We start from the raw sequence: 72,089 nt of genomic DNA, 5'->3' as shown, positions 1-72,089 counted from the left end.
CTTCTAGCCTCTAGAACTGTGAGAGAACAAATCTCTATTGTTTTAAACTACCAGAGGCAACGGTATTTAGTCACAGCAGCCCCAGAAAACTAACACAGACTTTTAAAAGTTAGATGATTAAATACTGATTACTAAAAGATCACTGTAGTAGCAGTGCAGAAAATGGATGCAAGAGCAGATGTCGAGAGGGGATATGGAAATGCCAAATACACCATTGAAATGAAACCACAATAATCTAGATGGGAAACGATGGATTTTCCCACAGTGGTGATAGAGGAAGTATAGTTACAAGATTCAAGAGATAGTTAGGAGCTAAGATCATGGAGATCCTTGAATAAACAAAGCCCATGCTGACAGATAATAGAATGGGGGAAAAAGATGGAAAAATTGTTCTAATTCGAGCAACACCTGCTCCTCTCCCCACCGTGTGCTTCTAACTCCAGCCACCCTGATTCCCACAACCAAATATCCCTTCCATTGTCCTCCACATTTTGCCTAGCTCAGCCGCCTGCTGCTAATTTCTCCTTTATCAGACACTTCTCAGTCACTGTAACATATATCGTGTGTGTGTTCCATTTCTGTGTCTCTATCCTGGTTTCCTTCCCTCCATTCCCCCAATAACACTTGGTACATCATTCTTCTTGAGCCTCCTTTTGGGGTCATTTGCTCTACAGGTATCTATATTTCCAACATCATTACCATCAATCTATCTGCCTATTCCAAGAAATAGATCATCTTTTGTGTTGAAGTTTATTCTGAATGACTTTTGAAAATAGAACAAGACCCAATATGTGTAAGAATTGGGAGATAAATTCCTGGCACAGTGCAAGGAAAAAACTCAAAAGTCAGAGTTATTGAAAAGTGAAGTCCACTACCCCTAGAAGAGGGTATGATACTTTATACATCAGGCAGCAATTGAACTAGAGGATATCAAAGGTCACTTACAACTCAGAAAAATTGTTTAATATTAAGGAGTTTCAGACTCTTCGTTTTCAGAACTGACAACAGTGATATTTTGTAACAAGGTATATGTCCAAATCACACAAAATCTAGAAAATGTACCAGTTTTAGACATTGGTTATAATTTTATTGGGCCGTAGAGCTTTCCACTGTAAATAAATGTCACCCTCATTTGGTTCAGAAGATATCGATCCTGTGGTAAGAAATGAAAACTTGAGAAGGTAGTTGAAAAATTGATATTGTGAGTGAACATCTACAAGCAGAAAGGCTAAATGTCATTGTTTGGCAGGAGCACTTTATTTCTATTGGTGATCTTTCCTTGCACATGAAGAGAGTTTAATTAATGTAATACCCTTGCTTTTTTTTGCCTCATTACTGTTTCTACTCCAGGAAGTACATTGGGAAGGCATATATTTGGCCTGTAATATGGTTTGGCTGTGTCCCACCCAAATTTCCCATAACCCCCACATGTCAAGGGAGGGACCCAGTGGGAGGTAATTGAATCATGGGAGAGGTTACCTCCATGCTGGTCTCATGATAGTGAATGAGTTCTCACAAAATCTGATAGTTTTATAAGGGGCATTTCCCACCCCTGCCCCCCCTTCACTCTACACTTCTCCTTGCCACCACCATGTGAAGAAGGGTGTGTTTGCTTCCCCATCCACCACGATTATAAATTTCCTGAGGCCTCCCCAGCCATGCTGAACTGTGAGTCAATTAAACCTCTTTCTAAGTTACCCAGTCTTGGGTATGTTTTTATTAGCAGCATGAGAATGGACTAATACAGCCTGTGTCAAAGCAAAATTTGCATTTGTCAAGGTTCAACAGGTAAGGTAGACTTTATTCAAGGCTGTTGCAATACAGGAGAGAATCCAGAAGTCAGTCTGACTTCAACTCCACAGAAACAAAGGGCAGGAGGGTTTTTAAGCACTGGGGTGAGCTAATGGAAATGTACTGAAGAACATTAGGGAAAAGTCGTAGACCACCTGTGTTTGCTAATTGACTTTATCCAAAGGAAAAATAAACTTTTCAGGCCTTATAACAGGAGGTTACTTTGCAATGTGGAGCAAGGCACCTGCTGAAGTTAGACTCCTGCCTTCCCACAGAAGATTGGAGATAGGAGTGCTACCTCCTTGGTGTTTACCTTCCAAAGAGATGGCTCCCAGGACCATGAGAGAGACATTTTTAGTTTGTGAAACCGGCAAGAGGCTCTTTAAAAGGTTTACATCTCATTGGGATACAGAAAACTTTACAAGTTTTCTAAAGTAAATGCTCTAAGAAAAAGAATGTCAAGGACCCAGAGTCAGGAAGAAACCTATCTGGAGTTTAGTCAAGCTGAGAGGAATGAAAAGTCATGCTGGTCACCTGCTTGACTCAGTCCTCACCTACAGGGATTGGGAATTCCTCTCTGCTTCTCTATGCAGGGGAGTTAGGCAGCCTAATTTTAGCCCTTTCAACTTTTACTTGAAGCCACATCCTCCAGTGACATCTCTATCAGTAATAAAGGTGGTTTCCATCTACCATCCCTCTGTCCTATTTATCAGGCCTTCTCAGAGACCCCATAATCATGTGTGAACCCTACTTATTACAGAGAGGTTCTTGCAAACAAGTCCTTGGAGAGAAGCATGCTTTCCCAAACCTGTCTCAAGGGGGCTTTACAAAGCCCAGCTACTTACCTAGGCTGCAAACTTTCTAGTCCATGTGTTAGAATCTTATTTCAATTCTAGCATACATTATGGTATGAGGTTTTAATAACGTGAAATTTCTGCTCATGTGTTCAGATATGTTTTGAATATTCTAATGATTTTATTAGAAATGTTATTTTTATTTTATTTTTATCTCATTTAAATTTTTAATTTTTAAATATTAAATTTTAAATTTAATTTTGAATATACAATTTTAGTTAACCATTTAAATTCTATTTAGATTTTATTGTGGAACTAGCAGTTCCCCTTTATATAAAGTTATTACTTAAAAATTCCCTCAGAGACTTCCCTATACTTAGCCACTAATCCTTCCCACAGAACTGTAAAAACATGATTATAGATGGCTGAGCACAATGGGGCTATGAGGTATGAGGTCAGTTAAGGGGAAATTCTCCTTCTAGGAGTCCTGAGAGCCTGTTCGACTCAGACCCTGAGGTATGCAAAGGCCTTTGTCTCAAGGTCGGGGATGAAGCATCTTTGTCCATGTGGAGACAGATTCACAGCCAGTCTGACAAGAATGCTGCTTGTACTGCACCCAGGCTGGTACAGTGGCTCACACCTGCAATATCAGCACTTTGAGAGGCTGAGGTGGGTAGATCTCTTGAGTCCAGGAGTTTGAGACCAACTGGGCAATATAGCGAGACCCCATGTCTGATGGATAATATTGAGTGTCAACTTGATTGGATTGAAGGATGCAAAGTATTGATCCTAGGTATGTCTGTGAGGGTGTTGCCAAAGGAGATTAACATTTGAGTCAGTGGACTGGGAAAGGCAGACCCACTCTTAATCTGGGTGACCACCATCTAATCAGCTGCCAGGGCGTCTAGAATATAAAGCAGGCAAATGAAAAATCTCACGAAAAGACTAGACTGGCCTTGCCTCCCAGCCCACATCTTTCTCCTGTGCTGGATGCTCCCTGTCCCCAAACATCAGACTCCAAGTTCTTCAGTTTTGGGACTCAGTCTGGCTCTCTTTGCTCCTTAGCTTGCAGATGGCCTTTTGTGGGACCTTGTGATCAAGTGAGTTAATACTTAATAAACTCCCCTTTATAGATGTATATCTATCCTATTAGTTCTGTCTCTCTAGAGAACCCTGACTAATACACCATCTCTACAAAAAATTAAAAAGAAAATTAGCCAAGCATGGTGGCATGCACCTATTGTCCTAGCTACTCAGGAGGCTGAGATGGGGGGGATTGCTTGAGCCAGGGAGGTTGCAGCTGCAGCAAGCTGGGATTGCACCACTGCACTCCAGCCTGAATGACAGAGCAAGAGCCTGTCTCAAAAAAAAAAAAAAAAGGAAAAAAATAATTCCTAGGAAATTTGGGTCTGTGCTGTACTTGTTAGTTTCTGTAGTATAACTACACACTTTCAGCATTCTTGAACCTTCAATAAAATATTATTAACACATATAGTTTTTTATTTACTGTACTGTGGTCACCTAGGAGTTTCTGTGCTTGTACTTGAGATGAAATGAAGCAAGATATAACAGTGCTTCCTTCCTTCTAGCCAGCCATGGAGGCTCCAGCTAAAGCCCCTGGCCTGGTCAGATATGTCAGAGCAGCAAATTCACAAGGAGATTTTGTTTCAAGAAATCATTCTGCATCCATTGACTATCCATATTTAATTTAAAAAATTAAATATGAATCTGCCTTGCAACATTTAGGAAAAAATATTCCAAGTGATTATACATCTAAATGTGACAGACAAAATGACAAGGCTTCTAGAACAAAATAGATGACTATCTTCATGACCTAGAGGTAAGTAGAGATTTGTTCACTGGAACAGAAACCCATCATAAAATAATAGACTAATAAATTTGACTACATTAAAATTAAAGACTTGTGTTCAAAGTACATGATTATAAAGAGTGAAAAGGGAAGCCACAGAATAAGAGAACACATTTACAGCACATGTCATCTTTAGAACATATAAAGAACTCCTGTAAATCAACAGAAAACTGGACGGGAAATTTGGACAAGGAATTTCATATAAAAGAGAATATTCGAATGACCAATAAATATTAAGAAAGGTTAAAGATACCACTAAACACCTACCAGAATTGCTAAAATGAAAGACAAAAAACAAAAAGTCTAGTCAAGACTAAGGAGCAATAAAAACTCTTCTCCACTAGTAGCAACAGTGTATAAGTTGGTATCATTTTAAAACTGACAGTATCTACTAATGTGAACTTATGCATACTTTATGATCCAACAATTTCACTCCTAGAAATAGACCCAACAGATATACATGCATATGTTCACTAGGAGACATATATCAGAATATTTGTGGCAGCAGTAGTCATGATACCCAAAGTTGGAAACTACCCAAGTGCTCATCAACAATAGAATAGAAAAATAAATTATGGAAAATTTACAGAATTATATACTTATATTGATAATTTTATAAACATAATGTTGCGCAAAAAACTCCAGACCTGAAAAAGTATTTCAATTCCATGTGTACAATGTACTAAACAGACAAGACTAATGTGTGGTGTTAGAAGTGAGCATAGTGGTTATGTCTGGGACAGGTAGTGCCTGAAACAGAGCATCATGGGGATTCCTAGGTGCTGGTAATGTTCTATTTTTTAAGGTGAGTGCTGGTTACATGGTGTTTTCATTGTCCTTGGAAAATTCATAAAAATGTATACTAATAATTTGGCCACTTCTTTCTATGAATGTTTTATTTTTAATTTTTTAAAAATTTAAAACATACACAATAAAATGCCACTACAAACCCACCTGAATGGTTTAATTTTAAAACGCTGACACTACCAAGTTTTGATGAAGATGTAGAACAATGGAAACTCTTACATAGTACCAGAAGGAGTGTAAATTGATTCAACTACTTTGGGAAACCCTTGAGAATTATTTACTAGATTTTAAAATACATATACCCTCTCATTCAGCAAATCCACGCTTAGGTACACACCCAACAGGAATGTGTAGGTTTTCACCAAAAAATATTTCCAAAAATATTCATATCAGCATTATTCATAGTAGCCAAAAAACTGGAAATAAATTAAATGTTCATTAACAAACAGAATAGATAAATAAATTGTGGTACAGATACAATTTTTTATACTGCACAGCAACATGAACAATTATGTATTGTATTAGTCTGTTTTCATGCTGCTGATAAAGACATACTCAAGACTGGAAGAAAAAGAGGTTTAATTGGACTTACAGTTCCACATGGCTGGGGAGGCCCCAGAATCATGGTGGGAGGCGAAAGGCACTTCTTATGTGGTGGCAGCAAGAGAAAATGAGGATAAAGCAAAACTAGAAACCCCAATAAACCCACCAGATCTTGTGAGACTTATTCACTATCATGAGAATAGTATACAAAAGACTAGCACCCACGATTCAATTACCTCCCCCTGGGTCCCTCCCACAACACATGGGAATTCTGGGAGACACAATTCAAATTGAGATTTGTCTGGGGACACAGCCAAACCATACCGTTCCACCCCTGGCCCCTCCAAATCTCATGTCCTCACATTTCAAAACCAATCATGCCTTCCCAGTAGTCCCCCAAAGTTTTAACCCATTTCAGCATTAACCCAAAGTCCACAGTCCAAAGTCTCATCTGAGACAAGGAAAGTTCCTTCCCACCAATGAGCCTGTAAAATCAAAAGCAACTAGTTACTTCCTAGATACAATGGGGGTGCAAGTATTGGGTAAATACAACCATTCCAAATGGGAGAAATTGGCCAAAACAAAGGGGTTACAAGGCCCATGCAAGTCCAAACTCCAGCAAGTCAGTCAAATTTTAAAGCTCCAAAATGATCTCCTTTGACTCCAGGTCTCACATCTAGCTCACGCTGATGCATGAGGAAGGTTCCCATGATCTTGGGCAACGCCATCCCTATAGCTTTGCAAGGTCCAGCCTCCCTCCCAGCTGATTTCATGGGTTGGCGTTGAATGTGGATTTTCCAGGCAACACAGTACAAGCTGCCAGTGGATCGACCATTCTGGGATCTAGAGTACATTGGCCCTCTTCTCACAGATCCACTAGGCAGTGCCCCAGTAGGGACTCTGTGCAGGGACTCCAACCCCACATTTCCCTTCCACACTGCCCTAGTAGAGGCTCTTCACTAGGGCCCTGCACCCACAGCAAACTTTTGCCTGGGCACCCAGGCATTTCCATATATCTTCTGAAATCCAGGCAAATGTCCCCAAACCTCAATTCTTGACTTCTGTTCACTCAGAGGCTAAACACCACGTGGAAGATGCCAAAGCTTGGGGATTGCACCCTCTGAAGCCACAGCCCAAGCTCTATGTTGGCCCCTTTCAGCCATGGCTAGGACAGAGGGCACCAAGTCCCTAGGTTGCTCACAGTATAGTGATCTGGGGCCCAGCCCACGAAACCATTTTTGCCTCCTAAACCTCCAGGCTTGTGATGGGAGGGGCTGCCACGAAGACCTCTGACATGTCCTGGAGACATTTTCCCCATTGCCTTGGAAATTAACATTCAGTTCCTTGTTACTTATGCAAATATATGCAGCAGGCTTGGATTTCTCCTCAGAAAATGGGATTTTCTTTTCTATCACATTGTCAGGCTGCAAATTGTCCAGATGTTTATGCTATTTCCCTTTTAAAACTGAATGCCTTTAACAGCACCCAAGTCACCTCTTGAATGCTTTGCTGCTTAGAAATTTCTTCCCCCAGATATCTCAAACCATCTCTCTCAAGTTCAAAGTTCCACAAATCTCTAGGGCAGGGGCAAAATGCCACCAGTCTCTTTGCTAAAACATAACAAGAGTCACCTTTGTTCCAGTTCTCAACAAGTTCCCATCTCTACCTGAGACCACCTCAGCCTGGATCTTATTGTCCATATTGCTATCAGCATTTTGGGCAAACCCATTCAACAAGTCTCTAGTGCATTCCAAACTTTCCCACATTTTCCTGTCTTCTTCTGAGCACTCCAAACTGTTCCAACTTCTGCCTGTTACCCAGTTCCAAGGTTGCTTCTACATTTTTGGGTATCTTTTCAGCAATGCCCCACTCTACTGGTACAAATTTACTGTGTTAGTTCATTTTCACGCTACTAATAAAGATACACCCAAGACTGGAAGAAAAAGAGGTTTAATTGGACTTACAGCTCTATATGGTTGAGGAAGCCTCAGAATCATGGAGGGAGGTAAAAGGCACTTCTTACATGGCAGAAGCAAGAGAAAATAAAGAAGAAGAAAAAGCAAAAACCCCTAATAAACCCACCAGATCTCATGAGACATATTCACTCTCATGAGAGTAGCATGGGAAAAACCAGTCCCCATGATTCAATTACCTCCCCCGGGTCCCTCCCATAACACATGGGAATTCTGGGAGATACAATTCAAGTTGAGATTTGGGTGGGGACAGAGTCAAACCATATCATGTATACTCTATAGAAACAAACAAATTACAGTCATTTATACCAACATGAGTGACTCTCAAGAGTACAATGTTGGGTGAAAGAAATCAGACACAAAAGAATACATGCTATGTGATTTATGTATATAATTTTAATACAAAAGCTAAACTGTAGTATTAGAGGTCAGGCTATCAGTTACTTTTGAGGGGGAAGAGAAAAGGGTAACAGCTGAAAGAGAGCATGAGAGTGTTACTCATAAATGGGAAGACAAGGTTGTATGGAAAAGAGCATAGCTAAGACAAAGTGCGAACTGGAGCCATATCTTTCATGGTCTGTTAATCTCACCTGCTTCCCAAGAGGAAAAAATAATAACAAACCTCAGATACATCACTCTCAGGTTTCATGCCCTGTCTTCAGCTTTCATCAGGCCAGCACACCTCGGGGCTCTCTCTCAGTCTCTGGTTCTGCCCCGTCTCTGCCCCACCTTTCCCATGAGTCCTTGGTGAGAGTTCTTGGGAAAGAAAAGGTTGGTGGCTACAGAAGTTCTCTGTGGCTGAGGCTCCAGTTGTAGACCATTATGCCAGCCCATATTTAGCCTTTAAATATTTGTTTAAAAGTCTACTGTTTCCGGCCAGGCATGGTGGTTCACGCCTATAATCCTAGCACTTTGGGATGTGGGTGGATCACCTGAGGTCAGGAGTTCAAGACCAGCCTGGCCAACATGGTGAAACCTTGTCTCTACTAAAATTACAAAAATTAGCTGGGCATGATGCCGCACGCCTGTAATCCCAGCTACTCAGGAGGCTGAGGCAGGAGAATCGCTTGAACCCCGGAGGTGAAGGTTGCAGTGAGCCTAGATCATGCCACTGTACTCCAGCCTGGGAGACAGAGCAAGACTCCATCAAAAAAAAAAAAGAGCAAGACTCCATCAAAAAAAAAAAATTCAACTGTTTCTTCTTACTCTCATCTTTGGAAGCTTTCTCCTCATATGCTATTCCAACATGGATCAATGAAGCTTTGTGACTCTTCTAACCTGATATGGTTTGACTCTGTGTCCCCACCCAAATCTCCTGTCAAATTGTGATCCCTATATGTTGGGAGAGGGGCTTGGTGGGAGGTGATTGGATTATGGGGGTGGATTTCCCCTTGCTGTTGTCGAGAGAGTGAGTGAATTCTCACAAGATCTGATGGTTTAGAAGTATGTGGCACTTCCCCCTTCTCTCTCTCTCTCTCTCTCTCTCTCTCCTGCCACAGTGTGAAGAAGATCCTTGCTTCGCCTTCACCTTCCACCATGACTGTATGTGTCCCCAGGTCTCCCAACCATGCTTCCTGTTAAGCCTGTGGAACTGGGAGTCAATTAAACCTCTTTTCTACGTAAATTACCCAGTCTCAGGTAATTATTTATAGCAGTGTGATAACAGACTAATACACTGCCTAAAAGGAATTCACCATTTTCTGTATTTTTGTTCATTTACATAGTTTTGCATTTACACTCTAAAAGGAGAAAGTTCTCACTGTTACGGTGGCAGCAATATTCTCTTATGACTTTCTACATCCTAAATGGAAGCAGAAGTCTAAAATTGTCTTCATTAAAGTATATGTATATTGATATTATATAGTGTGTATATATATGTGTGTATATTATAAAATATATATATCATTAACTTTTATATATGTATAATATATATTTTTATATATCTTATTTTATTTTTCTTTTTTTTTTTGAGACGGAGTCTTGCTCTGTCGCCCGGGCTGGAGTGCAGTGGCCGGATCTCAGCTCACTGCAAGCTCCGCCTCCTGGGTTTACGCCATTCTCCTGCCTCAGCCTCCGAAGTAGCTGGGACTACAGGCGCCCGCCACTTCGCCCGGCTAGCTTTTTGTATTTTTTAGTAGAGACGGGGTTTCACCGTGTTAGCCAGGATGGTCTCGATCTCCTGACCTCGTGATCCGCCCGTCTCGGCCTCCCGAAGGGCTGGGATTACAGGCTTGAGCCACCGCGCCCGGCCTATATATCTTATGTTATATGCATATATATCTTATTAACATTATTCCTGTATATTAATCAGGGTTCTCCAAAGAAACAGAATCAATAGGATAAATATAAGAGGAGATTCATTATGGGATTCGGCTCATGTGATTATGAGCCCCAGGTCCCTCTATCTGCTGTCTGCAAGCTGGAGAACCAAGGATGCTTGGTGTAATTCAGTCTGTGCCCAAAGGCCTGAAAATGAGGGAGGCCAATAGTGTAAGATCTGGAGTCCCAAGCCCTGAGAACCTGGAGCTCTGATGTCTAAGAGCAAGAGAAGATGGATGTCCCAGCTCTAGAAGAAAGAATGAATATTCTCTTCTCCGCCTTTTTGTTCTATGCAGACTCCCAACTGGTTGGATGATGCCCACCCACATTGATGAAGGTGGACCTTCTTTACACTCAGTCCACTGATTCAAATGCTAATCTCTTTCAGAAACATCCTTATGGATACACTCAGAAATACTGTTTTAACAAATACCTGGGTATCCCTTAAAACAGTCAAGTTGATACATAAAATTAACCATCACAATTCCTAAGTAGCTTATCTTCTTGTGATTCTGAATGGGATCATTTTTTCAGCTTAAGTCCATATCCACCATACAACGTAAGGTACTGTTTCAAGCCCCAATATAATAAGTGGCTTGCAACGGATCAAAACCAAGTTGACCTTGCTTTATAAATCTAGAAGTGAACCACCTAGGTATTAGCTGAGATCTTGGCCTCTACAAATTTATGTACCAAATTCATGCCTCAGGCAAGTATTCCCATGTTCAATGTTTCTGTCTAGAAGCATCTAAAAGAATTTACAGCTTATATGTCACTAAGCTTTTTTTTTTAATGAGAAATTTAGAATAAGCTAAATTTTATAAGTTTCTTTGTGACCACCTCCTGGGTCTTGGTTTTTGTAGTAACTCATCAACTCAGAAAGGTAGTTCTGGGTTTCGTTTTTGTCATAACTCATCAACCTCACACAGGCAGTTTGATAACTTAGCAATCTCTTTTAACAGTCCCTTTAAACCATATTATGGGGCAGCAGTTGTCCACGTCTGAAGGAGGTGAAGAAAATCTGAGAAAGACCACCTGCCCTCTCCTCCTATACACAGCATGCAGGAGCACAGAGCATGCTGAGGTCTTGAGACAGGACAGGCAAACAGAGAAGGAAACCTTCAGACACAGCAGGATTTCACTGAGTTCTATGCAGCAGCCACCAGAGCTGGGAAAGGAAGTAGGAAAGCAAAGAGAGACCTCTACCTGAAGCACAAGCAGAGAGGGAGCCATAGAACTGAGAAACACGCCACTATCACTCCAGGCCTCCACTGAATACAAGGCAGCAGCTGCCTATGGCTGAAGAAGAGGCTGAAGAGCTCAAAGAGAACCATCCTATTCAGCAGGCAAACGTGTATTGGGCTGACTGAAGGCTAAGTGAAGATCAGGAGAATTAAAAGAAACCCCACATTTACTCATACACAGCCCTTCTTTAGGAAAGTTGCAGTCTTGCCTTCATATCATTTGAAGTTAGTATGAACTGTATCTCACTAAAGCCACAACAAAGTCCAGACTTTGCCCAACTCTAAATTAGTTTGACTCATTCTCCCACACTAATAGCCACAATCAAACTGGAGCATGTATTTTGGGGGGCCTAAATATTATTTATATATTCTCTGTTATTTTACACATATGAAAAAAGGGCATGTGACCCATCAAGAGAGAAAATAATCAATATAACAAGACTCAAAGAGGACTTTTTATGTTAGAATTATTAGAGAAGGACTTTAATATAACTATGATAAAAATGTTAAAGGGTGTACCGAAAAAGACAGGCTACATGCTTGAATAGATGGAGAGTTTCAGTATACAAGTATATATATTATATGTACTATACTATATATAACATATTTTATTACTGTACTATACTCTGTATACATTTACTATACTATATTTTTATACTTTTATACTACATATATACTATATAATATCTATATGAGCCAAACGGAACTGTTAGAAATAAAAAATACATTATCGGATATAAAGAATTTTTACTATGTGTATGTATATCAAAACATCATGTCATACACCTTTAAATATATATCAAAAAAGAGAACAACTAACTTTGAAACAGAAAAAAAATTTTTTCAATGGGCTTCTCAGCAGATCAAACACAGCAGAAGAAAGAACCAACGAATTTGTAGCCATGTCAACAGAAATTATACAGACTGAAACACAAGATGGGGAAAATAACGCATTTGGTGAATGTAGGACAATAGAAAATGGTGTAACATCTAAGATTGAAATTCAAGAATGAGAAAGGAGGGAAAATGTGGCAGAAGGAATATTTGAAAAGATGACGGTTAAGACTTTTCCCAGAGATCCAAAGAGCTCATTGAAACCCAAGGAGAATAAACACAAAGAAAACCATATGTAATGCTCACTACCTGGGTGTAATGCCCATGCAATGAACCTGCACATGTATTCCCTGTATCTAAAATAAAAGTTGAAGTTAAAAAATAATAACTGGCCAGGCACAGTGGCTCATATCTGTAATCCCAGCACTTTGGGAGGCCGAGGCAGGAGGATCATCCCTTGAACTCAGGAGTTCAAGACCAGCCTAGGCAAGATAGGATACCTTGTCTTCACAAAAAAATAAAAATAATAAACAATAATAATAAAACAACAAAAATGAAAACATATGTAGGCATACCAGTAAAATGTAGTATATGTTGGCATACCAGTAAAACAAAAGGCAAGAAGATATTCTTGAAAATAGCCACAGGAAACAAGACATATCCTATGCAAGGGAAAAGGGATGAGAAGATAAAAATAATTTCTGAGTTTTTATCAGAAATACTGAAAGTCAGAAAACAATGGAGCATCAATTTCAAAGTGCTTAAAAAAAAAGCCAAAAAAACCCCTATCAACCTAGAATCTTATATCCAGTAAAAATATCCTTTAAATCTGAAAGCAAATGAAAAGATGTTTAGACAAAAACCAGACCCACACTATAGGAAATGCTAAAAGAAGTGTATTAAGCGGCCGGGCGCGGTGGCTCAAGCCTGTAATCCCAGCACTTTGGGAGGCCGAGACGGGCGGATCACGAGGTCAGGAGATCGAGACCATCCTGGCTAACACGGTGAAACCCCGTCTCTACTAAAAAATACAAAAAGCTAGCCGGGCGAAGTGGCGGGTGCCTGTAGTCCCAGCTACTCGGGAGGCTGAGGCAGGAGAATGGCGTGAACCCGGGAGGAGGAGCTTGCAGTGAGCTGAGATCCGGCCACTGCACTCCAGCCTGGGTGACAGAGCAAGACTCCGTCTCAAAAAAAAAAAAAAAAGATAACAATGGATCATGTGGTTTATGACATTTGTAGAAATAAAACATGATATTAAGAGTACAAAGGCTGGGAAGAGGAATCACAAGTGTCCCGTTATGAGGTGCTTACATTATTTGTAATGTAGCAGAACACCTTTTGAATAGACTGTGATAGGTGAAAGTGAAGATTATAATCTCTAGAGTAATCATAAACACAGAGGCATAACTTAAAAGGGATAAATAGAGGAGATAAAAGAGAATACTTTAAAAAATAATAATCAATCCACCTAAAGGGAGGCAAGAAAGGAAAAAAGATGAACAAAAAACATACACAACAAATAGAAAATAAATGCCAAGACTGGGCGCGGTGGCTCACGTCTACAATCCTAGCACTTTGGTAGGCCAAGGCAGGCAGATCACTTGAGGTCAGGAGTTTGAGATCAGCCTGGCCAACATTGTGAAAACCTGTTTCTACTAAAAATACAAACATTAGCTGGATGTGGTGGTGCGCATCTTTAATTCCAGCTACTTGGGAGGCTGAGGCAGGAGAATCACTTGAACCCAGGAGACAGAGGCTGCAGTGAGCAGAGATTGCACACTGCACTCCAGCCTAGGCGACAGAGTGAGAGTCCGTCTGAAAGAAAGAAGAAAGAAAGAAAGAAAGAGAGAGAGAGAGAGAGAGAGAGAGAGAGAGAGAGAGAGAGAGAAAGAAAGAAAGAAAGAAAGAAAGAAAGAAAGAAAGAAAGAAAGAAAAGAAAAGAAAAGAAAGAAAGGAGACCAAAATAAAAAACTAGGTTTAAACGCAAACCTATCACCAATTACATCAAACGTAGATATTCTAACTACCTCCTTCCCAGAGGTTTAAAAAATAAAGATTATCACCATGGCTACAAAAAGTTCCATCTAAATGCTTCCTACAAGAAACAGAAATTAGCCTAAAGATAGAGAAGGGTACTGGGAGCATAACTACTCCTGCAGGGTTTTTTTGTTTTTTGTTTTTTTGTTTTAGTTTACGAATGAAAACTTCATCATGGACAAACACTGATCCACAGACTAACACTTGAAATGCATTGGTGTAGAATACACTGGAATCTGGGAGTTAATTCAAAAGTTATGTTGTCTAAGGTTAAGATTTTATTTGGGTCCTGGAACACGTTTAGTGGGTGCTGTCTCAGCTCACCTGGAAGCAGATGTCTGATGGCCTTATTTCTAGGCACAAGTCCTCATTAGTCTCCTCAGCTTTATAAACATAATAATAATATCATTTATTGAGCACTTACTATACACTGGTTATTGTGTTAAATACTTTACTTGTGTAATCATACTTAATCCCAACAACAACCCCACAAGACAGACACTAATGTTATTCACATTTTATGGAAGAGAACCCTGAGACTTGGCAAAATTTTTAACTTGTTTATTACTGCACAGTTAGTTGAGTTATGGAGTTAGAATCCGAAACATCTGTCTGACTGAAAGCCCTGCACTAAATACTAGTGTGTTGTTTGATTGCCAACTCTAAATAGGATTCACCTCTCTACTTGATTGATAATAGACAACAGCCACAGCTTAGGTATCAACAAGGGACTATTGGTTGTCACTGATACTCAGTGTTTACCAGAAGTTTAACTAAAAGAAAATATATTTAGGGAAGATTGCTCAAAGGATATGCAGGTCATCCATACTTACCTGCAAGTCTAAAATCCAATATGTTGTCCACCCAAACCACTGGATATCTGAGCACCTAAATAGCATTCTTTCTGCCTCTGAGCTATTGCTTACTGTGAATTTTTGCACCCCAATGTGATTGCCAAAGCCTACATTAAGACTGATTAAAAGAAACCCCATGCAATGTATTTGTTCTTAGAACCGCAGATGGTATAATTTCACCTAACCAAGAGGTTTATTTTTACTTTTGGTCCCTGTGACTGACCAGAAAGCTTGAGCCAAATCTGAGGCCCACCCATAACAACAGTCATCATAATCTGCATTTTCAGAGTCATTCCTGGCTCAATTTTATGTCTCCACCCTTGTTTATTCCCTCTTTTGTTCTTTTCTAACCTCATTTTCAATTTATCTTATCTTGTATTTTCCTTAAATTCTTCAGGAGTAAGACTTGACATAAATATAAATAAATTTGAGGAAATCCACCAAAATGTAGAAACAATGGTTACCTCTGGGTAGCAGAAGTATAGATTTTTTAAAAATCTGCATCTTCATAAAGGGTCTCACATCCTGACCATAAACGTTCTTTCTTTTATAAGTATGAAAATATATTTCTAATTATAGATAAACTGTAAAATTCTAATTTTTGTTAGGAATGTTGGTAAAAGTGTAGTCCATTAATGGAGACTGAAGGTAAAGATGGTGATACTCCTCAGGAGGGAGACTATATAGTTGATTTCATGTGTCAAGTTGGCTGAGCCATGATAACAAGGTGTTTGGTCAAACATTATTCTATGTGTTTCTGTGAAAGTATTTTTTGGCAATTGCTGACCTATTGGTTCAATGAAATCTCAATCAAAATTCTATTGGGCTCTTTTGTAAGTTGAAAATTTTTAAATAAAATTTATATGGAAATGGCAAAGAACCTAGAAGAACCTAAATAACTTTGGCGGCGGGAAGAAGTCTCACACCATGCAATTCAAGACTTACTAAGCTGTAATAATCAAGACAGTATACTTTTGGTTTTATAGCTCAATCAAACAAAAGAGTTCAGAAATAGATCTACAGTTATATGGTCAATTGATTTTTGACAAAAATTCCAATGCAATAGAGAAAGGACCGTGTTTCAACAACTGATACTGGAACAATTGGATATCCATATAAAAACGTTCAATCCTTAACTCACACCGCATATATAAATTAATTCAAAATGGATCATAGTCTTAAATGTACGAGCTAAAACTGTAAAACCTATAGAAGAAAATATGAAACAAAAGCTTTGTAACCTTGGATTAGGCAAATAATTTTCACATAAGAAACAAAAAGCAAAAACCATAATAGAAAAAAACTGCTAAATTCAGCATCATCAAAATGTAAAACTTCTGCTATTTGAGAGATACTGTTAAGAGAATGTAAAGACAAGCCACAGTCTAGAAGAAAATGTTTGCAAAACACATACCTAATAAAAACTTTATCTAGAAAAAAGAACTCTCACAATCAATTATAAGACAAATAGCTCAAGTAGTGGGCAAAGGATCTGAACAGACACTTAACCAAAGAAGATATACAGATGGCAAATAAGCACACGAAAATATGCTTGACACCACTGATCATTAGGGAAATGCAAATCAAAACCATAATGAAATACCACTACACATCACTAAAACGGCTAATACCAAGCTCTGGTGAGAGAGGCACCTGGAACTTGTATCCATTGCAAAATAGAGCAGCCCTTTTTGAAAACAGTTTAGCAGTTTCTTTAAAAGTTTAACACATACCTACCATACAACCCAGCAATCCTATCCCTAGGTACTTACCCAAGAGAAAAGAAACCATATGTTTACGGAAAGAACGGTATGCCAATGTTTACAGTAGCTTTATTCACCGTAGCCAAACAGTGGAGGCAGCCCACCAATGATGAATGGATAACCCAGTTGTGGCACATCCACACGTAGCAATAAAAACGAATGAATTACTTATGTGTGCAACAGCTTGGAAGAATCTCGAAAAAGGTATGCTAAATCAAAGAAACTAAACCAAAAAAAGGCTACATCTTATATCATTCTAACTGTATGACATTCAGGAAAAGGAAGGAGGAAATCAGATCAGTGTTTGCCTGGGGCTAGGAGTGGGAGAAGGATAGTGACTACCAATGGATAGGAGAGAACTTTTGTGGCAATAAGAATATTCTGTATCTTCATTGTAGTTGTTACATAATGGCATACTGTTGTCAAAACTCATCAAATGGAATACTTCTTATGACTAAATGTTATTGTTCATAAATTATGCTTTAGAAAACCTAATTTTAGAAAAAACACTTCATAGAAAATAAAAGTAATCATATTTTAGAACCTGGGCTATGGAAATATTTTCTAAATAAGATCAAAATGTAGCAAAAACAAAATATTGATAAAGTTGGCTCACATTAAAGCCAAAGTCTTTGCAATAATCTGACTACAAGACTCTATGTGAACTGGTCCTGTGGCCATTCTGACCTGAGCACCTTCCCCTCTTTATTCATTAAGCCCAGTCCAGCCACACTGGTCTGTTACTCCTTAAATACATTAGGTGCACTACTACCTCAGTGCTTTACCAATCCCATTCTATAATGTTATGCCTCCTTCAACACAGAGGATATCTCTAAGGTTGACTATGGCCATGCAAGACCCATCTCCCCCAACTTGGTCCCTCAACTCTAGGTGTCATTGCCAACCAGACCCAGGTAGGCCCTACTTTTTGGACTGGGAAGGGGAGCAGATGAGCCTGAGAGAGAGGTTCCTGTTTCTCCAGTATTCGGAGTTGGTGACAGCCAAAGGCTGTGTTTCCAATGAAGATACTGATCCATGGAGAGACTACGCTTAATTTTTAATTATTGTTCCCTTAGGAGAAGACAAACTTTTAACCACAGATGCCACTTAATTAAACCACAGAGACCTTCTCTGCGTGGCTAATTAGTATCGAAGCAGATGAGCCAGGAGATTCTCAAATGAAGTTTCTCTGGGGCCTCATTAACAAGAATGGAGCAGACCCCACAGAGGCAGCTACATGCGCACTGAAACTTTTCTGATATTTTACACTCAAAGCCTCCTAGTTTCCTCAAGAGGTTCTGATCACCAACTAACACCATTATCAAAATCATCTTCCCAGCCGGACCCTGCCTAACTCTCTAGCCTCATTTCTCTTCATGATCTATCATTCTCTCTATTGCCAGAAATAACAAATAGGTTCCATCTCTTACCCTGCCACTATTTAACTAAGAGTAGCTCCCTGGAGTGCTAAGTTGAGGATGATTCAAAGGTTCAAATCAATCCCCATGAGAAATAATGCTCTGTGATAGATTAGCAATGTCCGTCATGGACATGGAAGGGGGAGATTGTAGGATGAAAGCTATATATTCTCCATCTCTGCCCTATACCAAATCCTGAACCATGCTGCATTCCTAGAACACTTAACACTTCTTCACACCTCCATGTTTTTGTAGGTTATTGTGATATCACTCCTTCTCTTCACTCAGTCAATGCCTAGTTGCTATCCTTCAAGGCCTGACTTCCCTATAGCTGTCTCTGAGCATCCTTCCTTATCCTTGGGTTCAAGTGGGATAAATAATTTTCCCCATTGTACTTTTAACATCAGATTGCTGTTGCAATTACTGCACTGATCTAAGTAATTGGGGTACTGCACAAGAATAACTCCTAGAGAGAAGTTCTTGGTGAATGATATGAGAAGACAAAAGAGACTGGTAACGACTTTCTAGTGGGAAAAGGAAAACAAAAAGAATAGAGGTATTTATAGCAAGAAATAGAAAGACAAAAGATTAGAACCTCTAAGAATAGAGAAAGAATGAGAGACACGCCTCCTTAAAGTTACTGTGAGGGTTAGCTACATAATAGTCCATGATATTGAAAGCAGAGTGGGGAATTGATGAAGCAAGCATAAACCGGGTGAATCATATATCATCAGAAGTCCTGTACTTAAAAAACACTAAAGGAAGAAAGAAAATGATCGTAGGTGAAAGCACAAAATGCAAGGAGTGCAGTGCAATGGAAAGAAAAATAATGTGAATACTCTGAAAGAATATTGCTTACTAAAAGCAATAGTAAGAATGTCTTGTGAGGTTTAAAATGTGTGTTGAATTTAAATACATCAAAACTCTAACTCAAAAGGCAGGACAGGAGCAAATGGAGTTAAAGTGTTCTACAGTTCTTGCATTTACTATGAAACAGTAAAAATATAAAAATATATTGAGCTTTAATAAGTAAATGATATACATTATAATGTTTAAGGCAAGAACTTAGAGAATAAAATGTATAACTAACAAACTAATAGAAGAGCAAAATTTTAACAGTAATTTAAAAGAAAAGAAGAAAACAGAGAAAAAGGAACAAAAACAGGCAGGATACATAGAAAATATACAGCAAGATACTAGAATTTCTATTGCAGTAATGGCAAAGCATCTTGTCTCAGTCTGAGCCTTTCATTTTAATAATTTTAAATTATTGGTAGGGAAACTCTGGGGAAAAAATTTTGTTTGAAGGCTTTTGAGCATAACCAAAAGCAGGTACAAAATGGAAGGAATTAACCTTGCAAGAAGGAAATCACCTGGGTGAGATTTATATTTACTTGGCTTTTCTTCTGAGGGCATTCTCCAGGTTATACAATGCAAGGTGGTTAACACTCAAGCAAAAAGCCAATATATCAACATCTGGATTGATGGAGGGGACATTACTACTACATGCCTTACATACATTAAAAACATAATAAGGGGGAGACTGATTTGAGTAATAATAAAACTCTGGTCTCCCACACAGGGGCTCTGTGTGAATTACTCTTTCTCTTGCAGTTCTCCTGTCTCAATAAACCAGCTCTGTCTAGGCAGCAGGCAAGGTGAACCCATTGGGTGGTTACAAATTTGGGGGCTTGCCCAGGATAGCCCTTGTGGCTACCTGCCCATAGTCCAGTAGCCCCCCTCCAGTGATGGGTCCAGAGGCCAGCCCAAGCAGCCACCTAGTTCTCTTGGACTGGAACTGATTCTGGTACTCTCTCTACTGTCAGGGTGCTGCCAGCCCAATGTGCATGGATTTAATTGCAGTGGAGGAAAAGTCCTGGGGAGATGTCCCATAACTGCAGCCCTATCACAGGGTGTCTGACGTAGCCCTACTGCAGGGTGTCTGCATTGGTGAGTATCCTAGATGCTGCCAATGCCTCCTTCCTTCTCCTGACTGGTTCTGTGGACCTATGGTAGGGTGTCTGTCTGTAGCCCCATTGTGGGGTGTCTGTTTGTAGCTCCACCACAGGGTGTCTGTCTTGGTTCAGCTCCTTCAGGGGTCACACTTTGTCTGTAGTCCCACTGAGGGTGTCTGTCTCAGTTCGGTTCCTGAGGGGTCTCGGTTGGCTCTCCCTAACTAGTAGGAAGAGTTCTGGTTTGGGAGACTTCTCAATCAGGAAGACTTTGGAGAGATTTCTCAGATGGAGAATGGGAGGATAGTTAGAAGGGATACTCTTGGAGTTCTTGGCTAGGGATCTGATTTGGAAGGCCTTTGTCTATCTCATCTTTGTGTGTGTTTGTATATGTGGAGCAGATGTCAGAAGGAATTGCTGACAGAAGTCCAGCAGGCCTAACTCAGAGAACATCCCCCATCCTTATTTGACTGGTCACATTCAGTGAGCCCTGCAGAAAGCTCAACAGGCCTGACTTGGTGAGATTGTCCACTCTTTGTCTTGCCCAGAGACCACTCACTGAATTACTGTTCAAAGATCATGCCTCCCCACCTGGAGTAGACCAAGGACAACAGGGACCAATGGGAGAAAGTTTGAGCCTTGCCATGTTGATACAGGGTCCTGAACGAGGTGACTAGTGCCTGTTTTCTTACATGTATTTTGCTTCAGCTGGGATGGAAAATGTTAATTCAGTTTTCTATGCAGCCCATTGTGCAACATCTTGCAAAATTGAGAATCTTTTGTCTCTGGTTCCATAAAACAAAAAAGGGTGATTTTCTGTTGTAAAGGGGCTTAACCCCTACAGCTATAGTACAGCAAGCAGGGTCATCAAAAGTCATTTCATTCTTCTGGCATTTCTTGGTGTGTAATTAACTAGGTAGGAAATACACTTTATGGTATAGCTATGGAGGGATACTTGGCTCTTTGTACTCCTCGAACACAGAAGCATGCTCTTGGCCACCCAGAAGATATGGCAACATCCCCACTGAGACATAAGACTCCCATGCAGGATGGGCTGATTACAAAATGGGCTGATTGGCTTCGGGTTGCCTTGCAATGAAATGCATGGTAGAAGCAGTGTACTATCTTCTCCCATAGGATTTCCCTCCTTTTTGGGGATCCAGGATCCAGTATAAAATAACACCCTATCCCAGCACTTTGGGAGGCCATGGTGGGCAGATCACTTGAAGTCAGGAGTTCAAGACCAGCCTGACCAACATGGTGAAACCCTGTCTCTACCAAAAATACAAAAATTAGCTGGGCGTGGTGGCAGGTGCCTGTAATCCCATCTACTCAGGAGGCTAAGGCACGAGAATCACTTGAAGTTGTAGAAGTTGCAGTGAGCCAAGATTGTGCCACTACACTCCAACCTGGGCGACAGAGCAAGACTCTGTCTCAAAATAGAATACAATACAATACAATACAATACAATACAATACAATACAATACAATACAAATGGCACCCTTAATTTTGGGGAACTGTCTTTGCCTTCCAGCTGTGCCTCCTTATTAGGCCCTAGAAACTGCATGCTTTCCTGACCCTGTTCTCCCAAAGTACTCCACCCAGAAGCCAGTAATCCAATTTTAAAACCTAGCAAATGAAAAGTCTTACAACTGTTGGATCTTCTGTCCATCTGTCTGTCCGTCTGTGTATTTATGTCTTGTTTGTATGATGTTTATATTTTAAAAGCCCTGATTAATTGATTTAGAAAAATAAGTGCTTAAATCATATTTTGTCAGAAAAATAGACACTTTAATGCCTTTTTGTTCACACGACTTTATTAATATTTTGGGGGAAAAAGACAGTTTTAAAGTTTATTGGTAAAATAAAAATGTCTTCAAAACATAGGCATTTGTTCTAAATTTAAGGTCAGACAACAGATTTGCTAACTGCTTTAAGATCATAGACTGCTTCTTTGACTTTTGATAATTGTTCAATTTACCTACTTTGTAGCATGAGATTCTAGATAAGGCCCGAAGACATGGAGTTAGCCATGCCCCCCATCCCCACTCAACCCTCTGGCTATGCTGGGAAGAGTCAGACCTTATCTGCACTTCTGTCTGATGTCCTAGGTTCCATCCCTAGTATATAATTAAAATTGCTTATCAAGTTTTTCCACCAAAAGTAAACATTGCCAATAGTTAACGTTGTAACATGTAATTGAGACTACTTGAGAAGCAGTTTTATGTACAAGGTGTGTAGGAAAGTAGAATGTGTTTTTGCTAAAAGATTATACTTTTATAATGAGAATATGGCATGAGAATATGGTTTTTGTTAAAGGGAATGTAATTTTATCTACTTCAGAGGGTTTTAAAGATCATCTTAACCTAAAAGACTAATGGAACAAAACTGAAAGTTTAAGCAAAGTGAAAAGGGTTTGTGAAGGCTTGGTCTTGTAAAGAAAGTTCTGTGGGTATGAGCAAGTAGGCTAAGATTTGAAGGGGATTATTTAACTTTCTTCCATAGGTTGAACATTAAAATAAAAGCACACTAATGCAGGGCCAGAATCTGGGCCCAAGTGTCCAAATAACAGGATTTTCTTAGAAAATTGATCTACTGTTTAACAGAAAATTGTAAAGAGTTCTAAAAAGTTTATGAAAATCTTACATTAGGGTCAAACTAATTAAAACCAGATAGATTTATAAAATTTTACTTAAAAACTAGCTTTAGCATTAAAGATGCAATAAAGCAAATATGAAATATGGTTTTCTCTTTTGAAAAATATCTTTATGTAATATTAAAAGATAATGAAAGGTTTTTGTTTGCCCCTTTGGGTAAATTACAGTGAAAAAAAAAAAAAGAGAAGAGAAAAGAGAAAAATTCAGATGGCCTCTTGCTAACTTCATTGGGTCTTGTTTGGAAAGCTGTGTCTTTTCTATCAAAGTAAAGGTTTTTGCCTTTTAAAAAGCTTTTTCAAGTTACCACTTTGGATAAATGAACAACCCATGATCCTATTTTGTGATATCCAGTGTTTTAAACCTTTGATATTTGACAACCTTTCCAAAATCAAATTATAAAGTATGTCATTTTCTGATCTAACTAATCCTTTAGACTTTAGGTCCCCTGAAGTCCAAAAATAATGTGTTTGGCTTATTTGGTATAAAAATCATATAGGAAGCATTGTCGAATATAAAATGGTGTTTGGCTTTCTTTGGGCTATATTTGTGTAAATGTTTATCGGTATATGTACCAAAATTATGTGAAACTTCTATAATTCTGATATGACTCAGTATATGTTATCAGTAATAATGATAATTTTTCTCTTAAATTAGTGTGTGCCACAGAGGCAACCAAAATTCCTAGTTAACTGTGGCTATAGTAACGGCTGTCCTAAGACTTTCTGTCATCTACAGACAATTGTTGTCTTATTACAATCCTCTTCAAAAGGTGTTTTATAATAGGCTATAGGACTTTGAGAGGTGTTCTTGAATGCAGGTTTCGAATAACTTTGGAGATTGGGACATTAGAATAGAGGAAAAACTTTTGGGACTCTCATGGAGAGCTGAAATGTTCATGAATATCAAGCAGAACAGGAGTTAACTGAATGGATCGAACTAATAAGAAACTAATCATTTTTTTGACTTTTTTGCTAAAAACATTGCTGATCCTTTTCTTTCCAGAGCCAAGAAAACTTATCTTTTGAGCTATGTATAGCTTTTAACAACTGAGTATAATATACTCCTGTGATCAAAATTTGGAGCATATTTGTTTCTCTCTACCTGATTTCTCCAGAAAATTTGGAAACTACTTGAGTATTCTCAACTTATCACAGTATAGTTATTGCATAAGTGCAATAAGAATCTGCTTTCTTTTGTAACAGGACACAATTGGAGAAACTGGTTACTTTTCCAAGACTGGAATGGCATGTTTTCCTTTAAGGAATCTAACTTGACTTACAGAGCCAATAAAAGCCCCTTGGTAAAACTAGCCTCATACCTTGTCTATACAGTCCCTGTATAGGGTTCCTGACCTTTGGTAAGAAAAGCATGTCACTTTTTAACAGGCCCAAGAGCCCCAAGTTATCCTGGGACCTCAAAAGGAGAGGAATATACCCCACTCATAGTAATTTGAGGGTACAAACCCATGGCTGGGCTCAGCTTTTAAAAAATCTTATCTGAGATTCCTTATGGAATAGAGTTCCATCAAAGCCAATTTAAAAAGCCAATGGGAATAATTATTCTTGCTGCACTTTATGCAAATAGTCAGGCCAAATATACTAAAACTAAAGTTTATTTTGCAAACAAATCAGTTATATCATGATCTGTTTTTAATAAAAATGGGAACTGGTGAGAGAAAAATTATGCTTAAAACAAACTATAGTATACCTGTTGTTAGCTGTTCTTGACTTTTTTCTGCAGTTTGCACTAGATCCTAAAGTCTTTGTGGGCTACAAGTCTCCAAACTAATGCTTTCAAATATTTACTTTTAAAACTGGGAACTGCACTCCTTACCCTAGTACTCATGATTTACCTTATAATATGGTGTTCCCTTAAACGCAGTACAAAAGTATAGATAACAATACCTTGCCTTTTTCATGCAAGCCTTGGAACCCCAGCCAGGCCTGCATGAGTATGCTCAGACAGTTGCAAAGTGGTTCCACTCTTCTCACTTTGGGATCAACACCAACCTCCACTACATCCTGATCAGCAGAAAGAAGTTAGAGCGATCTTCACCCGTTTTCCATCTTCTTTAGCCAACACCTTAAGATTAAGGTGTTATAAAACCTAAAGGGAGAGATTGAAACCACCATTGCAAAATTGTAACTGAGACAGTGAAAGAGATCTGACCTAACCAACTCCATCTTGCTTTTAACTTCCAAGCTGTCCTTGTTCATTTCCTGGGCATAGGCACAGCTAACTTTGGGAAGAACTTAGTTTATAGTTTAAAACAAAGAATGAGAACAGGCCTTTCCCAAGGCAAATTCCTTCCTTGCCTGGGGACTAGACTGCCTTTTTAGGACTAACAAATTAGCCACAAGATTAGAAATTATGGGCCGGACACAGTGGCTCATGTCTGTAATCCCAGCACTTTGGGAGGCCAAGGTGGGTGGATCACATGAGTTCAGGAGTTGAAGACTAGCCATGGCTAAACCCCATCTCTACTAAAAATATAAAATTAGCCAGGTGTGGTGGTGAGTGCCTGTAATCCCAGCTACTCAAGAGGCTGAAGCAGGAGAATTGCTTCAACCCAGGAGGCAGAGGTTGCCGTGAGCAAAGATTGTGTGATTGCAATCTAGCCTGGGCGACAGAGCAAGACTCTATCAAAAAAAAAAAAAAAAAAAAAAAAAAAAAAAAAGGTTAGAAATTATGGTTTAGGAACCATGTAGTTAAAGGCTACAATATTCTGACTCTCCCTAAACTGCTCATAAGATCAGTGCTTCAGATATTTTACAGATCCTGCACTTGATGCATCAGCTAGCACCACACAGATCGAGAAACTAGCTCATCTGATCTTGTGCCACCCTACCCAGGAACTGACTCAGAATAAGAAGACAGCTTCTACTTCCTGTGATTTCTTCTCTGACCTAACCGATCAGCACTCCTGGCTCACTGGCTTCCCCCTACCCACCAAGATGTCCTTAAAAACTTTGATCCTTGAATGCTTGGGGAGACTGATTGGAGTAATAATAAAACTCCAGTCTTCCCCTCACCAAAAAAAAAGTATAATAAAGGAGCTAGGCATGGTGGCTAAAGTCTGTAATCCCAACAGTTTGGGAGGCCAAGGTGAGAGGATTGCTTGAGCCCAGGAGTTCAAGACCAGCTTAGGTAACATGGCAAAGCTCCATCTCTACAGAAAAAACAAAAATAAGCTGGACATGGTGGTGCGCACCTGCAATCCCAGCTACTCAGGAGGCTGAGGTGAGAGGATAACCTGAGCCTGGGCAGTCGAGACTGCAGGGAGTCGTGATTGTACTACTGCACCCCAGCCTAGGTGGCAGAGCAAGATCCTGTCTCAAAGAAACAAAAATAAAAAAGTATAATAAAGGTATATTGTGAACAACTCTCTACCAATAAACTCAACGACCTAAGGACAAATTCTTTGAAAGACACAATTATGAAAAAGACTCAAGAAACACAGAAAATCTAAATAACTCTGTATCTCCTTTTAAAATCAAATTAATGACTTAAAACCTTCCCAAAACAGATTCTCCATCCTCAGATGGCCTTATTAATAATTCTTGCTTTTTGTTCAGCTTTCTAATCTACTCACTAATAAGTTCTATTAATTATTTAAAGAAGAAATAATACCAACCTTATGTAAACTCTTTCAGAAAGTAGAGGTGTGGCATTTCCCACTCCATTTCATGAGACCAGCATTACCCTGATAACATAAGCATAAATATAAAACATAAAAATAAACATAAAAACATAAATATAAACCAAAAAATCTACTTAAAATATTATCAAATTGAATCCAACAATACATAGAAAGACTAAGACCTTATGTCCAAGAATGGTTTATCCCAGATATGCAAAATTGTTTCCACATTTGAAAATCAATTCATGGCCGGGCGTGGTGGCTCAAGCCTGTAATCCCAGCACTTTGGAAGGCTGAGATGGGCGGATCACGAGGTCAGGAGATCAAGATCATCCTGGCTAACACGGTGAAACTCCGTCTCTACTAAAAAATACAAAAAAACTAGATGGGCGAGGTGGCGGGCGCCTGTAGTCCCAGCTACTCGAGAGGCTGAGGCAGGAGAATGGCGTGAACCTGGGAGGCGGAGCTTGCAGTGAGCTGAGATCCGGCCACCGCACTCCAGCCTGGGCGACAGAGCGAGACTCCATCTCAAAAAAAAAAAAAAATCAATCCATGTAATTTACCATATCAATAGAGTAAAAAAGAAAAACAACTTTAATATCTCAATAGATGCAGAAAAAGCATATAGCAAAAAAAAAAAAAAATCAACAATAAATAGAACTCTCAGTAAGCTCAGAATAAAAAAGAACTCTCTCAAACTGATGAAAGGTCTTTCCACAAAACACAGCTAACATTACACTTAACGGCAAAAGACTAAATGCTGTCACCCTAAGATAGGGACAAGGGAAGGATGTCTTCTCTCACTGATTCTACTAAATATTGTACTAAAGATCCTAGCTATACAGCATGGCAAGAAAAAGAAGTAAAAAGGCATGCATGTTAAAAAGAAAGAAGTAAAATTGTTCTTATTCAAAGATAACACTATCATATACATAGGAAGGCCATAAAGGTTATGAAAGGAAAATAAATCTACTAAAGTCAATATGTAAATTTAGCAAGTTTCCAGGATCCAAAAAGTCAAACGTATTTCTATATACTAGGCAAAAAAAAAAAAAAAAAAAAAAAGCCAAAGTTAATTAAAAAAAAAAAAAAAAAACCAGTTCAGCAATTTATCCACATAACAAATCTGCACATGTACCCCTTGATCCTAAAATGAAAGTAGGAAAAAAAAAGAATTTCATCTACAATATCATCAAAAACTTTAAAATACTTCTGGCTAAATTTAACAAAATCATACAAAATCTGTACACTGAAAACTACAAAACAATGCTGAGATTAAAAACCTAAGTAAAGGAAAAAATAAACCATGCTCCTAAATTGGAAGTCTCAATATTAAGACGTTAATTCTTCCCTACTTGATCTATAGATTCAACACTGTCCCTATCAAAATCCCAGCAGCTGTTTTTATAGAAATTGACAAGGTGATTATAAGATTTTTATGGAAATTCAAGGACTTAGAAAAGCTAAAATCATCTTCAAAAAAATTTTTTAAACCACAGTGGAAAACTTATACTGAACATTTTCAAGACTTACTAAATAGCTACTTATCTGCTCACTATAAAGCTACAAACCTGTGTGATGTTGTCATAAATAAATATGACTAATAAATATCACTAATAAATAAATTAGTGAAACATAATGGAGAGTCCAGAAATAGACACACATATATCCAGTCACTTAGCTGTTTATAAAGGTGCTAGTGCAATTAAAGGGGGAAGGAGTAGTCTATTCAACAAACGATGCCAGAGCAACTAAATGTCTAAATGGAAAGAAATAAACCTTGGCGCTATCTGTATCATGGCCTTATCATATGTTATGCAAAAAATAAGTTAAAATGGAGTGGAGACCTAAGCGTAAAACTACAAACTTTCTAGAGAAAAAAACAGGAGAATATCTTTGTGACATTGCAGTAAATATAATTTTTATACAGGATAAAAAACAAAAACACTAACCATAAGGGAAAAATGGGTAAGTTGGGCTTTATTAAAATGTTTTAAATTATATTCTTCAAAGTTATGTTAAGAAAATAAAAGGGCAAACCACAGACTAGGAGAAACTATTTGTAATTCCTATAACTTATAATAGTGATAAGACAAACAACCCAATAAAAGGGCAAAAGGTTCAAACAGACACATCATAAAAGAAGATATGCAAATGACCAATGATATATGAAAAGATACTCAATGTCATCAGTTGTCAGGGAAATGAAAATTAAAATTACAGTGAGATACCACTTAATAGCCACTAGGAAAATGGCTCAATTAAAAACATATGAGAACCAAGTGTTGCCAAAGATGTGGCACCACTAGGACTCTCATACGTTGTTGAGGGAGTGCAGCACATTACAACCCCTTTGGAAAACTATTTGGCAGTTTCTTAAAAGTAAATACCTATCTACCATATGATCTAGAAATTCTACTCCAAATATTTATTTAGAGAAAACTATTACATTATTTGTTTGCATATCTTCTTTTATGATGTGTCTGCTGAAATCTTTTGCCTTCTTGTTGGGTTGTTTGTCTTATCCTTATTAGAAGTTATAAGTATTACAAATATTTGTGATATTTAGTTAAGAGAAAGGAAGACTTATATTCACAAATGACTTGTATCAAATACTCACAATAGTTGTTTTCACAGTAGCCCAAACTGTGAATCTAAATGTCCATCAGCAAGGATAAGCAAGGATAAACAAGCAAATTGCTGTATGTTTACACAACAGAATGCCACCCAGGACTGAAAAAGAACAAAAGAACAAACTGCTGATAAACACAGCAACATGGATAATTTCACAAGACGTTACATTCAGCACAAGAAGTAAGAAACAAAAGAATATATATAGGCCAGGTGTGGTGGTTCATGCCTGTAGTCTCAGCACTTTGGGAGACTGAGTCAGTAGGATCACTTGAGCCTAAGGGTTCAAGACCAGCGAGACTCCATCCATATAAAAAAATAATAATAATAATTAAAAATTAGCCAGGCGTGGTGTGTGTCTGTAGTCCCAGCTACTCAGGAGGCTGAGGCAGGAGGATCCCTTGAGCTCAGGAGTTCAAGGCTGCAGCAAGTTATGATGGCACCACTGCACTCCAGTCTGGCATCAAAATGAGACCCTGTTTCTTTAAAAAATTAATTAAATTAAAAATAAAGAATATATAAAGTATGATGCCATTCGTATGAAGTTCAAGAACAGGCTAAACTATCTACAGTGCTGGAAGTCAGGCTAGTAGTTACCTCTTTAGGTTAAAAAAAAAAAGCTCAGGTAGGCCAGGTGCTGTGGCTCACACCTGTAATTGTGGCACTTTGGGAAACTGAGGCAGGAGGATTTCTTGAGCTCAGGAGTTCAAGACCAGCCTAGGCAACATAGGGAGGCCCCATCTCTACAAAAAATTAAAAATAAAAATAGGCCAGGTACAGTAACTCACGCCTGTAATCCCAGCACTTTGGGAGGCCAAGGCGGGCGGATCATAACGTCAGGAGATCAAGACCACCCTGGCCAACATGGTGAAACCCCGTCTCTACTAAAAATACCAAAAATTAGCCGGACATGGTGACAGGTGCCTGTAGTCCCAGCTACTTGGGAGCCTGAGGCAGGAGAATCGCTTGAACCTGGGAGGCAGAGGTTGCAGTGAGCCAAGATTGTGCCACTGCACTCCAGCCTGGCGACAGAGCAAGACACGTCTCAAAAAAATAAATTAGTTAAATTAATAAAAAATAAATTAGCCAGGTGTGGTTTTGCATACCTGTGGTCCCAGCTACTTGGGAGGCTGAGGAGAAGGATTACTTGAGGCTCAGAGATCAAGGCTGTAGAAAGTTGTGATCATGCACCTCTGCACTCCATCCTGAATGACAAAGCAAGACCCTGTCTCAAAAAAAAAAAACAAAAAAAAACAAAAAACAAGTTTAAGCTGTACACTTGAGATGTGTGCATTTTAATGTAAGTAAAATATGCCTCAATTTGCATTGTAAATTTATTTTTAAGACACCTCACTATTAAGACTTTGATGATTTTTCGGTCACTACTCTTCTACTAGCAAGCTTATGCCCACAGGTACCCCTATACTTTACCAAGTTTTACATTGCTCAAAGTCCATTCAATGGTGAGATTCCCTGCTCCCTCCCTAAATTGCTAACAATTAGGGTCCAGACCAGCTGCCATTTTGAATGGCAGCTACAAGTTCAGCTATATTTATGAAGCACTATATGTAAAAATAATCTACTGGAACACTTAGTTGGGGAACTTATGTTCCCTATTTTTCCAAATCAGCAGAGACTCCACCTCTGAGCTCTTGTCTAGCTGAATGATAAAGGCAATCAGATTCAGACCAATGACCAGAATGCTACTTAACCACAGCAATCATGCAGAGAGGCTCACAAAGCAAGGCTGTTCAAGAAACCCACACAATGCACAATGCCTGATGGTCACTGACCTTTTCAAAGGCTTATGGAATTATTTGAGACTTGGAAGAAATAATATAGTGTCCCAAAAACTTACAAAATGAAAATTATAAATATTTAATTAAATGTCTACAAAATGTATTATGTTAGTCAACTAAAACTTACCTCAACATATATATGTAAATTATACTAAATGTGCTATAAGGCTACATTTTAACATGTTTGGTATGAGGTAGGAAGAGGCATCCAATACAGATTTGTCTTAACTGCATGAAGGTCAGGAAAATGCGGCCTTGCTTGCATGTCATATGGTAGCTTCTCTGTCAAGTCTAATAAGCTCCTCCTTTTTTTGTGGACATGGAGATTGCAATTGCTTCCTTCATTTCTGGAACCATAATGGAAGTCAGCCTACATGGTCCTAGCAACCAAAAGCCCAAGCTCTTGAAGAAAGAATCTTAGACGACAAGGCATGAGAAACAGCCATCTGGTAGATGTTAGAACCTTTCCTTTTGTGAGACCCCCTCAGCCTGTGATGCATTCGGAGTCACTTTATTTCTTACTCTGCTTGCCCTGTGTGCCGTCCCAAGATCTGAGAAGTCAACTGACAGTTTCTGGGGTCACAGATCCCAGAAAATTCCTAGAGCATAAGTCATTTGAATGTGTGTTCACTGCGTTGTTGTTGTTGTTGTTGTTGTTGTTTTTTTTTTTTTTTGGTTTTTGTTACCACTGACCTTCAGGATGGAATGGAAAGAATATTCTTTTGGAATGGAAAATATATGTGCTTAGGAGTTACCCACACCTGCATCACTCATGTTTATCACAGGAAAGACTCTTAGGTTTTGGTCATCATTTAGCAGTCGTTGGAAACAGCGCTGGGCTGGAGTGGGGGGGGTGGTTTCATCCAGGATCTACCACTTACAGGCTTTATGACCTCACATAAATGTTTTCTCTCTGAGCCTCAAATATCTCATCTGTGAAATGGAAGGAAGAACCCCTATTTCACAGAGCTGCTTGCATGAGAATTAATAAGGTGTGTGTATCATGATATTAGCACAATGCCTGGCATGTAGTGAGTGCTCTCAACATTGTCAGACAGAAAGAAGGTTAATAGTTGCCAGGGGCTGGAAATGGAGAGTTACTGCTGAAAATGGTTAGGGGATTTCCTTTGGAATGATGAAAATGTTCTAGAACTAGGTATTGGTGATGGTTGCACCACATTGTGAATATACTAAATGTCATTCAATTGCACACTGTAAGGTGTTTAAAATGATCAACTTTACATTACATGAATTTTACCACAATGAAAGCAAAATAACTGCTAGACCATCTTTTCCATCCCATAGGGTGAGTGGGGAGGAGGAGGAAATTAGATCTGTCCTGAATCCCTCCCGTAAGGGCAGGAACTGAGAATCAAGACAAGAGCAGGTCCTTGAGCATCAGCCTGGTGAAGGAGGCAGAGCTTGGGTTGGGGCCTCACTGAGTGTGGCTCACTTGGTGAGGGAAGGGGTAAGATCAAGTGGGCAGCAGGCAGAAGAGAGACGGCACTGCTTTGAGATTTCAGATAACCAGTTATGTGCAGTGAACGTCACTGAGGAGGCAGAGTGTGAGTCATAAATCAGAAAGGAGACAGCAAGCCTGGAAAAAGTGAGTCATGGGGAGAGGAAAGAAAACGTCATTCATCTAAAGAGAAAAAGAATGATCAAAGGCAGTATGATACAGTGCAGAGGGCTCCCTCTGAGGCCTATGGATAGAATCATCTGGAAGTGCATCAATATCAACAATGCCCACCACCCTCCACTCCCCCATCCCTACTGTGGTTCTGGTTCTAGATGATTTGGACAGGGCGCATGGTGGAAAAAGGGCATGCTTTGGAATTTCATGTGACCTTCTACCACTTTGTAGCTGTATGACTCCAGACAAGTCACCTAATTTTTCTGTGTCTCAATTTCATCCTTTGTGAAACAGGAAAACCTACCTACAAAGTTGTTAGGAAGAGTTAATAAAATAGGCAGGTAAAATACATGCCCCAGAGTAGATGTCTAGTAAATATATGCTCCCTTTCTCCTGTAATGGTACATGTACACTCATGAATCTATTTTCTTTCCATCAGTCCATGAAGCAAGATAAGACACAAAAAGAAATTTTGAATAAAGAAGTGGAAACATTTCCCGTAATAAGTGTGTTTAAAGATGATGTTTTAATTACAGCCCTCATTATAAGAGTTAAAATCGGCCCGGCACAGTGACTCACGCCTGTAATCCAAGCACTCTGGGAGGCCGAGGCGGGCGGATCAGGAGGTCAGGAGATCGAGACCATCCTGGCTAACACAGGGAAACCCCGTCTCTACTAAAAATACAAAAAATTAGCCGGGCGCGGTGGCCGGCGCCTGTAGTCCCAGCAACTTGGGAGGCTGAGGCAGGAGAATGGCGTGAACTCGGAAGGCGGAGCTTGCAGTGAGCCAAGATCACGCCACTGCACTCCAGCCTGGGCGACAGAGCGAGACTCCGTTTCAAAAGAAAAAAAAAAAGAGTTAAAATCTACCATAGAGGGCATGATATTTATTCATAATAGTCAAAAAATGGGAACAACCCAAATGTCCATCAACAGAAGACTAGATAAATCAACTGTGATATACATGAGTTACACAGCAATAAAAAGATCAAGCTGCTGATATACACAGCAACATGGATGTCAACAAATGTTATGTTGAGCAAAAGAAGTCAAACACACAAAAAAAGTACATACTTTATGACGCTATTCAAATGAAGTTCGTGAGTAGACAAAACTAATCAAAAGCGATAAAAGCGAAAATAGTGGTTACCTTTCGGTGGTTTTTGACTGGGAAGGAGCACAAAAGAGCCTTCTAGAGTGCTGGGAATGTTCTATATCTTGATTTCTTTGGCGGTTTATACTTGTGTAAAAATGTGTCGAATTATGCACATAAGATTAGTGCTCTTTGCTGTATGTTATACTCCAGTTGAAGGCAGGAGGGAGACTGAACTGCCACAGAAATCTGCAAGGGTGTACTGCCGCATTGTTCTGAAACCCTAGCTACAGTTGTACAAATGGCCCAAAATCCCTTTTGGCTAAAGGATAAAGATTGAAAGCAAGACCATCCTGGCTAACATGGTGAAACCCCATCTCTACCAAAAAATACAAAAAACTAGCCGGGCGAGGTGGTAGCACCTGTAGTCCCAGCTACTCGGGAGGCTGAGGCAGGAGAATGGCGTAAACCCGGCAGGCGGAGCTTGCAGTGGGCTGAGATCCAGCCACTGCACTCCAGCCTGGGCGACAGAGCGAGACTCCGTCTCAAAAAAAAAAAAAAAGATTGAAAGCAAAAGACGTATCTTGACCAAATGTGGAGGGAAACCAACTTTGAATGAAACACGAATAACAGGTAAGATAGTGAAGAAAGTGCTTCATTGTGATTACTCTTAATAGTACTCAATAAAAGTATCTTTTAAGTTTTAGTATTTCTTTCTGTCATTCACGCATAGCTGTTTTAAGTTAGAGTTCATTTTTATAGGAAAAGTATGATAAAGTTGAAAAGTGAGTTGTAGGCATGTCTAACGTATTTTTGTGTGTGACGTATTTTGTGTGTGGATACATAGTAGGTGTGTATATTTATGAGTTACGGGAGATGTTTTGATTCCGACATGCAATGCATAATGATCACATCACAGTAAATGGGGCATCCATCACCTCAAGCATTTATACTTTATGTTACAAACAATCCAATTCTACTCTTTCACTTATTTTTAATATACAATTAATTTATTATTGACTATAATCATCCTGTTGTGCTATCAAATATAAGATCTTATTCATTCTTTCTATTTTTTGTACCCATTAAACATCCCTCTTTCCCCCAAATCCCCTACTACCCATCCCAGCCTCTGGTAACCATCCTTCTACTCTCTACCTCCATGAGTTCAATTGTTTTAATTTTTAGCTTTCCAAATAAGTGAGAACATGCAAAGCTTGTCTTTCCACACCTGGCTTGTTTCACTTAACATAATGACCTCTCGTTCTATCCAAGTTGCTGCAAATGAGAGGACCTCATTCTTTTTTATGGCTGAATAGTACTCCATTGTGTATATGTCCCACATTTTCTTTAACTATTCATCTGTTGATGGACACTTAGGTTGCTTCCAAATGTTGGCTATTGTGAATAGTACTGCAATAAACATGAGAGTGCAGGTATTTCTTCAATATACTTATTCCCTCTCTGTAAGTACATACCCACCAATGAAACTGCTGTATTGTAGAGTAGCTCTTAATTTTTATTCTTATTTTTGAGGAAACTGCAAACTGTTCTCCACAGTGGTTGTACTGATTTACATTCCCACTAAGAGTATACAAGGGTTCCCTTTTCTCTACATCCTCTCCAGCATTTGTTATTGTCCTTCTTTCGTCTCTCCATTTTAACTGGAGTGAGATGATATCTCATTGTAGTTTTGATTTGCATTTTTCTGATGATCGATGATGTTCAACACCTTTTCATATACCTGTTTGCCATTTGTACTTTTTTTTTTTTTTTTAAGATTGATTTCCACTCTCATTGCCCAGGCCAGTGTGCAATGGCACGATCTCGGCTCACTGCAACCTCTGCCTCTGGGGTTCAAGCGATCCTCCTACCCCAGCCTCCCGAGTAACTGGGATTACAGGTGCCCGGCAAATTTTTGGTATTTTTAGTAGAGACGGGGTTTCACCATGTTGGCCAGGCTGGTCTCGAACTCCTAACCTCAGATGACTCACCTGCCTTGGCCTCCCAAAGTGCTGGGATTATAGGTGTGAGCCACTGCGCCCAACCTTGTATGTCTTCTTTTGAGAGAAGTCTATTCAGATCTTTCGCCCAATTTAAACTGGATTAGTAGGTTTTTTTCCTGTAGAGTTGTTTAAGCTTCTTATATATTCTCATTATTAATCCCTTGTCAGATGGATAGTTAGCAAATATTTTCTCCCATTCTGTGGGTTCTCTCTTTGTTGATCATTTCCTTTGCTGTGCAGAAGATTTTTAACTTGATGTGATCCCATTTATCCATTTTTGCTTTGGTTGCCTGTGCTTGTGAGGTATTACTCAAGAAATCTTTGCCTACTTCAATGTCCTGGAGAGCTTCCACAGAGTTTTTGCATAGTAGTTTTATAGTTTGACGTCTTAGATTTAAGTTTTAATTCACTTTGATTTGATTTTTGTATATGGCAAGAGATAGGGGTCTAGTTTCATTCTTCTGCACATGGATTTGCAGTTTTCCCAGTATCATTTATTGAAGATTAACTGTCCTTTTCCCAATGTATGTTCTTAACAACTTTATCAAAAATGAGTTCCTGTAGATGTATAGATCTATTTCTGGGTTCTCTAGTCTGTTTCATTGGTCTACGTGTCTGTTTTTAGCCAGTATAATGCTATTTTGGTTACTGTAGCTCTGTAGTATAATTTGAAGTCAGGTAATGCGATTCCTCAGTTTTGTTCTTTTTGCTTAGGACAGCTTTGGCTATTCTGGGTCTTTTGTGGTTCTGTATAAATTCTAGGATTGTTTTTTCTGTTTATATGAAGAATGTCATTGGTATTTTGATAAGGATTGTCTTGAATCTATAGACTGCTTTGGGTAGTATGGACATTTTAACAATATTGATTCTTCCAATCTATGAATATGGAATATTTTTCTGTTTTTCGTGTGTCCTCTCCAATTTCTTTCATAATGTTTTATTTTCCATTGTCAAGATCTTTCATTTCTTTGATTAATTTCTAGGTACTTAATTTTATTTGTAGCTATTGTAAATGGGATTACTATTTTCAGAATGTTCACTGTTTTCATATAGATATGTTACTAATTTTTGTATGTTGATTTTGTGTCTTGCAACTTTACTGAATTTGTCCACCAGTTCTAACAGTTTTCTGGGCTTTTCTTTGCTAGGAGACTTTTTATTATGGCTTTGATCTCATTACTTGTTATTGGTCTGTTCAGTTTTGGATTTCCTCATGATTCATTGTTAGCAGGTTGTATGTGCCTAGGAATTTATCCATTTCTTCTGGGTTTTTCAATTTATTGGCATATAATTGCTCATAGGAGCCTCTAATGACCCTTTGAATCTCTGTGGTATCAGTTGTAATGCCTCCTTTTTCATCTCTGATTTTATTTATTTGGGCCTTCTACTTTTTTTTCATAGTCTGGCTAAAAGTTTCTCAATTGTATTTATTTATCTTTTCAAAAAACAACTTTTCATTTTGTTGATCTTTTGTATTGTTTTCTTCATTTCAATTCCATTTATTTCTACTCTGATCTTTTTTTTTTAAATTTTGGGTTTGCTCTTGATTTTCTAGTTCTTTAGGATGTATCCTTGGATACATTTGAAGTCTTTATGTCAGCACTTACAGCCATAAAATTCCCTCTAAGTACTACTTTTGCTGTATCTCATACATTTTGGTATGTTGTGTTTCCGTTTTCATTTGTTTCAAGAGAAATTTAAATTTTCTTCTTAATTTATTCATTGACCCACAGGCCATTCAGGAATGTATTGTTTAACTTCCATGTGTTTGTACAGCTTACAAAATTCGTCTTGTTATTGATTTCTAATTTTATTCCATGGTGGTCAGAGAAGATATTTGACATTATTTCCATTTTTTTTTTAATGTTTTAAGACTTGTTTTGTGGCCTATCATATGGTCTGTCCTTAAGAATGATTTATGTGCTGAGAAAAACAATGTGTATTCTGCAGCCACTGGATGAAATGTTCTCTATCATATGGTCTGTCCTTAAGAATGATTTATGTGCTGAGAAAAACAATGTGTATTCTGCAGCCACTGGATGAAATGTTCTGTAAATATCTCTTAGGTCCACTTGGTCTATAGTACAGACTAAGCCCAATGTTTCTTTGTTGATTTTCTGTCTGGAAGATGTGTCCAATGCTGAAAGTGGGGTATTGAAGTCCCCATCTGTCCAATGCTAAGAGTGGGGTGTGTTGAAAGCAGGATGTTGAAGTGGGGTGTTGAAGAATCCAGTAGGATTGAATACCCCAATTTTTGTATTGTGGTCTCTCTCTTTAGCTCTAATAATATCTGCTTTATGTATATGGGTGCTCCAGTGTTGGGTGCATACATATTTACAATTGTTACATCTGCTTGTTTATTGGAATCTTTTATCATTATATAATAATCTTCTTTTTCTCTCCTTATAGTTTTTGTCTTGACATCTATTTTATCTCATTTAAGTATAGATATTCCTGCTCTTTTTTGGTTTCCATTTCCTGGAATACCTTTTCATCCCGTTGTTTTCAGTCTATGTGTCTTTATAGGTAAAGTGTATTTCCTGTAGACAACAGATCTTTGGATCTTGTCTTTTTATTCATTCAGCCACTCTATGTCTTTTGATTGTAAAGTTTAGTCCATGTGTATTCAACGTCATTATTGATAAGTAAGGACTTATCCTGCCATTTTCTTATTTGTTTTCTGATTGTTTTGTTGTCTTCTCCTCCTTCTTTCCTTCCTTCTTGTCTTCCTGTTAGTGAAGGTGATTTTCTTTGGTGGTATGTTTTAATTTCTTGCTTTTTATTTTTTATGTATCCATTGTATTTTTTTATTTGAGGTTACCATGAGGCTTGTAAATAATATTTATAACCCATTGTTTTAAATTTATGACAATTTAACACTGATTACTTTAAAAAACTAACAAATAAGCAAAGAGAAAGCTAATAAAAACTCTACACTTCAGCTTGTTCCCCTCACTTTTCAACTTTTTGTTGTTTCTATTTCTATCTTATTGTACTGTCTAGGTCTTAAAAAGTTGTTGTAGGTATTATTTTTAACAGTTCATCTTTTAGTCTTTCTACCTAAGATACAAGTAGTATATTTTAAGTATACTTAACATATATCTTAGTTGTACACCACTTATATATATCTTAAGTATAACAAGATTACAGTGTTCTGTGTTTTTCTGTGTACCCACTATTACTAATGAGTTTTGTACTTTCAGTTGATTTCTTCTTGCTCATTAACATTCTTTTCTTTCAGGTTGAACTCCATTTAGCATTTCTTGTAGGACAGGTCTGGTGTTGATGAAATCCCTCAGTTTTTGTCTGTGAAAGTCTTTACTTCTCCTTAATGCTAGAAGGATAATTTTTCTGGATATATTATTCTAGGGTAAAAGTTTTTTTCCATCAGCACCTTAAATATGTCATGCCACTCTCCTCTGGCCTGTAAGATTTCCACCAAAAAGTCTGCTGCCAGACATATTGGAGTTCTGTTGTACATTATTTGTTTCCTTTCTCTTGCTGCTTTTAGGTTCCTTTCTTATCCTTGCTCTTTGGGAGTTTGATTGTTAAATGTCTTGAGGTAGTCTTTGGGTTCAATCTGCTTGATGTCCTATAACCTTCTTCTACTTGAATATTGACATCTTTCTCTAGGTTTGAGAAGCTCTCTGCTATTATCCTTTTGAATAAACTTTCTACCCCTATCTCTCTCTCTCTACCACTTCTTGAAGCCAATGACTCTTATATTTGCCCTTTTGAGGCTGTTTTCTAGATCTTGTTTGTGTGCTTCATTGTTTTTTATTCTTTTTGTCCCCTCTGGCCATGTATTTTCAAATAGCTTATATTCAAGCTCACTAATTCTTTCTTCTCCTTGATCAATTCTGCTATTAAGAGACTCTGATGCATTCCTTAGTAGTCAGTTGCATTTTCAACTTCAGAATTTCAGCTTGATTCTTTTTAATTATTTCAGTCTCTTGGATAAGTTGATCTGATAGGATTCTGAATTCCTTCTCTGTATTATCTTGAACTTCATTGAGTTTCCTCAAAATAACTATTTCGAATTCTCTATCTGAAAGGTCTAGAGGTGTAGATATATGACGTTTCTCTGAGAGATAGAGAAAGATCACATATTTTATCTCTCTAGAATCAATCCCTGGTGACTTACTTTGTTTCATGAAGTCATATTTTCTTGAATGATGTTGATGCTTGTGGATGTTCATTGGTGTCTGGGCATTGAAAAGTTAGATATTTATGGTAGTCTTTGCATTCTGGGCTTGTTTGTACCCAACCTTCTTGGGAAGGCTTTCCAGGTATTCGAAGAGACCTGGGTGTTGTGATCTAAGTTTTTGGTCACTGTAGTCATATCTGCATTAGGAGGCACCCCAAGCCCAGAAATGCTGTGGCTCTTGCAGACTTACAGAGGTACCACTTGGTGGTCTTGGATAAGATCTTGGATAAGGTCTGGATTACCAGGCAGATATTCTTTTTCTCTTCCCTTACTTTCTCCCAACAGACAGAGTCCCAACAGACAGAGTCTCTGTCTCTGTGCTGAGCTGCCTGCAGCTGGGGGAGGGGTGGCACAAGCACCCCTGTGGCCACCACCATTGGGACTGCCCTAGGTCAGCACAGCACTGTGTCTTACCCAAGGCCCATTATAACCACTACCTGGCTACCACCTTTGTTCACTCAAGGCTTTAGGGCTTTACAGTTAGCAGGTGGTGAAGTCAGCCAAAGCTTGTGTCCTTTCCTTCAGGGCAGCAAGTTCCCCCAAGCAGGTCCACAGATGCTGTTTGGGAACCAGGGCCTTGAGTTGAAAATCTTAAGAATCTGCCTTTTGTTCTATTCTACTGCAGCTGAGCTGCAGACAAAGCCATAAGACAAGTCTTTCCCACTCATCCCTCCCCTTCCCACAGGCAGAGGAGTCTCTCCCCATGGCCACCACCACCACAGGCCCATGGGGAGTACTGCCTGGGCTGCCACCAATGTTCACACAAGGCCAAGGGTTCTTCGATAAGCTTGTGGTGAATGCTGCCAGGCCTGGGACTCACCTCTCAGGGCAGTGGTCTCCCCTCTGGCCCAGGTCAGATCCAGAAATACTGTGCAAGAGCCAAGGCCTAGAATCAGGGACCCTGAGAGCCCACTTGGTGCTCTGCCCCACTGTGGCCGAGCTAGTACCTAAGCTGCAAGACGAAATCCCCTTTACTTTTCCTCCTGCTTTTCTTAAGTAGAAGGAGTCTCTCCCCATAGCCACCACAGCTGGGAAAGTGCTAGGTCACATCTGAAGTCAGCACATCTCAGAATCTCACTCAAGGGCCGTAGTGTGTACTACCTGGCTACAGGTGCTGATTATTCAGGGCCCAATGGCACTTTAGTCAGCAGGTGGTGAATACTATCAGGACTAGATCCTTTCATTCAAAACAGCAGGTTCCCTTCTGCCTTATATGGCCCATATAAGCCCAGGGTATGTCTAGAAATGTCATCTGGCAGTTAGGTCCTGGAATGGGTGCCTCAGGACTCTGCCCAGTGCCCTAATCTGCTGTGGCTGAGCTGGTATCCAAGTTGCAAGACAAGTCCTCTTTACTCTTCTCTCCTCAAGCTGAAGGAAGGAGTCTCTTTCAGAGCTGTGAGTTGCACTGCCGGGGGTTGGGAGAGGGGTGGCGCAAGCACTCTCTTGGCTATCTCAACAGGTCACATGCCCCTCAAGTCCACTGGCTCCAAGCGCAGATCAGATTTTCCTAGGAGTTGTAATCCTTGTGGCCTATACTGCCTTTCAAGTTTATTTAGAACCCCAGAGCCCTTTAGCCCATTCAGCAACTGGGATGGATGGTTCCCCTCTGGCTAGGGCTGGTCTAAATTCTCCCTCATGGGTACTAGCTGAGTGTGACCTCATGTTGCTTTCCACTGTAACAAGGCAACACTGAGTTCTAACACAAAATCCCACAACCACTACACTCTCCCTACACAGATTCTCTGTGCCATATGGCTCCTGCCGGGGATCGGGGGAGGGATGGCTCTGGCAATTCAAGACCATCTTTCCTACCCTCTTCAGTGCCTCTTTCAGTAATACAAAGTTAAAACCAGGTACTGCAATAATTTACCTGAACTTTGGTTCTAATGAAGGTGTGCATTTGTGTAGATAGTTGTTAAATTTGGTGTTCCTGTGGAGAAGAAAATTGGTAGAAGCTTCTATTCTGCCTTCTTGCTCTGCCTCCTGCGTTTTTTTAACTCAAAAATTACTAAAAGAGTGGACTGTGTGTATTCAACAGTCTTTGTGTCTCTGTTGTTCTGTAATTACATAACTTCACTTCTTAAGCTCTTTGCTTGCAACCATATTGAGCTGCTACTAGGTCAACAGTAAGGCCATTGTGATGGTCTTTGTAGCATTCTAGGGATAGGGACTACAGAGGCAGAACAGAAGTAAGAAAATTCAGATTCACTGAAGTAGACTTTCCATGTTTCCCAGCCCCTTTGAATACCTTTCCTATGTATGAGGAATTTTCCTCATTATGGGTTCCTCCTTTTCAAAGCACAAACCAGAAAACTCACTTTCCCATTATTTCTTGTAGCTGCAGTACAGACACATGAGCTGGGCTCCACTGATCAGACACAACATAAAGATAATTTTAATTCTAAGTAGAAAAAAGAGAGGAAGCAAGTATTGCACAGAATCCATTTTCCAGCAAGACTGGCTGTAGAAGCAGCCTGTTTTGGGGGGCAGCAGTAGTAGGGTTTGGGCAGCAAAGGTGTCATTTGAGATGGCTGTGTCCATGGCAGTAGCAGAGGCATCTCCACTGGACAGTGGCCACCATTCCTAGGTGCAAAGCCTCCAAGCCTAATTCTCTGGTCCTCCCAGTGGCTCCATGAGCTATGTAATGTCCTATAATAAATTCCTTCCTGTTTATACAGTCTAGAGAAGGCTCTGTTGTTTGCATTGAGAGTCGTGAATGAATCACCCATTGTATTAGTCAGGGTTCTCCAGAGAAGTAGAACCAATAGAATATATGTATATTATTATTATAATTTAATTTCCAATAATCATATAATACAGGGGTTTGTGTATTATTTGATTATTGGAACTCAAATAATAATATACATCTATTGGTTACATGTGTAGGATGTGCAGATTTGTTACACAGGTAAACGTGTGCCATGGTAGTTTGCTACACCGATCATCCCATCACCTAGGTATTAAGCTCAGCATCCTTTAGCTATTATTCCTGATGGCCCACCTCCCACCCTCCAACAAGCCCCAGTGTGCGTTATTCCCCACCACGTGTCCATGTATTCTCATCATTCAGCTCCCACGATTAAGTAAGAACATGCAATATTTGGTTTTCTGTTCTTGCATTATTACTGAGAGAGGTAGAAATATATATATATATAGAGAGAGAGAGAGAGAGAGAATATATATATAAATATAAACATATATATATATCTTGAATATATATATATGGAGGATACACTATACTATATATATGCACATATCCTCCATATCCATGGGTTCCATATTTGTGAATTCAACCAAATGCAGATCAAAATATTCAAAATAATAATACAATAAAATAATACAAAGAAAAATATAGTATAAGAACTAGCATTTACACTGTATTAGGTATTGTAAGTAATCTAGAGATGATTGAAGTTATACGGAGACTGCACATAGGTTATATGCAAATACTGTAGCACTTTATATAAAGGACTTGAGGAACCACAGATTTTGGTATCTACAGCGATCCCTGAAACAAATCCCCCACAAATACCAAAGAATGGCTGTATATAGCTTTATTTTTAGAAATTAATTCACACAATTGTTGGGGCTGGCAAACCTGAAATCCGTAGGGCAGACTAGCAGGCTGGAAACTCAGGCAGGAGTTGATGGCTATAGCCTTGAGGCAAAGTTTCTTCTTTTCCACAAAACTGCAGTTTTTGTTCTTAAGGTCTTTCAACTAATTAGGTATGGCTCACCCAAATTATTTAAGTACTCTTTTACTTAAAGTCAACTGATTGTAGATGTTAATCACATCTACAAAATACCTTCACAGCCACACCAAGATTAATGTTTGATTAAATAACTGGGTGCTATAGCCCAGCCAAACTGACAAATAAAACCAACCATCACATCCACCAAATCAAAACTCCAGGAACAAATGTTCAAATTACAAGCATTAAGATTATTTACTCTCAAGAAGCCTTTTTGGTGCATTTAGCCTGTTTCCCTTTGCAAAACTTTCATGTGCAGTTGCCCGTGCTAAGCAAAGTCTACCTAATCTAGGCACCTGCATTCAAGAGAGGAATACCTCTGGAACCCATCCCATTCTTCTATCCCCAAAGCCCTTCCCCTGGCTGCCATCAGCTCCTGGTTGGACCACAACTGTAGCCTCCTCAGTTCTGCCAGCTTCCTGTCCATCCTGCTCTGCTCTGTCATCCACCCTTCCCCAGGGTGCTTTTTCCAAAACACTCATCTGATTGCATCTTCACTGATTAAAAGTCCCTCCAGGCCATTAAAGTGCTTGTGTCACTCAGCCCAGCAGCCATAAAGGCTTGATTACAAGCAACAGACACAAACTCCAACTGATTTAAGCAAAAGAGGAATTCCTGGAATAGGTCACCGGATGGAAGGAAAAGCTAAAGTCTTGAGAAGGGCAGGGATCCAGGCTGCCCCGGGGATCTCAGAAGCAGAAACAAATTGACCATCTTGTCAGAGCCAGCTGTGGGGATGAATCAGAGTCAGTGACCTCAGTCTCCATGTGCCAGTTTTTAAGGAGAGGGTGTCTGATTGCCCAGGATTGATTCACAGGCCCACCCCTTGACCAGAATGCACCCCTGATAGAACCACCAAGACTGAAATTAATAAGAGAGGAGAGGATTCTCAAGCAAAGTAAGAGGTATTAGCAGAAGAGGGGAAAGAGAATCTGCAAGAAAGGACAGGACACAAGCTCTTCATGGACACTTCCAGCATCCAAAAGATCTTTCCACATCAGAGCCACTGCTACAGCAGGGAAGGATTGCATTCCCTGCATTCAGCAGGGGCCAGAAGGAATGATGGGAGCAGTTTCCAGGCAACTAAGGAGAAACAGGATTTTCTGGACTATAAGACAGGAGACTTAACACCAAGGACTGTCAGACTGAACTCTAGTTTCCCCTGTTGTTTCTGGGCCATAGTTCTTCCTGAGAAATGCTAAGCCCAAAGTATGGATCATGAAGAACCTTCCCTCAACCCCTCATCTTACCGCTCTGTCCTCTCTCTCAGCTGCCTACAGAGGTCCTGAGAAAAGGGTCTCGGGACTGGGGTGGAGGGCTGTCTGCCCTGAGATCACTGCTGTTGGGTCTCTGGTCTTGAAGAGCGCAGTAGGGGAGGACAGAGCAGAGGGGGTTAGAGGGGAAGTCACACTTACCTTGTATATATCTATCTTATTTCATTGTTTCCTTATTTATGGTCTGTTTCTCCGCCACTGGAGTGTGAGCTCCATAAGGGCAGAGCCTTGTCTGTATTGATTACTCACTGCTGTGTCCCCACACCTGTTACAGGAACTGGCACATAGTAAGCACTTAGGAAAATACATATTTGGAACTGAATGAGTAGCCTGAATATCAGGTGGAGGCTACACTCCACCATTCTGTCTTTGACCCTGAGCCAGACAGGCAAGATCAGGCCTGGAACTGACTCAAACCAAGAATCAAGAGGAGCACAAGCTCTGGACTCAGCCTGCGTTTGGCGTGTCACACGACGACTCTGAGGCTGCTTCCTTGGTTTTGAAATGCAGATTATACCACGCACTTCACACTGTTGGTGTGAGAACAAATGAGAATTGAAAGTGTGAAATTGGCACACAGGATGTGCTCTCCTCCCCGGGTGCCCCTCTGTTGTTTGCTCTGTAAGGGAGGAAGTTGTTTTAATCAGATGATGAGAACTGAAAGTTATATCTCCCGGGGCTGGGGCAATGGGTATTTTAGGAGAGCATCCTGAAAAGGGCAGTGCCTGGCCCGCAGGGAAAAAGAAAGCACCAGTGGTAACATGTCTACACAGTGATGGGCCCAAGGATCCCAGCAGAAAATCTCATGCTGCAACCTCTAGCACGCCCAGCTGTGGCTAGGAGAAAGGCTAGCCACATTCGGTTGCCTCTGCTTTGGGGGATGGGACCAAAAGAGATATATAACAGGCAACTTTAGAAAGCGAATTTTATTAGCTTCATGAGAAACAGCTGCCATGAGTCAAGACCTGGATGGGGATAGAGCCCTGGTAGCTTCCAACCAAAGGCATGAATAAAGCCCACCTGTTCTCTCTACATCCTCAGACCAGGGTCTTAGTGGGGGTCCCAAGAAGAACACCCCACCTCCTTGCCCCCTCAGTGCAGGCACAGATTCAGGGAATGCATTCTTGTTGGACCTTAGGATCTCCCGCTCTATGATATCTCACTGAACAGGAAAACGAATCAAATCCACATTCTAGAAACTCAGATGCTGACAGATTTGGGATACGAGCCACTGTTCTGGATCATCAGCCAGGAACACAACACTTTGAATCACCAATCAGAAAGTCAAGATTCTGGAATGCCAAATAAGAACCCCTTAACTTTCTAGCAGATTTCATCAGTAGCTCCACATTCTAGAATGCCTGTGTTACAAATCAACCAGAAATCTGACATTCTAGGTTGTCAACTAAGAACCCAGTATTCTGGCAGACCAAATGAGAACTACTCCTAACAATCTGATGGGCTAACAAGGAATTCAGCATTCTGGAAGAACAAATAGAACACAATATTCCAGATAATGAGTGAGACTTGAAGTTCTAAATGTCAGCCCCAACACTCACCATGCCAAACCAGAAAACGAGCATTTAAGACCATCAGCCCTGGTCTCAGCATCTGGAATGACAAGCACAAAGCTCTCCCCTCCAGAATGCTGCTTTCCTGCCCCTCAGAGCTCTGTGGATGGTCGCTCCACAGCAGGCCCATCATCCTGACTGGCATCCGGCACACGGAAGGAAACATAGGGACAGGTCTTGGTGTTGAGGCAGACCAGCTTCTTCAGTGTGGCCGTCTTGACGATGTTAAAGCCCATCTCGCCACCAAAAGTGCTCGGCTTCCAGTACTCCGGAGAACAGATGGGATTCCCTAGGAGACCCTTGAGGGAAAAGGGAGCCCCAATCTCTATCATACTCTCCCCAAAGATAGAGTTTGGATGGCACTTTTCAAGAAGCAGCCCAGGGTAGAACTCCAACGCGTCAATGTCTCCATACAGCTCCTCCAACTCCGCTGCCATCTCCTTCTCTCCTACAAGGAGATAAGGGGAAACGCTAGCCTCAGATCCATGATGCCATTAAGGTCAACCTGGGGTGTGACCCTTCTCTGTCCACCTTTTTCTGGGGATAATAGGGACTCCAGGAGAATAACTTGAGCAACTGAGCATGTGCCCTAGAATTTGGCCTGGTTGGCACTGGGGAAAAGGGTCAAGAAGAAAATCACAAATTGCTCCTCCTCAGGGACTGGGTCTAGGGAAGGAAAATGCTACTAAAGAGAAAGTCAGAGGCCTAGATCTGCCCCCAAACAGCCTGTAAGCTTGAGCAACTCTGGGCCCTAATTACCTGATGATTACAGAAAGGAGAATGCTCCCCATCTTGCTTCCTTCACAGACAGATTTCAAGACCTTAGCCTGGGCCAAGCCCTTTTATTACTAGAGCTCAAAGATGTAACATGTCCGAGCTCACACAGAAATTCAGTGGCAGTGTTCCTTCTGCCCTGGGGACCATTTGCCATGGGAGACTAAAGAATAACAAAGATTGCTGTTTCAGGATCTCAGGGAGCTCAGGTACAGAATCTGCTCCACTCTGCAATACCCACATGTTCACGGATAGTGGCCAATGGGAGACAGATGTGGAGCTTCCCTGCTTCCCTGCCCAGTTCCTCAAATCCATCCTCCATTGGGAACTCTCATGGGCCATGTCACACCCTGCTTCAGTGGCTCCCCACTGTATGTGACAAGGGTTGGCAACTTGGCTGCCCAATATCTGAGGATCTTGGGGGATATATATATATATACTCGCATATATTTATATATATACATATATATTTATATATACATACATATTTATATAGATATGTGTATATGTATACATGTATACATATGTATATGTATATATGTATACATATGTATATGTATATATGTATACATATGTATATATACTCTTCATATATATTTATATATGTATATATACTCTATTCATATATATTCATATATATGTATATATACTCTATTCATATGAATATGCAGATTCTTGGGCACCACCCAGGATGGTTGAATCAGAATCTGTAGGACAGGCATCTGAGATTTGGTATTTTAATCAGCTTTCTAAGTGATTTTTATGCAGCTGGCCCATAAGTGGGTACTTAGAAAGCACTAGACAGAATAAAACCCAAAATATTTAGTATGAAAGCCAAGATTCTACACGGTTTGGCCCCAACCTTCCATCACTAATCACCCTCACAGCATAAGCCCCTTGCCCCAGCCACATCTACAACTGTTTCCCCAGATACCTGCTGTCTGACCTCTATGCCTTTGTACTTTCTATGGCTCTGCCTAAAATGCTCCTCCTTCTCTTCTCCCACTGGAAACTGCCATTTGTTCTCCAAACCCAGCCGAAAAGTCACCTTCTCTCCCCAAGCAGGATTATTTACCACCCCGGCACAGCACTTCCACGGCCGTTATAAGTCTGGTTGTTACACATTGCCACATGTATGGTCCCGTTCTATTTCCTTGATGTCTCCCTGACTTTGCTGCCAGTCCCTCAAGGGCAGGGACTGCATCCAGGAAACAACTGCTCACCTACAAGCTCCTGGAAGGAGGTGTAGGGCTTCATGCCAAACCTCTTGCGGTACTCATTGAAGGGTTGCAGCCGCATCTCCCGAGACTCCCTGATGACATCCACAGCCACGTGCAGGACGTGGTGGTCCATGTTCCTGCCCCCACCGATCTGCCGAGAGAGAAGTACAGCAGTGGTCTGGGAGCCAGGCCAGGCTGTCCTGGAGCCTGGGTAAGTTCCTGGGACAACAGCTTCCAATGGGAGTCCCTTCTGAGCTAGGATGGAGAGTGCTGGACAGCCTAGCAGCTGTGATGCTGTAGACCTGCCCCTGGGCCTGCTGCTGTCATGCTGTCTCAGGAAGCCCCTCTGAGTCTCAGCTTCTTCATTTTTTTGTGTGAGTTTTTTTTTTTAGACAGTGTCTCACTCCATTGCCCTGGCTGGAGTGCAATAGCACGATCTTGACTCAGTGTAGCCTCAACTTCCTCAGGCTCAAGCAATCCTCCCACCTCAGCTTCTCAAGTAGCTAGGACTACAGGCACGTGCCACCATGCCTGGCTAATTTTGTTTTATTTTATTTTTGTAGAGGTGAGGTCTCACTATATTGCCCAGGCTGGTCTCAAACTCCTGGCCTCAAATGATCCTTCCACCATGGCCTCCCAAACTGCCAGGATTACAGGATGAGCCATCACACCCGGCAGCTTCCTCATCTTTGAAGTGTGGAATGGACCAAGAGGACCTCTCTTGTGGTTCACACTGCTCCCCAGTCCGTTGAATTACACCAACAGGTAGTGTAACCCCCTGTGAAGGGAGGGAAAATAGGACTCAAAGCTCAGGTAACCTGGTGAGATAAAAGAGGCTGCAGAAAAAGCTTCTGATTACTAACAGTTAAGGCGCATTAGTCTAAAGAAAGCTCTGGTGCTGGCCAGGCACGGTGGCTCGCACCTGTAATCCCAGCTATTTGGGAGGCTGAGGCAGGTGAATCGCTTGAACCCAGGAGACAGAGGTTACAGTGAGCCGAAATCATACCACTGCACTCCAGCCCACGCAACAGAGCAAGACTCCATCTCAGAAAGAAAGAAAGAAAGAAAGAAAGAAAGAAAGAAAGAAAGAAAGAAAGAAAGAAAGAAAGAAAGAAAGAAAGAAAGAAAGAAAGAAAGAAAGAAAGAAAGAAAGAAAGAGAGAGACAGAGAAAAGAAGGCTGTGGTGCTTAGGATGAAACAATAATGTTCATGCTTAAGAGATAGTCATTTTAATAGAACAACTATAATTGGGCAAAAAAGAAAGGCATGGTTGGATGAAATCATATGAGCAAAGCAAGCAGAGGATGGTGCCAATTACAGCTTCACAAGCTGTGGGGCTGTTGAGGGTTGAACTGTGTTCCCCAAAATATTAAATATCTGTTGAAGTCCTAACTCTCTGCATCTGTGAATGTATCCTTATTTGGAAATGAAGTCTTTGCAAAAGTAATCAATTTAAGATGAGATCCTACTGGATTACGGTGGGCTCCAATCCAATAACTGGTGTCTTTATAAAATGAGGAAAGACAAGCTCAGGGAGTGCACCACAGGATGATAGAGGCAGAGACTGGAGCTCGATGCCTCTGCAAGCCGAGGAATGCCAGGGACTGTTGGCCACCATCAGAAGCCAAGGAGGCATAGAGCCTTGAGAGGGAGCATGGCACTGCTGACACCTTGAATTCAGACTTCTAGCCTCCATCTGTTGCTCTGAGCTTCCCAGTTTGTGGTACTTTGTTGCAGCAGCCTAAGGAAACTAATATAGGGACCTTGGGCAGCTATTCGAGCTAAGTTTGAGTTCCCACATATGTAAAAATGGGGAAGGGAAAAGCATCTACCTGATATGGCTGTGGTCTATTTAAATGGGATAAACTATGCAAAGCTGTTATCTCAGTATTGGTCACATGGGAACCCCTGAGAGGGTAGCCATGCACAATGGTTACCAGGGAAAGCCTGTCTTAACATCACTCACTCTTCTTAATATCCTGAGAGTCGCCTGTAATCCCAGCACTTTGAGAGGCCTAGGCAGGCAGATCGCTTGAGCCTAGGAGTTCAAGACCAGCCTGGGCAACATGGTAAAACGCCATCTCTATTTTTAAAAAAAAAAAAAAAATCTTGAGAGTCAATACATCTCTGTGGTCTTTCTGCCTTGTGCCAGGTACGATGCCAGGGCTCTTCACACACATCATCATGGTCATTCCTTGAAAATGTTTTGAAAACTGTCCAGCCTCACGCAAAGGTTACTGTCTCTGATCATGTCTTGTGTCCCCACAAAGAACCATAAAGAAACCCATAAAGAGGCCATAAAACAGCCAGCAGCTGCCCACCTGTGGCAGCAAAAGCTAATTTCAGTCAAATTATCAGAAGGAAATGGAAATCCATGTATGCCACATCTTCATGACAGGGCTTAGGGACGAGGATTAGAGAGAAGCAGAGGACTGGGAGGCAACAGGGGAGCCAGAGACTGCGATGAAGCAGATAGGAGCTTCCGAATGTGGAGAAGGGGAGATTGAGGAAGGAGTTGGCTGGGAATTGCAGGGAAAGAGAATGCATTTGTTTGCTAGGGCTGCCATGACAATGTACCACAGACTGAGTGGCTCAAACAATAGAAATTATTTCCTCCGGCCGGGCGCGGTGGCTCAAGCCTGTAATCCCAGGACTTTGGGAGGCCAAGACGGGCGGATCACGAGGTCAGGAGATCGAGACCATCCTGGCTAACACGGTGAAACCCCGTCTCTACTAAAAAAAATACAAAAAAAAAAAAACCAAACAAACAAACACTAGCCGGGCAAGGTGGTGGCGCCTGTAGTCCCAGCTACTCTGGAGGCTGAGGCAGGAGAATGGCGTAAACCCAGGAGGCGGAACTTGCAGTGAGCCGAGACCCGGCCACTGCACTCCAGCCTGGGCGACAGAGCGAGACTCCGTCTCAAAAAAAAAAAAAAGAAATTATTTCCTCTGTCTGGAGACTGGAGGTTCAAGATCAAGGTGTTGGCAGGCTTGGTATCTTCCGAGGCCTCTTTCCTTGCCTTGTAGATGGCTGTCTTCTCCCTACATCTTCATGTGGCCTTCCCTCTGTGTGTGTGACCTAATCTCTTCTTCTTATAAGGACACCAGTCACACTGGATTAGGGCCCACCCTAATGACCTCAATTAAACTTAATTACCTCTTTAAAGACTTTGTCTCCAAATGCAGTCACATACTAGGTTCTGGCGGTTAGGATTTCAACATATGAACTTTAGGGGAACCTCAATTCAGCCCATAGTGGAGGCTTATGATTTAATAAACACCATAGGCAGGCACCATTACATATATTACCATACCCTGAATGTCCTTATGTTCCTCAAATTGCCATGTCCTCTGACTTCCATGCCTTTCACCCATGCCGTAATCTCTATCTGGAACACAGCCATCCCCTGCCACTAACACCACCTCTTACCCTGGGAAATCTCTATCCCTCCTTCCAATTTCTGCTCAGACATCACTTCTTTTCCCATAACCCACAACTCTGGGTCAGATGTCCCTCCCTGACTCCCAGAGCATGGTGGGTTTTTGTACTGTGGTTTATAGCACACTCTTAGAATTCTGATAACATAGAAGAAGCTCTTAGAACAGTGCCTGACACACAGTAAGGGCCCTAATGCTGTTAGCTGTCATATGACTGCCATCACTTTCTAGGGTGTGAGCACTAAAAGATGAGCCAAGAACCACATAGGTCTTGTTCCCACTACATCTCCAGTACCTGGCATAATGTCTGGTATTGTGGAATGAACAAATGAACCAAAGAATTCATGCAGGAATGCTTACAACTGCCCTGTAGAAGTGACATTAGCCCCATTTTACAGAAGAGGAACTGGAATTTGGACCCAGGTCTGCTGGATCCCTCAGCCCACCTGCCCTCACCAGCACTCCTCTGGGGCTTACCCGGCCAGCGCTCTGGCGAGAGAAGGCATCCACCAGGGCCTCGACCCCATAGTCCACCAACATGGAGGTGTTGAACAAGAACTGCTCATAGCTGTACTCCTGGGAGCCCACCTTGAAGGAGTCAGGCATGAGGGGGTGCCAGTGGTAGAGATGGTTGAACTCCATGGCAATGCGGTTGCGGTACTGGAACTGGACACCAAACAGCAGCTCTGGGTCAAACTTTAGCTGCAGGAAGTAGCCACTCAGCTGCTGCACGTACTCCTCGATGACAATCCTGATGGTCTCCCCTGGGCAGGGAAGGATTGGAAATAAAGTCAGCCAAGCACAGTGATTTAGATGCCCAGCTTGGAAAGCAGGCCAGTTCATGAGAGGTGCTTGCTTTTGGTCTGTTTATTGTTGTTGTTGATGCTTATTTTTATTTTTAGAGACAAGGTCTTGGTCTGTCACCCAAGCTGGAGCACAGTGGTACAATTACAGCTCACTCCAGCCAGGACCTCCCGGGCTCAAGCAATCCTCCCACCTCAGACACCCAAGTAGCTGGGACCACAGGCATGCACCACCACACTTAGCTTTTTTTTTTTTTTTTTAAGAGATGGGGTCTCGCTATGTTATCCAGGCTGGTCTTGAACTGCAGGCCTCAAGCCCTCCTCTCACCTCAGCCTCTCAAAAGCCCTGGAATTACAAGTGTGAGCCATCATACCTGGCTTTGCTGTTGATGTTTAATTTTGTTTGGCCTCTTCCATTTTGTCTCTTTGTAACAGGATGTGAAAATAGAACTTTTGGTCTATTTTGACTGAGGTCTCAAGACAAGAGCACCAGCTACTCCCACATTTCAGAGGGAGGTTCTAGGCCCAGCTAAGCAGGACATGCAAAGGAGGTGTCCAAGAATTGGTCTCGTGACCTCCCTCCTGAAGCCCATTAAAAGAAGGTGGAGAAACTACAAAAGATGGAAAAGTGGAGGATTTACTGGTGAGAACTGTCATCATGCTGACACCCTTGGTGATAGAGGGGGACTTCAAGGAGATCACTCAGAGCTGCTGCAGTGGCAAAAGGGAATACTGAGGACAGAAGGGGAGCCCAGCCCTAAATATATTTCAAAAAACGTATTTCCTATATGTTCTTACATAACAGGATTCTTATAAATAAATTTTTACTCTGCCCCCTTTGTAGCTATAACCAGCTAGAAAGCAAAAAGCCAGAGAAGATGCAAATTGAATATTCTGTAACAAAATTAAAACTGGGCAACTAGATACTGAAAGAAACTGATATTTAGGCCAATTAGCCATTAGACAAATTGGCTTTTAGAAGTTGATCTGGAGCTACAGACTGTGGGATCAGTAGACCTAGATTCAAATCTTGGCTTTATCACTTCGAGCCACCTGAGCTTGGGCTGAGTTACTTAATCTCTCAAAACCTCACTTTCCTTAACTGTCAAATGTGTGTTATAATAATATCAGTGTGGCCGGGTGCTGTGGCTCATGCCTATAAACCCAGAACTTTGGGATGCCGAGGCGGTAGATCACCTGAGGTCAGGAGTTCAAGATCAGCCTGGCCAACATGGCAAAACCCTGTCTCTACTAAAAGTACAAAAATTAGCCAGGCGTGGTGGTGGGCACCTGTAATCCCAGCTACTCGGGAGGCTGAGACAGGAGAATGGCTTGAACCCAGGAGGCAGAGGTTGCAGTGAGCCAAGATGACGCCATTGCACTACTGTCTGGGCAACAGAACAAGACTCCATCTCAAAAAAAAATAATAATAATAATAATAATAATAATAACATCAGTGCAATACTATATTACGGTTGTTGAGAAAAGTAGATAATGAATACAGCGAAATTGCTGACACAGTGCTTGGCATAAGAGGGGGTGTCCATATATGTCGGCCAAAAGTAGGAATACTAAGTGTAGACGTGAGGGGGAATCCCTTTCCAATACTCGCATGTCACAGAAGATCAGACTGAGGCTTGCAACCCCTTCCCATTCAAGAAGATCCCCCTTCGTGATGGAGTGGAAGTAGCATAAATTTTGGTGGCAACCAGACCTCAAGTCTCCATCTGCTGAGTGTCCCTGGAGAATTCACTTAACCTCCCTGAATCTTGATTTTCATAGGGTAATCATACCTGGCTCATGAGGTTGTAGGGGAGTTAAATGAAGCACTGGATGTGTGGTGCCCTAGGGTCCTGCCTTTGGTCACAGCTTCATCTCCAGCCAGTGTGCTGGGCAGCCTCCAGTTTTCTCTGGTCAAGGTCTCTGCGATGCTGAAACTTCAGAACCAGCCCCTCTTCCCTCTAGTGACTGTTCCTATTCCCAGTGCCTGGCTCTTTGTGGCTCCAGTGAATTAGGCTCTATAATTGGGACCAGCCAGGCCCAGTGGTGCCCAGAGGTGGGGGAAAGGAGTTACTGGTGACTCAGAGTGAACATGGTCTGGACAGGGATGTCAGGGGCCAAGCTCCCAGGCCGGAAACCATCTGACATTTTAGGTTGCAGACTCGCCCCCATAGGGAACACAAAAATATCCTGTCCCTGAGTCATCTAGAAGCTACCAAACTGCAGGAAGGTAGATACATGCAGGGAAGGGAACATGAAGATTCCTGAAGGCAAGGCAAGCTAGAGTTTGACCCTGCATATGCTGGGGACCACAAGTGTGCATCTGGGTGCAGCACATGGGGGAACTGAGACTCAGGGTGGCTAATCAAATGTGCTGAGTCACCCAGCTAATAATCAACCATCACAGTCATCCATTTTTCTGAAGGCCTGCTATGTGCTAGGTGCCTTCCCATCCATGATCTCAATAAATCCTTACAATCATCATTCACCCCAATGTACAGATTTGGAGACCGAGGTTTACAGAGGTTGAGGGGCCTGCTCAAGGTCTTCTGGCCACTAAGCAGAAAAGCAAGGATTCTAATCCCAGCCTCCACCTCTAAATACCCCCCAGCCCCCTGCTTCTCAGGATGGAGGGCATGACCTTCCAGGGCAGGGCAGGTCTGGAGTCCTCACCTATAAGGATGAGGCGGGTCGTCTGGAAAAGCTGCTCATCACCCCAGGTGGGGTGCTCAGCCTTCAGCAGGTCACACACACGATTGTGCTCACGTAGCCAGAGCGTGGCATACAGCATGAGCCCAGGAAGCAGCCCAAACACCTCCTGGCCCACGGCCATCTGGCTCTGGGGCGGGGTGCCTCGGGGGTAGTGCATCAACACAGGCGCCTCTTCTACCGAGGGCGGGTACACTTCTCCGTCCAGCACCTGTGGGATGGGGCCACCTGGCAATCTAAGGTTGGGGGTCACCCCCAGCTGCCCACAACCAACTCCCTCCCACTCCTGCTGGAGCTGCCAGTTCCCCTCAGCCAAGGCTGTTGATTCCACCTCCAAAATGTCTCTTAAAATCAGTCCCCTGCTCTCTATCTCTACCACCACTACCTCAAGCAACCCACCCTCATCTTCCACTCTGACTCCTTTCCCTAAGCGGGTTCCCTATGTCCACTCCTATCCCCAAACAGGCCAGTCTCTACACTGCACCCAAGCAAAAAAGAAAAAAAGAGAGAAAAAAAAAAAAACCATTAAAAAGAAAAAATATTGCATCATGAGCTGACTTAAAACCTTTCCAAATACTCTCTCTGCTCTTGGCAGAAAGTAGAATTCCTTAGCACGGTCCCCACAGACATCTCCACCTTCCCATAAAGTCATTGTTACCCTCGATCGCTAGGCTCAACAAATGCTCCCATTTTTATACTCCCTCCAAGTCGCCAAGCTGCTCTCCACCTCTAAGCCTTTGTACTTGTTAAACCCTCTACCTGGAAAGTCCTCTCCCATTCTTAGCATCCCTAACTCCTCCTTATCCTTCATGCAACTCTGGGTTTATTTGTAACTTCCTAGGGAAGTTTTACCCACCATCCAAACACTCTAGCGGCACTCACAGCTTCTCCTTGGTGGCAGCTACAAGTGTACCTAATTATTTGGCAACTTCTTCATTCATTCAGTAAATACATGCCAAGAGACTACTACATGCCAAGTCCTGTTCTTAGTCCTAAAGATTCAGCATCGAACTTTGCTTTGGTGCTTGCCTAAGATTTACATGATCCAATATGGTAGCCACTAGCCATGTGTGGCTGCTGAGCACTAGAAACTTGGCTAGTGTGAATGGAGAACTGAATGTTACTTAGTTTATTTTATTTAGGTTTTTCTTAATTTCTATTTGAATTTTAAAACTGATACTTCAGCTGTTGGAAAATCTTTAAGGATGCATGGAACAAGTCGGACGTGTCACAAGTTGGACATATCACTCTACTTATTCAGCTGTACATTTTATGAAATCTTAATACAGATTAGATCACTCCAGTGAAAACTGAGCATCCAAATTGAGAAGTCCTGTGAGTGTGAAATATATACCAGATTTTGAAGCTTCAGCATGAAAAAAGAATGTGACATATTTTATTAACAATGTATTGATTACATGTTAAAATGCTAATCACCTGGACATATTGCATTAAGTAAAATGTATTATTAAAATCCATTTCACCTGTTTCTTTTTCCCTCTTAATATGGACATTAGAAAATTTTAACTATGTATGTGGTTCACATTATATTTCTGTTGGACAGTTCTGATTTAGACAAAAGCCCTCGTAGAATGAGCATCCTGAAGTTTGTCTGTGGTTTTTTGAGGGCAGGGCCCATAACTATAATGGTCACTACTCAATCACCTGTGCCAGGTATACTCTCGTGTCCAATTAATATTGTGGAATAATTAAATAAATACATGCAGACTACAAATGTTCATCTCCTATTGAGCTCCAAAATCCACCTCCCTGGCTGACATGGGAGGCCACGTCTGCTCCTCACTGGCTTCTCACACCTGCTGCCTCCTCCCAGGGTATACTGTCACTCCTGGCACACGCCTCCCACTCCCGTGGTTGGCCCTCTCAGGACATGACCCAGAGCCCTCCCGCCCCCAAGCAGTCTTTGCCAGGGAAGACCATGGGAGACCCTTCCCTCTGCCCTACCCCCTGGCCCAGCACTACCTGGTATTTGAGTTTCCCATCCTTAAAGAGCCGCAGTTGATACTGACGTTCCAGATTGTCTCCATAAATGTGACCAAGGTCTACCTGTGGATAGAGAGGAGTTCCCTCAGGTCACCAGGGTTCCGGCCCACTGTCGATGACATGTGTGTGCCAAATTAGGTCCAGAGCAGTTCTGAGCCCTTCCTAGGTACTCACCCCATGGCCCAAGGCCTTGGTGAAGCCAGGACCCATCTTGCCAGAAGTTTTGAAGAACTGGTGGGTGAAGTGTTGTGCAAAGAAGGCAAACATGAGGTTCGTGCCTTGGGGGTCAGGTATGAACTTCCTCCTGAGCAGGAAGCGGCGGGCCAGGAGCTGGGCATCTGGCAACTGCTTCTTCCCTGGTTGCGGGATAGGAAACAGCAGTACCTTCTCCTATCTGGATCTTGCTGCCCTAGGGACATCTGGGCTCACCAGGCAAACTGGCCCAAGCAGGAAGCCCAGAGTGGCCTCCTCAGGACCACCTCCCCACCACCACCAAGTAACTCACTCTACCAAAAGACTCTCGAAGTATTTATGGGTGAAGTGGCATGATTCTTAGAATTTTAAGTGGCATGATTTTTAGAATTTTATTTAAAATACTTTACAAAAGTATGAGAGGTGAGAAATGAAATAAGATGAAGAAATTGTGGGTAAATGTTGAAACTGAAAGATGGGTACATAGTTCATTCTACTTTTCTCTCCACTTTTGTGCATCTTTGCAATTTTGCCATAATGAAACGTTTCACCAAAAAGAAATAAAGAAACAGAAAAAAACAAACATGCACTCTCTTCCCCTGAGTCAAGGTTGCCTGTGTCTGCAACTGACTATGCCATTTGCTAGCTGTGTGAACACAGATAAGTCATCTCATCTGAGTGTCAATTTTTCCATCTTTAAAAAGGGGCAAATGATGCCCATTTGATACAGTGAATCTGAGGATTGCAAGAGATAATGTAAGCATGGCAGAGAACCAGTGGGTATAATTTTTTTAAATCAAAGGTCAGAAAGCTTTTTCTGGAGAAAGCCAGATAGTAAACATTTTAGTCTTTGTAGACCATACAGACATGTCACATCTATTCAGTTTTTGCTATTGTAGCAGGAAAGCAGTCACAGATGACACATAAACAAATGCATGTGGCTGTATTCCAATAAAACTACTTACAAAAATGGGGAGGTGGGCTGAATTTGGCCTGCAGGCTGTAGTTTGCCAATCTATTTTATTTATTTATTTATTTATTTATTTATTTTTGAGACAGGGTCTCACTCTATTGCATAGGCCAGAGTGCAGTGCCACTCTGCACTCTGGCTCACTGCAGCCTTGACCTCCTGGGCTCAATTGATCCACCCACCTCAGCCTCCTGAGTAGCTGGGACTACAAGCACACACAACTACACCCAGCTAACTTTTGCATTCTTTTGTAGAGAAGGTGTCTCACCATGTCATCCAGGTTGGTCTTGAACTTCTGAGCTCAAGCAATCCACCCACCTCAGCCTCCCAAAGTGCTGGGATTACAGGCGTTTGTCACCACACCTGGCCCTGTCAACCTATTTTAAATGATGCCAATCTTTCTATGTCTGGCATAAAGACAAGTCATCCTTAGAATAAGTATTGAGAGGCCTTCCTTAATTATGTCAGTGTTAAATGAGTTGTCACCCAATGCCCTCACAGAAAGGAACAGAATATTTTGAGTTCTGGTAAAGGCACCTCTTCACAATGCATCAAGATGTGAGCCCTGATGTTGAAGGTTCAAGATCAATGGAAATTATTTGGATTAAGATGACTGACTGGGTTCCTCTGGCAGCAAAAAATATCAAGTACCCCTAAAGAAAATCCACCAAAAGGGAAGTCAGAGGGAGTGATCCATCAACCGTAATTTGGAATCATCACTCACTGACACTGGGCAAGCATTGATTTCAGCAAAGTTGGCAAGACCTAGCTAACCTGGTAGAACGGTCATGCTTTGGGAATAGCAGCTAACCATGTGATTGAAAATCATCAGAGTAGTGCCCCAAGCAGGGACAGGGTGCGAGGTTTTGAACCCAAAAAAGGACAAAACCATGAGGCTGCACAGGACTGGCATTCAACAGTGCCACCATGTGGCAGGAACTGAAGTATAGCAGCAGTGGACTAATGAGCCTCTCTTGTCCTCTTTGTACTTGACAATGAACAGATGGGTCTGAAATGAATAATATCCCAGGTTTTTGGATAATTGCAGGTGGCATGGGAAGGTCTTACAAAGAAGAACCCTGCCAGTGTGGCTAAGTGGAGTCTTGAGCAATGAAAGAAAAAAATGTGACTTATTTGTACCTTACACTGGTGAAGCAAGTAAAACTATTTACATTTGTAAAGAACCAAACACAGAGACAGCACCCAATAAATAGCTCACTATTCATTCTTTCCTACATCATAACTTCCAAGTCACATCCACCTCAGCGGGACCTAACTCATCATTAGAAAAGGATCAAGCAAAGAGGCACCCTGGAACTATGGAAACGTCGGTCTGACTCTAGGTGACCTCAGGCAAGACCCTCTGCTGCCCTTTCCTGTTCTCAGCCCAGGCTCTGGACATGTCATATGTCTTGCTTTGGTCTAGCCATCTGCAGAATTGGGTCAATAATTGTTCTTCTGCCTGATTTTTTCCAAAGAGGAGAACTGAGCACCTCCTGTGATCCCCAGGTCCAGCTCCTCACCCCATTTTACCTTTGGTTCCCATGGGTGTGGGGCAGTCTTTAGGCACAGAGGGCAGAATACGAGTGTAATAGCTCACGTTGGAGAAAGACTCCCAGCTGATGTAGTCATGTGCTGAGTTGTAGGTGGGGGGACTGGGGATAAGGTTGGAGCGCACTGCAGAGAGCAAAAATAATGGTGACAAGGGTGTTTCCACCCCCAGCTCCACCCCAGTTCCTGCCTCCTCCTGGATTGGGGCTTATTTTATCTGGCATCATAGACTCTCCCCACCCACTACCCTTATCAGATGTCAAGAATTCAAAAGGACTGGCAGGATTGCTTGCTCCCCCAGGTCAGGGGGCCCTGCCCCACACCCACCTGTGAGTACCAGGCGCATGAGCAGCTCTCGGATGAAGGTGGCATTGACAAACTCCCAGAACCAGCGCCCGTGTGTGAGCAGGAAGTGGGTGAAAGAGGGGCTGGGCCGCAATGAATTCCGGAGCCAGGTCCATAGGCCAGCTGCAGGAGCAATGGGAGTCACTCAGTTCGTCCCTCCTAGCAGGACCAGAAGTAGCCAGGGTGGAAGATGAGGCACTGAGGACAAGGGCCAGGATGGAACAGAGTAGCACCTATGGGGAAGTGGGTAAGGATGGAACCTTGGGAGCAATGACACATGACAGAGCCAGAACCAGGCGTGAGGACAGGGGCCAGGGCATGTGGTGAAGACTCACCATGAAACCCAGAAGCAAAGAGTAAGGGTTGACCAAGCGTGAGAGCTCATGCTGAAGCCAGGTCAGGGAGAGGGGCAGAGCCAGGCAAGGAAGGAGAACAGGGCCATGGCCAGAGAGGAGGGTAAGAAGTTAGGGTCTAGGAGAAGGGGCCCAGGGAGCAGGAGGGTGCAAGAGGGCACGAGTGAGGGCTGAAGGCCCAGCTCACGGATGGTGCAGTTGGGGCCGGAATAGCCCGTGCGGGTGCAGTCACACTGGTAGCGGTCAAGACCGAAGCGGACACAGATGCCCTGGTGCTGGCATGGATAGTAACAACAGGGATTCACTGTGGGTGAGAAATGGAGGTCAGAGACCATGCTAGGGTGGCCTCCTAACCCCCATCTAGCCCCTGATGGGGGAATGAGGAGCCAGAGGCGTGGACTTAAGTTGCAGCTCCGTCCTGAATCACGGGGTACCAGAGCTCCAGGGTTCCCCCAAGAGCCCCCCACCGTTCCCACCTCTGTGAACATAAAGCCCCAATCCTGACATTTCCACGCCCTGCTCTGGAACTCCAGCCTAGCCCACATCAGGCCCCCAGGGGAAGTGCCCCCTCCCTCCCTATTGCCACCAAATGGCAGCAAGAGAAGAGTCCAGAGCCCCGGCTGTGACACTGAAGGTTAAGAAAGAGCTGATAAAACTCCACAGCCACGAGCTTCTAGAGCGTTCACTTCCTGCCTAGTCAGAGTCCAGCAGTAAGGGCAGGCCGGGGCGGGGGGGCGGTCAGAAAAGGGACAAGGATGAGGAGGGGGACTTCTCCCAGACCACCACCCCAGGCTCTGAGCACCTGAACGCTAGGAAAACGAGATTCCTCACCACCCCTCCATTTCTGCAGAAGGTAGAGAAGAGCAGGTATCATTATGCCCACATTGCAGATGGGGAAATTGAAGCCAGAAAAAGGGAGAGCCAGACCTATAGTCCCACAAGTCTCACCAGACCAAATGCCCATCTCTTCACTTCCACTCCACCCCCACAGCCTCAGCAGCCAAGTCTAAGGAAAGAAGTTTTCCAGAACCCTGGGGACAGAGGATGGGTGTGCAGAAGGAAGGGGACTCCAAGGCCTCAGCTGCCTCAGCCCCCATTCCTGATGGAATCAGACTTGGCCCGCATCAGGGTGGGGTCTGGGCTCTAGGATCCAGAGGAAGGTCACAGACCAAGGGAATAGGACAGATAGGACTGGAAAGATCTTCTGGGAGGGTGCGTGGAGCTCTGGCGTCCACCCTGCTGCCTCCTGGAGAAACTCTATTAGGAAGTCCCTCTCAGCATCTAACCCAGATCCCTCAGACCACCACACCCTTGCTAAATCTGCCTCCGTGATTCTTTAGCAGCAAAGTTACAGACTCCTCAGGTTCAGTAGGATCCACTATCACCCCCACCACCACCATTGCTCAGTGAAGGAAGCTGAGGTTCAGGGAGAGGTGACAACTTGGCCAAGGAAACAGAACAGAGCTGGGTAGACCAAAAACTCCTAGCTCCTGGCAGAAGGCTCCATCTCTGATCCTACCCAGAAAACGCCGGGCGCCTTTCTGCAAACATACTTCCTTATCTGGGCTCAGAGCCAACGTTATAGGGAACATGTATTCTTTGTGCAACTGGTTATTGCAGGTCAAAAGGGTAGTGAAAGGCGGGAGCAGCTGAGGATGAAATACTGTCATCTCGGGGTGCTAGGATCAGAGAGCATGACCCTGGGCAAGACCTGTCCCCATCCCCTGCCCTGGTCTCAGTCTCCTCACTTCACAGCACAGGGCTTGACCCGGGCAGCAGAGTCCTCTTAGTCCCCACGTCGAAGACAGAAACACCACCACACACACACACACACACACACACACACACAAGCAAGGACCACAAGAATCATGCAAATAGTTTTGCTTAAGCCCTGGCAACTCCCTACAGCCCCACAATGGCCTCAGCAGGGGTGTAGGAGGGAGGGGTCGGGGGAAGAAGGCTGGACAAAAAGGCTTTATCAGGCAGCCACAGGCGAACCTGGCAGGCAGGATCCAGGGAAAGGGCCTGGCAGTACCCCAGCCCCGCCTCCCCCAGCCACAGGCCCAGAAAGGCCAAGAGTCCTCTGGATCAGCCCCCATGCTGGCTCAGAGGTCTGCTCCCCCGAGAAAGGACTTGTCACTCTTGCTGGAACTCTCCTTCTTGCCCCTCCTGCTGGCCTCTCTCAACTGCCCAGGAGCTCCTGTAGCACCCACTGCCCAGCTCCCAACCCTGGCACACAAGGCCCTCTAGGACTCAGGGTCCAGTTCTACCACTCTAAGGGCACAGGGGTTAGGCCTCCCCTAGGCTCAATTTCCCCATCCCTGCCACAGCAGGGATCTCAAAATGAACTCCAGAGGTCCCCGCAGTTCAAACACTCTGCGCCAGCCCCTCCCTTAGCCCCAAACCCTCAGCGTCTCCATCCTTTATCCAGGCTGTTAGCCTCCTTAATGCATTTCCTCCAAATCAGCTGAGCCCATGCCTTGCCTCCCCAAGAAGGCTTCCCCGAATGTCCACACTCCCTTCCTCCCACTCTCCCTTGTCCTGGCTCCGGGTTCCAATTCAACCTGCTCTTCTCCACCATAAGCTTCCAGGAGAAGGGACTCCCACCCCTTCCCTTCCCCGGCTTTCTCTTCCCCCAGTACAGGCTATGCACACAACTGGGGCTTAACCCAGGTCTGGGATCCAGATGTGGTAGCCAGAGCTTAACGAATGTTCGTGGAATAAATAAAATGAAGTGAGGAGACTGGCCACCTCCACCCTGACTAAAGGGAGTCCCTCATCTTCCAGACCCTCAACAGCTGTCTGAGGTGGAGCCAGAAGGCCTCCCGCTGTGGCCCTAGAGCTCTGCCTCCGCAGGCAGAAAAGCCACAAGCTCCAGACGCTGAAGCTGGAATGGCTGCCCACACCCTCCCCGCCAAGAGAAGCTGTGCAGAGCTGAGGCTCCTCCCTCCCAGGCCGGCCTGTCCAGCTTCCCCCCTCCTCCCCCGCGCTCCCCATGTTCTTTCCATAAACACCAGCTGCTCCGGGACAGGAAAAGTTCTCCCAGGAAGGACAACAGTGGGTCTGCTGCTGGTGCCCCAGGGCACCAGGTTGGGCAGAGAGGAGACTGGGTGCCACTAGACTACAGCCGGACCATCACAGTCCAGCCAGAAAGCCAGGGCTCTAGCTGACAAAGTCCACAACCTTCCACACCAACACTCATTTATCTCCCCAGTACTCCCTAGGAGAGGTAGGTGAGACTCCCCATTGCACAGTGAGGAATGTGAGGCCCAGAGAAAGCAGGAGGCTTGCCCAGATCCCTCTGCTTTGAAGTTGCAGAGTCAAGACTTAAACTTCCCCCTCCTCCTACTCCTGGAGGTGCCCAGGACTGGATTTGGGGAAGGGATGGAAAGGGAGAGTCGCTTTGATGCACAGACTGGGGATGACCCAGGTGAGGTGGATTTGTCACATTCCTTCAAAGTGAACCTTGAAAATCCAGAATGAATGAAACCAGGACCCAGGGGGATCACCATCTCCTGCCACAACCAGACCTTTAGGAAGTATTCATGCAGGAAGGCCTTCCTTCGGTCTAACTTCAATCCTACATGTTTTCATACCAACTCAGTTCTGCGCTCAGTGGAGGATATCCCTGTCCATCAAGAAAGAGAACCAGGGAGATGCAGGCACCGAGTCTAATTCAATTTGAGTCCCCCACACTCAGCACAGGGCCAGGCACCAAGTAGTTGTCCGGGAGAGTTGTATGAGAGAGCAGATGCTCTTACTGGCTGTGCATTCTTGCGCAAGTCCCTCCCACCTCTGGACCCTCATTTTTCTGTATATCCCATGAAGGGGGTGCAGCAGGTGGGCTAAAGGAGGCCTTCCATTCGACGTCCAGGCCTTCTACTCTGGGTAGAACCAATCTGTCCCTCTCCATTATTTGTATCAGTACAACCTTCCCACAACTGTCCCATCAGCAGAGAACTGTCCCATTTGCTCTCACTGAGTCCCCAAGACACGTAGAGGCAGACGTGACCAGCACACCACACTGCATGCCAGACACACGTGGCGGAAAGGCCAAGCTGCTAGTCCCCACCCCCACAGATGAGGACTGTCCAGGACTGCCTGGTTCCAGAACCTTTCCAAGGGTTTGGGCAAGGAAACATCCCCCAGCCCAAAAGTTAGGGCTCCAGGTCCAGGACTGAGCGTGACTAGGGGATAGGCACAGCCAGGGAACACCAGGTCCTCCAGGATGCGGAGGCGTCAGGCTGCAAGACTGCCCAGTGAAGAGGCAGGACCCAAATCCCCTAAAGAATAATATTTAGAGAGGCTCTGGGGACCTGGCAGCCAGAGAGAAAAAAAAGGGTGAAGGACCCTGACTGGTCTGGCCTGGGTCCCAGTTCCCACACCTAAGCACCACCGCACCAGAACTAGACAACTGGGCCCAGCAGCTGGAAGATCCTGCTGGAGAGGAAGCCCCCTCCTGGTCCACAGACCCAGCTGGTGCTGGCAGAGCAGGTGCAGGCACCTGGGCAGCCTTGGCACGGCTGGGATCTTGCCCCATGTGCCCGGGTCAGTTGGCCTGGAGCTCCTCTGCCTGGCACACAGCTCTGGTTGCCAGGTGGTGCCCTATCCCCATCTAGAAGATGGGCACTGAGTCAGGTCCAGAGACTAGAGGGGAAGTACTTGAGGATTCAGGGTTCACCGGTACAGCCTTGCCTCCAGGCTGGCCTCCATCTCCTCCCCTAACAGAGAGGGAAAGCAGCATTCTCTCCCGCCGCCTGCCCTCTCAGGTGAGTGCAGCCCTCATCTCTTCATCTCCTTTGCCTCTAGAGGCAAAACACAGGCTTTGGCTTCCTGGGGCAGATGCCCAAGTAGCTTGACCCTCAGTTTACTTGCAGACTTGGAAATACGAGGGCAACCCAGACCTTCGGCCCCTGCACTCCACCTGTCATTCGTTCTTTCCTAAATCCTTGCAGGAGCCTCAGTACCGGTTTTCCGGCCTCCAGTCTCATCCCCACATTATGCATCCATTCTCAGCCTCCTGCTCCCAATTACCCTTATGGTGTTTCATGGTTGAGTCTCTTACTGTTTCCCCCACCCGCCACCTCCTTCAAGGTCCAGTCCAAAAGTCATCAGATCCAAGAAGCCTCCCGCAATTCTTCGCACTGAGAGGCAGCTGCTCCCTCCCCTGAGTTCCGCACATCCCTGCTCCCTCCCCTGGGCTCCTCACACCCCTGCTCCCTCCCTTGAGCTCTCCACACCCCTGCTCCCTCCCCTGGGCTCCCTACACCCCTGCTCCCTCCCCAGGGCTCCCCACACCCCTGCTCCCTCCCCTGGGCTCCGCACACCCCTGCTTCCTCCCATGAGCTCCGCACAGCCCTGGTCCCCTTGGATGACAGTCTGTTGGCATTTCTGGCTCCACCATCAGCCTGTGAGCTCCTCCCAGCTCTGTGTCTCCAGGCCCCAGCCAAAGACTGGTATAAATAAGCCCTTGGGAATGAAAAAAAAAAAAAAAAAAAAACTCCATGTAAACATTTATTATATAAAAGGAAACAGAAAAGGCAAAGAACAAAATAGCATAGACCGTGGCTCATTGTGCATTACTGAATGGACTAAAAAAGAACACAGGCGAGTAGCCCTGTATACCAAGAGTGCCTGGATGGAGCCAGCTGGGGGCTCAGAGGAAGTGCTGGGCTGATCCAGGGACTGACAAGATGGTTCAGCGAGGCAGCCTGATGAGCCCCTTCTACTCCCCACCACCAGCTCACTGTGAGGACTCAGACAAGTGGCCTCACCCCCTCTGGGCCTCAGAGTCCCCTTCTGTAGACTGGGTCTAACGCACGTCTCTGGCAGGGCTGTTGAGAGCACCAAAGAAGTGGATGTCCACAACCAACCTCTGTAAACTTTAAAGTGCTGGCCACATGAGTCTTCCTCCTCTTCTTCCCATAAACCAGACTTTCATTCAACCCAAACCCTTTCCTAAAGCACCCTCCATCCTCTCTTTGGGTTCCCTAAATGCCATCCACCCAAAGCCTCTGTTTCAGGAAACTTGGTCAGATCCAAAGTCCACGTACATAGCTTTCCTCTCTCCCCTAAGCACCAGATCCTTAGAGCATCACAGCAGAAAGTGCAGACCCCTTCTGCCCCCTCCTGCCCTCTCTGGGTCTCATTTTAGAGATTTGACACAGCTAGGTGGTGGAGGAAACGATGTCCAGCTGGGACACACGCTCACACACACGCACACACACAGAAACAGTAAGCTGGGGGAGGAAGGTTGGCTGAGGGAGGAGCTGAATTCCTTCACCTGGAACCTGGCACATGCATGGGGGAGGGAGGGGCGGAATTTCCCCATCAACCTCCCCCATGAAACCCAGAGTGGCTCAGGGTCCATTGTGGGTAGAAGCAGCTTTCTGTAGACAGACCTTGTGAAGTGTGTGGAGGCAGACAGACCTGAGTTCAGATCCTGGGCCCACCATGTGTTGTGTGAGCTTGGGGGATCATGGCACCTACTGAGCCTCAGTTTCCTCATCTGCTCAATGGGGATCTCTTAAACCCCAGAGGAAACCTCGAGGCTCCTAAATGTATTTCTATGTCCCGTGTTCTCCCAAAGTCTTCACCAGGGGAGACCTTCTCCACTGGCAATGGGAATCAGGATGGGTTCCCAGACGGTTAGTGGCTGGAGAAAGGGAATTCATTTCCCTTGGTGCCTGCGGCTTCCTCCCAAAGAGGCCCCTATAGGAAACAGTGGGGTTGTTGGGTGCAGAGGCTGCTTAGACATCTCGGGCCCAGAACAGGTGAGGAGGGTGGATAGGGACTGTCCCTTCTCCCCAAGTCGGCACCAGATCCCACTCTGCTGTTTCCCCTGAAGGGCCCATTAGCCAAGGCCACACTCCCGGGGGGCTTCAGAGAGCTCCCATCCGTCCAAAAGACTCAGCCTCAGTCCCCTTTCTCAGCACCGCGAGCAGAAAGGGAAAGCTGAGCCCGCTGGAGGGGAAGGGGGGTGTTGAAACCAGACCAGGGGCGCAAGACCGGGGGTTCCCGTGGGGAGGGATGGGCCGCCTACCTGGCGTGGGCGCCCCTGGGTCAGCGAGCAGGACCGGGAGCTGCGGCAGCAGGAGCAGGAGCAGCAAGAACTGGAGCAAGAGACTTCCTGCAGAGGAGAGAGACGAGGGGCTGAGCCTGGCATTCAAGGCTCCGCCAGGAGGCCAAGAAACTTCCTGGCCGCGCAGGGCACCGGGGTCGCACTCACGGCTCATGGCGCGGCTGCTGGGGTGCGGGACGCAGAGTGCAGGCTCCTGTGCGTGCGCCTCGCACACTGCCCGGAGCTCCGGCCCCTCCCCTCCCCACCCTTCTCCCGGCTCCACCCCGCCCCTCCCTCCAGCTGTCACCTCAGCCGCCCGCTTACTTCCTCTGCCCAGCCCCGGCCAAGGCATTTTATTAATTAGTGTATGATCGCCGCTAAGGCGGCTTTTCACCCGAGATCCTTGAAGCACTTACGCTTCTAATGCCTGGTGGCACTAGATATAGACAGGAAACTGAGGCTCAGAGACGATGTTCAATGCTGAGGTCACTCAGGGCTTAGGGACAGAACTGAGGATGGAAGAGGCTCGTCTGAACCACACACCCTGCCCCGCAGAGAAGAAAGGGTCTTAGAGTCCCCTTCTGTAAAATGGGTCTAACGCACTCTACAGAAAAGGGTAGAGAAGAAAAGGACCTAGAAACCGGGCAGTCCGCAGAGAAGAAAGGGGGCTAGAAATGGGGCAGTCCAGCCTGGCCTGCATGTGGTTTCCTAAATGAAAAACTCACTACTCTTTAGACAGATCTAACAGGAAGGACTTACTTCCCCCATGGGTTGGTCTCGGCCCCCTAAAGCCACAGGTCTCTGCCAGAAATGAAGAGATCGGGCTCCAGTCCAAGAGAGCCTAGTTCAAAACCAGACTCCACAGCTTACTGGCCGTGTCACTTTGGACAAGGTACTTATCTTTTCTAGCCCTCAGTATTCTCATCTACAAATTTGGCTTAATAGCAAAAACCATCCCAGAGGGTGGTTGTAAGATTCAATGAGAGAATGCACACAGATCTCCCAGTGCAGTGCCCAGCATGTAGTAGGTGCTCAGTTATCAGAAGGCATTTTTTTTTTCAAAGATCTCTGAATTCAGATTCCAGGGCTGGCCAGGGTCCATGCTCTAGCTAGTCTCACATCCACCACCGAATTTGCAGAATCCCAGCATCCAGCTTTCCTTTTCTCCAGCTCAGGAAACACCTAGAAGGAGGAAGGAATAGGCCCAAAATCACCCAAAGTCCCCTGGTCCTGGCACCCACAAGTCATCTCCCTCAGTTACCCAGCACACCCAGCCATCCTGTGGGCCCCACAGTGGGGAAGGCCGGCAGGAGGGCTCAGAGGTTCTTGTGCTGGCTCTTGGGCATCGCTGGGTGCAGGGTAGAAATTATGCCAGGTGGGAGAGGTGAGATCTGCTGGGAAGCCCCTCCCCCATTCTCACCCAAGCTGTTCCCATGCTCCCCTGGGACAAAAGCCAGCTGCCCTAGGGAGACAGAGCAAGCCAGGGCAGACCTGGAGAAGACGTGGAGCAGGCGGAGGGCCTGGGGCTCTCAGGGTGCCAGGACTGGCTTCAGCCTTCCCTACCTCCCCAGACCAAGCACCCCCTGGCATTTACAGGGCAAGGAGATGGGATTATCAGCAAAAGGGATGGGGACAGGGTGGAGGTGTGGGGGTCCAGTTGTCCAAAGAAAGGGGGAGTTTCTGGTGAGAAGAAAGGAGAGATAGGCTTGAATGAGGTTCCATCTTCCACTCCCAGGCCCTCCCTCCCTTTGGGCCCTGAGCCCATCAAGTCACCACACCTGTGCCTCCTGCTGACTTCCAAGCCACCCATCTGCACTCAAAACAAGAAACACTTGTGTGGCCCTGGCACTGATGGGAAGAGCCTTCGCCTCAGAATCAGAAGTGAGTTCAAGTCACTTCTTCCATGGTGTGACCTCAGACAAGCCTCTAGGCCTCACTGGGCCTCTGTTTCCCCATTTGAACAACAGAATGAGTAGGTCTCTGAGGACTGGTCCAGTTCCAGCATGGAGCAATTGAGCCCTCACTGCAGCCAGGCTCTGTGACCGGCACCACAGATCTCAACACAGCTGCAATACAGGAGAGGATGGAGTCTGAGAGAGCAGGCAGGGTGCCGGGGCAGCCCTCCAGGGATGGGGCAGGACCAAGAGCATGGAGTGGGGAGAAGGTAGATGACAGAAATGGTGGCAAAGGTGCCAGGGCTTGGTGACTGATTAGCACTAGAGCTTAGGGGAAGAAAGGTACTGAAGACACCTAGCTTTCTGGCTCAACGCTGGTGGTAATACCCAGGGAGGGGAGCTGGCATGAGTAGGTGGGATTTGGATTTGGGTTTGGGTTTCTTGTGTTTGAGATCAAACCTTCTCCAGCTTGGCCCGTGGGCCAGCATCCACAACTGCCCCAGCATACAGCTGGATACATAGGGGAGAGGTCTGGGGCAGCCCTTGCACCAGACCTGGGAAAGACAGAACAGCACAGGGCCACCTTTTCCTGCTCCCTACTGCACAGCCTATAGTCTAAATGTCTGGGACTGGTGTCACCATGCTAGTCCTCAAGATGGTGAGCTTCCACTCATAAGGCAAGTCCACCTCCCATGTCTCCTGGGAGGCCTCCTCTAACATGCCTCCTCCTCCCCTTTCTCTCCTCTAGGAAGCCCCTGTGCCTTCCCTGGCCACAGCAGTGCCACTCTTGATCACATTGTCCCTCTGCTCCCCCAACCTTATGAGGCTATGAGAGTCTTAGTCACTCTTGTAGCCCCAAGGCCAAGCTTAGGATCTGGCAGATAAAAGACATCCAGGGAATGTTGGTTGCTTGAACAAAGAAGTGAATGAGCATCTAAAGGAGTAGTGAATGCATTAAAAAAACAGGTCCAGCACCAGCCTCATCAGAGTGACTGCCAACCACCCATCTGCTGTGACAACCACCAAAAGTATCACTGCCTGCCTCAGTTTCCCTGCCTTCTTCAGCTTGTCCCATGGGCCAGCGCCCCCAACTTTCCCACAGCTTCACCCGAGGCCCTGAGCCCTTTCCAGCTAAGGCAGCAAGGACCTCCTTCCCTATACCCCACTGGTGAGAAGGGGTAAGATTTCTCTCTACATAGCCCCCTCCCCATTATCCACACCAATCGTGTGCCCTCCTGCTCACCCTAGCTACAGCCTGGATTGTAATGCTCCTGGAGAGGCCTCACTCCCGCTGGGCCCCACCCACTATTTGGAAAACCAGAGCTGACTCTTACCTGAATCACTCATGGACCCAGCCCCACCCGGCCCCACCTCTGCAGGCAGCTTCGCAGTCAGGCAGGAAGGCTCTGGACTCAATTCAACATCTCTTCAAATCCCAGTCCTCCACCCCACCTGACCTCTCAGTGTGACCTTAAGCAGTGAACTGTCCTTTGTGGGCCTCAGTTTCCCCATCTGTAAAAACGTGGTTAATAATGCCACTCTTGCAAGAGTTGTTGTGAGGATGAAGTAAGATAGTCCCTGTGGGCAACCCCAGCATTCAGTAGGAGCTCAATGCTAGTTCTTTACTGGCCCTTGCTTCTACTCCCTACCCGAGCAAGAGGGTTCCTCCTCTTTACCTGTTCAGAAACAGGTTAGGGTTGACCATTGGAGGTAATAATAATAATGGCTAATATTTCTTGAATATCTACTATGTGCAGGGCAGAATGCTCTGTGTTTTAAATGCACTGTTACATGTGATTTTTCTCAACAACCTTATAAAGTCAGTATTATCACTTCCATTTACAGAGAAAGAAACTGAGGCCCAGTGCTGAAGCAGCTTGTCCAAGATGCACAACTAGTAAGGGTCAGATTTCAAGGCCCAACCCCTTTGTTCTGGAATATCGGGTACCCGTACCCAAGGCCCAGCATAACCAACCAGCATTTGAAGTTAAAAGGGAACAGAAATGCTCTGTTAGGATGGTAGTTGGCTTGTGGGGCGATGTGGGGGATCTAATTTAGGGAATATAGTTCAGCTGAGAAGCTGAGAATTGAGAGTCACAAAATAATGTTTTGGTTTTGTTGATGTTTATTTTTTGTCAGGGTCTCACTCTGTTGCCCAGGCTGGAGTGCAGTGGTGCGACCTTGGTTCACTTCAGCCTTGATCTCCTGGGCTCAGGTGATCCTCCTACCATAGCCTCCTGAGTAGCTGGAACTACAGGTGCACATCACTATGCCCAGCTAATTTTTTTTATTTGTTTTTTGTTTGTTTGTTT

At 43.4% G+C, this 72,089-nt stretch overlaps 1 protein-coding gene across 5 annotated transcripts; it reads right to left on the bottom strand.

The window, feature by feature from the left end:
• Positions 1-43,405: 43,405 nt before the first annotated feature.
• On the bottom strand, positions 43,406-68,130 carry PTGS1 (prostaglandin-endoperoxide synthase 1). 5 transcript variants are annotated; one of them, XM_021927183.2, is made up of 11 exons: positions 68,051-68,130; positions 67,865-67,951; positions 61,010-61,126; positions 60,452-60,592; positions 60,107-60,250; positions 57,586-57,767; positions 57,391-57,474; positions 55,372-55,618; positions 52,484-52,659; positions 48,461-48,608; positions 43,406-46,911 (listed from the first exon to the last, which is right to left on the bottom strand). In XM_021927183.2, the coding sequence occupies exons 1-11, from the start codon at positions 68,055-68,057 to the stop codon at positions 46,556-46,558; spliced, it is 1,689 nt and encodes a 562-aa protein (XP_021782875.1). In that variant the 5' UTR covers positions 68,058-68,130; the 3' UTR covers positions 43,406-46,555. The 5 variants fall into 5 exon arrangements, with proteins under 5 accessions (XP_021782875.1, XP_021782876.1, XP_021782873.2 ...); XM_021927182.2 differs by having other exon boundaries at positions 45,801-46,911; positions 52,373-52,659; XM_031654485.1 differs by lacking the exon at positions 68,051-68,130 and adding an exon at positions 66,150-66,291 and having other exon boundaries at positions 45,801-46,911; positions 52,373-52,659.
• Positions 68,131-72,089: the final 3,959 nt, after the last annotated feature.

The sequence above is a fragment of the Papio anubis genome, chromosome 13 (genome assembly GCF_008728515.1).
Source record: "Papio anubis isolate 15944 chromosome 13, Panubis1.0, whole genome shotgun sequence".
Lineage (NCBI taxonomy): Eukaryota > Metazoa > Chordata > Mammalia > Primates > Cercopithecidae > Papio > Papio anubis.
The sequence above is the reverse complement of the archived record's forward strand: the minus strand, read 5'-3'. Positions and strand labels throughout refer to the sequence as shown.

What these genes read in the sequence shown, in the direction of transcription:
- PTGS1 (XM_021927181.2), bottom strand. Translation starts at nt 68,057, where the DNA reads ATGAGCCGTGAGTGCGACCCCGGTGCCCTGCGCGGCCAGGAAGTTTCT. An exon ending in CCCAGGGGCGCCCACGCCAG is followed by an intron (nt 61,127 to 67,864) that starts GTAGGCGGCCCA and finishes TCTCACCCACAG; the next exon opens with TGAATCCCTGTTGTTACTAT. An exon ending in CCAAGGCCTTGGGCCATGGG is followed by an intron (nt 57,475 to 57,585) that starts GTGAGTACCTAG and finishes CTCTATCCACAG; the next exon opens with GTAGACCTTGGTCACATTTA.